The sequence below is a fragment of the Phyllostomus discolor genome, chromosome 6 (assembly GCF_004126475.2).
Source record: "Phyllostomus discolor isolate MPI-MPIP mPhyDis1 chromosome 6, mPhyDis1.pri.v3, whole genome shotgun sequence".
NCBI lineage: Eukaryota > Metazoa > Chordata > Mammalia > Chiroptera > Phyllostomidae > Phyllostomus > Phyllostomus discolor.
In genome coordinates this window covers 113,770,043-113,842,131 of record NC_040908.2, presented here as the reverse complement: position 1 = coordinate 113,842,131, position 72,089 = coordinate 113,770,043, and the positions used below count along the sequence as shown (strand labels likewise).

Below are 72,089 nucleotides of genomic sequence, written 5' to 3'. Positions count from 1 at the left end.
TTTCTTAGGTCTGATTGCCCCCAGGGAACCACCCTTTCCAGCACAGGCCTGCACCCCCCTTTGGCATTGTTTCAGGCTTGAATCAGGCAGGGGAAGTAAGGCAGCTGAGAGATTAGGAGACTTTTCACAGATAGAAAGAGGACTCAGACTATGATAAAGCCAAAGAGTGAGGGTCTTTTGTCCCTCCTCCACAATCCCCTAAATCCTTCCCTGATGGCCTCTTTAAGACTGTGCCTGTCCCACATTGTTCTTTCCTTGAGGAATCTTACCCATCAGTGACTATCCAGCCATCCTCCATGGGCCAGGCAGGGTGAAGTAAAGGGGCCAGAGCCCATGCCCTGCCAGTAGGATAAGTTTTGTCTCTTTAGTAGCTTATGGATCCAGGGTCCCCTAGCTGTGGGGCCTTTTCACCTGTTGGCAAGGTTACAGCTTCTGAAACCAGTCAGGACGATTCCCAACAACCATCAATATCTAGCATAGATGTACTTTATCCAAGATGTTTCCTAGATTCTATCAAATGGAAGTAAATAACCTTTTGTAGAATTTTCTCTTTTATTCTCGCTTTGGAGATTAAACATAGTTCAAATAACACATAGGTTAAAGAAGAAATATCAACAGGAAATTTTAATAAATTGAACCAAATAAAAATTAAAAATACAACTTCTCAATATGTGTGGGATTTAGCTAAAGCAGTACTAAGAAGGGAATGTATGGTGTTAAATGCTATGTATTAAAAAAATGGTGAAAAGTTTTCAGGAACAACTATAAAGGACACAGGGACAAAACTAAGGCGGGGTGGGATCAGGGGAGTGAGGTAAGAGGGGAAGATGTTGGGAGAAAAGGCAGACAACTGTACTTGAACAACAATATAATAAAAAATTAAAAAATAATAAAAGTAAAAAATGAAGAACTATCTAAAATTAGTAACCTAAAATTCCAGTTAAATAAACTAGAAAAAGGAGAGTAAATGAAATCCAAAGGAAACAGAAGAAGGGGAATAGTAAAAATTAGAGTAGAAATTGATGAAGTTAAAATAGGAAATTTATAGAGAAAATTAATAGAACCAAAAGCTAATTTTTTTAAAACGTTTTTAAAGATCAATAAAATTGATAAGGCTCTAACTGGGTAATAAGAAAAACAGAGAGAGAACACAATTAGGAATAAAAGGAATATCACAATAAATCCCCTGGACATTGAAAGAACAGTAAAAATACTATGCCTATAAATTTAATAACCTAGATGAAATGGACCAATTTCTTGAAAGACATAAGCTGCCAAAACTAATACAAGAAAAAATACTCTAACTAGGCCTATACCTATTAAATAAATTGTATCAATAATCAATAATCTCCCAAAACAGTAAGCACCAGGTTCAGATTGAATTACTGATGAATTAGACCAATCATTTCAGGAATAAATTGTATTGATTTTCTACAGTCTCTTTCAGAATATAGAAACAGAGGAAATACTGTTTAACCCATTCTATGAGGTCAATATTACCCTAATACAAAAAGCACACAAAGAAAATTACAAACAATATCTCTCATGGTCATCACTGTCAAAATTCTCAACAAAATAGTAGTAAATCAAATCCTACATTACATAAATTTAATTATATATCATAAGCAAGTGAGATTTATTATGGATATGCAAGACTGGTTCAACATGCAAAAACCAGTAAATGTAATCCATTGCATCAACAGGCTAAAAAAGAAAATCACATGATCATATACATAGATGCAGAAAGAAACATTTAACAAAATCTTACACCATTAATAATAAAATCTCTCAGTAAACTATGAATAGAGGGGGACTTTCTCAACTTGACAAAGAATATCTACAAGAAACCTATAGCTAAGGCATTCTTAATGGTGAGAAACTAAAAGCGTTTGAACTAAAATGAGGAACAATTCAAGATTGTCCCATGTTATTATTTTTTAAACATCACACTGGAAGTCCTAGCTAAGGCAATAATACCAAAAATGGGGCAAGGGGAATATAAAGTATATAGATTAAGAAGGAAGAAACAAAAATGTTTTTCTTCATAGATGACAAATCTCTTCTCTGTAATATATTTCAAATGATTGACAAAAAAAACAATTCTGGAACAAATAAGCAATAGATAGCAAGATGGCAAGATACAAGGTTAATATATGAAATACTAAATAGATAATTTTTTCTATAGAACCCAGGCTAACATAAGGTGAGGTATACCTACCAGCTTATACATGAGTTGGAAGAGAACGGGCTGATACTGAAACAATTTTTTTCATTCGCATGTACCACAGTTGGCTGGGTGGCTGTTGGAGCAAAGTGGTGATTAGACCAAGAGTCTCATCATCTAACAGAAGCCTTAAGCTGTTTCTAAAGTAGTAAATTTTTAAGACCAGGAAATGCAGAAGTTACAAAATGCTTTGAGGCTCAGGCTCAGAAAGCCACTTCCACTGAACAAAGCGGAAAGTAGGAAAACCCCTTTCCTACTTTGTTTGAACTCTTTTTTCTTCCTGCTGTTTTGAATGAATGTTTTTTTTGATTGATTGAATGTGTTCCAAATCATTGATTTCATTCTCAGCTTCATCCCTCCTCCACTACTGGTTCCCTGTAGACTTTTTTTTTATTTACATGAATTAAGGGGAGATTGCTGGAGGGAATGGGGTTTCCGGGTAGAAGGAGACAAAAGGGGTAAATTGGAACAACTGTAACAGCATAATCAATAAAATATATTAAAAATAAAAATAGCCTGGCTGGCATAGCTCAGTGGATTGAGCGTGGGCTGCAAACCAAAGTGTCGCAGGTTCGATTCCCAGTCAGGGTACATGCCTGGGTTGCAGGCCATGACCCCCAGCAACTGCACATTAATGTGTGTGTCTCTCTCTCTTTCTCCCTCCTTTCCCTCTCTAAAAATAAATAATAAAAATTAAAAATCTTAAAAAAAAACAAAATAAAAATAAACAAAGACATGGTTTGATCTAAAATTCAAAAAAATTAAATAAATAAAATAAAAGGAAGGTAATGTAACACTGTATTTTTTTATTCTCACCTGAGGACATTTTTTTCATTGTTTTTTAAAGAGAGAAAGAGGGAGAGAGACTGAGAGAAAGAGAGAGAGAGAGAGAGAGAGAGAGACATTGATGTGAGAAAGAAACACCTATTGGTTGCCTTCTTGTATGCATTCTGACCAGGGATCAAACCTGCAACCTGAGTATGTGGCCCAACCAGGAATGGAACCCACAACCTTCCTAGAAGTCTAAGACACAGATGATGCTCTAAACAACCGAGCCACACTGGCCAGGGCTATAACATGGTTTTAAAGTGAATTATCTGATATATCCTTACCAAAACAAAATATTCCCTTTAGCCATCTTAAGAGTATCTTTACTTTCTAAAAACAAACAAATAAAAGTCCTACACTAAGATGGATACTTTAGTATAGTTTAAAAAAGTTGAAAGACTCAAAACCACCCATTGTCATGAAGGTTAATAAGGTAATTAGAATAGTACATGGCATTGCTAAGATTTAATGGACCAGAAAGGAATTTAAAATCTTTAGACATGATCAAATCTAATGTCACAAAATAATGGATTCATTAGAGTGAGAATGTTTTAGACCCTTTATGGCTATAATCAAAGGATTAGCTGAAATTTACTTAAAAACAAACAAAAAGATATAAAGATTTCTAGCTTTTTTTCTAAAATTGTCTGTAATAGAAACGTAGTCATGTACTCCATACTTTAAAATGACATCCAAGTTGTGGTCATGCATAATACATTATTAGAATCTCTAACCTAATTCAATCTTTCACAGAAGAAACTATTTTAAAAATGCCTGTTAAGAACTTAACTCTGTAGAGGGAAAAAAATCCTTCAAACATATTTAATCATTAACTCACAATGAGACAAATTTTGGGGTAAAATCTACACTACATGTATAGACTGAAGAAAACAATAAAAAGTTTAATTTAAAGAGATTCCAGAATGGCAATGTCCTCATATACCTGAAAAGAGAAAATGCAAATTCCCTGACCATATATTAAACTTCAAACTCAAGTTACTCCCAAACACAAATTCCATGGATATTAGCTTATAATATTTGTTTAAAAAGTCATAAAACACAGTAGTCACCATTAGCAAAAAGAATAGAAAAAATCACTACTGCTTCCATTAATTAATATATATTGAGTTTGAAATCAATGTACTTAAGACACCAAATAAAAGGGAGATATTATAATTAGAAAGTAATAACATGTTTTCAAAAATGACTGGGCATATTAAAATCTTTAATAGGACTCAGAAGATATGAACAACAGAGTAAGATAATTTAATGTATAACTCATTGAAGTTTTAGAAAGAATGAATAGTGATAATGTGTTCCAAAAAATATCCAGAAATTATTCATTGAATATATTCCATATTCAACAATACATTATTATTGAATCCAGTGATAAAATTTCAAGAAGAGTAAATTTAAAAACATCCACCTGGTAACATATATTAGAAAATCTTCAGAATACCAAAGACAAAAAGAAGATTAGAAGTACCCAAGGTGTTGAGATACACTATATGCACAGGAATGTCCAAATAATCTGACAATTAAAAATGCAACAGCAATACTGCAACTTGGAAGTTTAATCAACAAAATCATCACTGTGCTGAATGAAAATAATTGCAACTTAGAAATTCACATCCAGCAAGACTACCAAAAAAATACTAGCAACAATAAAATAAAACAAAGAATTTACTACTAACATATTTCACTATTTTCACTAAAGATATTTCTAATAATATTCCATGGTAGCAAGAAAAATGGTTCCAGAGAAATGTAAAGAAGAGAGAAGAAGAGAAATTGAGAACATGTAACTAAAAAATGTGCAGGTAAATAAACATGTAAGTAAAAAATAACCAATGAGGGTTTGAAATAATGAGAATAACATCTGATTTGGCAAATAACCATCACAGAACTAAAACACTGCTCATATAAGTTAGTAGAGATGGCAAACTGTCATGAAAAGGCTAAGAGTGTTGATTGAAGGTAACTATTGATTTCTTTTAAATACATCATATTATTTCTAAATTGGTAGAAAGAAAATACCCAATAACAACAATAACAATGATAATAATAAACTGAACCAAATGAGAACAAAGGGAAAAAAGCGGAGAGGAAACAAACAAAATAGGTCGAACAAGTGACATAAATTAAATTAATCACAATAAATGTAAATATAGCTAATTCATCAGTGAAGAGGCAAATACATTCTAATATACTGTTTTTAATTACAAGTCTGGTATTTAAAAGGAACATACCTCAAAAATGAAGACACAAAAATTTGAATAAAAAGGACTGAAAATATAATAAAAATAAACTTGAAGTTACTATGTTAATATCAGACAAAATGAAGTTCAATACAGGCAGAAATATTATATATGTATTAATGAGAATTTACCTAACATATAACAATGTGAACTTGAATGAATAATACAATTTTAAAATATATAGTTAATAAATAAAAAATGAAAAAAAAAACTAGGTAAAATGAGTACATTGACCATCCTAGTGGAACAATAAAACATACCTCAGAACCATAAAGATTAATCACTTAAAAAAAGATTTGTTTTTAAATACATAATTAGTAAGTTTGATCTACTAGAATTATAAAGAAAGCTCCAAGCAAAACAGAGCTCATGTAGTATTTTCAAATACACATAGAATATTTATATAAAATATTTTTTGTTGCACATTTCTCTATCAAACCACACAGAGTTTTGTTCCCAGTGACTTTGTGTGGTGTTGCTGATGGCTTTTCACTTTACTTACCAGCCCTGTTTCCTTCCTTCACAAAAACTTCACAGAAATGTCATCAATTACATAATGCTCTTTTCTCCTTAGAGACTCTTCCCAGACACTTTTTCGAACAGCTTCTAGATTTGCCTTCATATAAATGGTGATGACCTCAGTGATGATGATAACTACTACTACCAAAATCACTATCATTTTAATTTAAAATTAACCACATTAAAACAATAAAAGTATGTCAAACATTATATTGTGCTTAACCTTGGAGGCATCATATGAATAAATCTAACATTTGTCACCCAAGAACTCAGAGTAAAGTGGTGCCTCTGTGACATTTACTGGGCTCATTGTACCATCACGAATGATTTCTTAAGGTTGGCATTATTCCTATATCTCATTAAAGAATAGAAAAACAAGGCACAGGAAATAAGTCGCTTACTCAGGTTCACACAAGGAGAAAGGGCAATAGTAATAATTCAGATTTCCTTCTCTCATATTATATAAATAAAAAAAAGAAAGAAGCAAGTTTGCATTTTACCACTTTATTACACTTTTCCTCCTACATGTCAGACATTATTCTAGGATGTTTAATGGACCTACAGCTTGAAGTAAAATAACACAGCTGGGAAATAAAGAGGAAAAAGGACATTCCAAACAGTAGCAGAAAATCTTACAGAAAGATATTAAGTTGTGATATGGCCAGATATATAGCCCCAGAAAAACATTAAGTGTTCACAGTGATTGAAATAAAGGGTCCCATTGCACTTGTGACAGAGGAGGCAAGTAAGGAACACATTACAGGTGTGATTTTTAATGCTAAGCTGGAAAATGTATTGGATGTTTTCAAGTAGGAGAGAAGAATGTTCTAATTTGTATTTAGGAAAAATGTTCTATCCTGCCTACCAACAATAATACTGGAAAGAAAATTTAGTAGTTTTGTCTCTGAATCTGAAGCTAAACAAAATTTTATGTCCTTATCAATTTGTACAGTACTGTCAGCATCAGTAAATTTCCCAGTGGAAAAATAAATGTTAAGAAATCTTGAGTCCTGACTTTCAGCAAAACCTAGTTTGATATTTAAGAATCCCATCATGTTCTAAAACTGAAATTATTTTTATCAATATATGTTTGCTTTAGGCATTTCATCATTGGTTGGCATTCTTGACTTTGAGCAGACATGTCTTATTAGTATGGCCCATAGCACTATTTTATGGTTCCTTCTAGTGCCACTATAAATTAATGGAGTATTGGTGCCTGCAGCATGGATTCCATGTTCAGAAGATCAAATCAAAGACAATGGATGGCTTCTCTAAGGACAAGGTTTCCCAAAGTTTATTCTGTGTTATAAGGGATATTAATAAGTTTTAAGTAATTTTACCAGAGAATATCTCAATGCCTTTAATATGTTTATATTCCTCATATATCAAGGAGAGGCTGCCAAAACACATTTGCCAAGGGACACTTTCATCCTAAGCAACTTGAGACTATACATGAAGAAAATTCTATTGTAACAATGATCAAGTCACAACATATCAGACATTTACTCTGTTACTAACATTCTGGTAGCAAATTTACTTACATAGTTTCATTGAATGTAACACGTAAAATAACTCTATACAGCAGGCATGTACTGATTTAACAGTGAGAAACTGAAGTTCAAAGAAGTTAAATGCATACATGTATTGGCATAACTGGTATTTGGAATTTAAGATGTATAACTATAAAATTTCTTGTCACTATGCTTCAAATAAAAGTTTACTGAAACCTGTAAATATACTGACAATTGAAGGAGGTGGCAACACCAAGGGTACAGGCCTGGAGAAAAATGGATCTGCCTTTTGGCCCAGTGATCCCACTTCTGGGAATATGAACAAAGGAAGCCAAAACACTAATTTGAAAGAACATAAGCACCCATCTGTTCATTGCAGAATTATTTACAATCACCAAGATATAGAAGCAGCACCACCAGTGTCCATTAGTAGATGAGTAGATAAAACAATTGTGGGACATTTACACAATGGAATACTACTGGGCTGTAAAAAAGAAAATTTTACCCTTTGCAACAGTATAGATGGACCTGGAGAACATTATGCTAAATGAAATAAGTCAGAGAAACACAAATACAATATGATTTCACTCATTCATGGAATCTAATGAACAAGTTGAGCTAACAAGGAAAATAGGAAGAGACTCATAGACAGAGAGCAGGAGGACAGCTAGTTGGGAATAGGTTAGGGGGTACAGGGATTGAGCACAAAGGAAAAAGGACTCATGGACATGGACAACAGTGTGGTGATTGCTGGGGAGATAGGAGTATAGGGGAATAAATGGTAGTGGAAAAAATACAATAAGTAATAAATTTTAAAAATCAATCCAATAAAAACAATCTTCAGTTATTGCTGTAATATAGTTGGGCTACCTGAACAGTCAGAATTCTTTGGTTCGAAGCTGGTAAAAAATCTGGTTTGAATGTTTTGTTATCAACTTGTATATATGTGACACATTAAATTACCTTAGAATATAAATGCAAAGTAAAAAAAGTTAAACTGAAAAAAATTCAATAAGAACAAAATGTCTACCTGTGAGAGTCTAATGCAACAGTGAAGTCTTACAAGGCAGGATGTTTGAAATATACTTGGGGCTCTGTTTAAAGACCAAAGGCCCATCTCTAAGAGGAAAAGAGAGAAGGAAGTGGAACAAGAAACTTCAGGGTCTGGGAAGTTACCATATTTTGCCATGCATAATACACACCCAAGTTTTTGTGTGCATTATACATGGGATTATTAAAGCAACTATTATACCACAGCATGTAATCATTTACCCATGCATAATGCCCATCCTTATTTTCCCCTCAAATATTTGGGCAAAAAGTGTACATTATACACAGGAAAATACGGTAAGTGAAGAGAGCTGGAGCCTAGGAAGAAATTGGATTGTAGCCACAACAAAAGAAATAAAACCTGGTGAGCATTACTACCTGGAACCACACCTGGAAGAAGGTGTGGAAGAAGAATTGTAAAGAGGGTAGAGTTCTCACTTTGAAGACCTGAATTCAAACCTGGATTTGTCATTTACCAGCTTTAGTTAACCATCTGGAAACTCAGTTTATGAATCACAATAATAATATATTTCTCCTGTGGTGGTTGTTAAAAATGGAGACAACTGTATAAATGTGTTGACTATAGGACCTGGCAATTAAAAATGTAAGGAAATTATGGAGCATTACATTAAAGAATTATGTACATTCATTTGACCAAAATTGTTACACAGAGCAAGATCTACTCAGTAACAACACATTAATATTTGTTAGAATTGATCATTTTTTCTTTATACAAAGTGTTAGAAATGTATTTTACATCAATATAGACTATATTGAGATGTCATTTAATTTTCTCTATAACATATCTGATTTACTATACTTGAACAGTAGAATTTTTGTATATTCCTGTATCATATTTTTAATCTGTATACTTCTGCCTGAACTTTTGTGCAGAGTTTTGAAATACTGGGGAGGGAACAGGTTCTATATGTGTTGGTGGATACATAGCCCCATGTTGCATATGTTATTATTGTTCAGTTTTTTATTAAAACTTCTGTATATAAAAATCCATAGATTTTTAAGCATACAGTTTGATTAGATCCAACAAATGTATATGCCTTTATTAACATGTTGAACACTTCTATAACCCTAAGAAGTTTCCTTGTACCTATTTCCAGGCAGTTTCCCTCACATACAATAACCAAATTGCACTTGTCTCATGATAGATTAGTTTTGCCTATTCTAGGACAATATGTAAATGATTGATACATGATATACTTTTCCCTGTAAGATTTCTTTCACTCAGCACAGTGAATTGGTTGCAACCATTTTTCTCTTCCTCCAGCAATGTGTGGGAATTCTCATTCTTCTATATCCTAATAAATATTTAATATTTTTAGTCTTTTTTATGTAAATATGTTTGCATGGTATCTCATTGTGGTTTTAATTTTCATCTTTCTAATAATTAATGAGGTTAAATATTTTTTGTGCTTAATGGTTATTCATAAATCTTCCTTTGTGAGTTGTCATGTTTAAGTATTTTATTTATTTTTTAATATCAGGATGTTTTGCTTTGTAATATTGAGTTGTAGTTTTTTAAATATTTATAATAGAATTTTTGTCAGATATATGATTTCTGATTATTCTTGATTATACTGTATATTTGGATCATGCTGTTTTATATGATTTCTAAATCTCTGTTTTTTAAATCTGGGATGTTAGATCACTTGCATTTGATGTGATATTTTTACATGGTTCAATTTAAACCCACTATTTTATTTGTTTTCCATTTTTTCCATTCATCTTCTATTTCTTTGTATGAATCTTCTGTATTGCCTTCCCCTCCTCCCTTCTGCTTTATTTTGGACTAATTAAATTTGTTTTATGATCATTTTTATCTCCTTTGTTAGCTTACTAGCCATACTGTTTAATTATTTTAGTAATTGCTTTGGGTTTATTTTATACATATACAACTTAACCACAGTCAACTTTCAACTAATATTATAACACTTTGCATATAAAACAGGAATCATGAAACAGTATGCTTCTTTTTTTTATTTTGCCTTGAGACTTTTCACTTTTGTTGTAATACATTTTACTTCTATTTTTGTTTTTAATTTTGTTTTTAAGAAGTTCATCAAAGTGCATTAAGATGTCCACAATAAATATTGCATAATGATCATTTGGACAGTCCCTGGCCTCCTGAAAGCAAGATATCCTTTATATCCAAGATGAGGCACCTAACGTTTCAGTGACCTACTAAAGACTTTAATTTCAGGTGAGTATGTAGTTCACAACTAACACTGGTGGATAATTTCAAATATACTACCTTGTTTCCTCTAGTGCCACTTGGAGCTTAGCAAAAAGAAGCAGAGGAACCAGAATCCGGATTTCTTGCCTCCTCCTTCTGTGTTCTTCCATATTGCTGGAGGCACTGGCTTTAGCCCTCTACATTTTAGTCATAATTTCAGTATCTGTCTATCAAATGTGATACCTTATTTTGCCATATTAGCTCCCAAATACAAATATTTTCCAAACATCAGCTTATCATCACCCTAGAAATCAAATCTATAGCCAATGTGTATAATTGGTGTTATTTTATATTACCTTTTAAAAATGTATATGAGCAAGCAGGTGATTTTCTAAAAACTGAGGCTGTCTTCACTAGATGAAGATAAGTGTTTGTTTATCATAATGACAGGACATAAGATATGTTAAGGAAAAGAAACAATAGATTGAAGAAAAGCTGCAAACCATAACTTTCACAGCAATATATTAGGAAACCCTAACTGCTGAGCTATGAAAGAAAACCAACTGATGGTGGGATCTCTGAAACAAAAAAATCACAACAAATCTTAGAAACAATTAAAACTGATGTGATAATAAATCTGTTCCATAAAATTCAGGAAAGCCAACTTTGTGGAAGTGACTGATAACGATATTCAGAATAAACACTGGGAGAAAAAGTAATGTATTTCCCTATTATGCCACAGAGAATAGGCAAACTGAGTTAGCCTTTATATAACAAGTTGAATGAATAGGGATTATTTTTCTATATAACCTAAAACTGCATTAGGCTCTACCTGAAGAGCTATGTCTCTATAGAAATTAAAAAGGCAGAATCTCAGTTGCAATGGGAATGAGCCCAAATACTTCTCTTTCTGCTTTTGAGGGGTGGGGTATTTGGTAGGATGATAGAAGAGGGGAGGAAAATATCTCTCTCTGGACTAGAATGTCAGATTGTCCTTCTTCAGAGGTCAGAGTAGCTCAATTAGATCAAATACAAAAATTTATTTTATATGTTTGTACATACTTTATAATGAATAAAAAGCAAATATCGTAGGTGCTAATTTCCATGAGTTTTGGCTACCACCCACAGAACATTTATATCACTACAATAATTACTTATGTCTTTTCAGTCAATTCTCACTCATAAGCAGACTTGTCCAAATTTATATCAGATTGATTAGTTTGGTCATCCATAAGTTTCATGAAAATGGAATCATCTAGACTTCTACTTCTGGTCAAGACAAAGTAGCTGGGTTAGATCTAACCTCCCACTTAAAATAAAAAGAGAAAATATATGAATTAAAAAGGGGTTTTATGACAGTAGACATAAAGCAACAAAAATCAGTGATCCCTCAGACATAGGAAACAAATGAGTTGGCCCTTTCAGGTGATCCAGTTTGCTGCCTTAAGAAAAAATTCAGGTGGCTGCTTAAAGCTAAGGAACCAGGGCAGAGCTGGAAAAACTCCCTGAGTAAAGAACATAGTGCTGAATTCAGGGACATCAGAGTGCCTAGAGTCTGCAGGACATAGTACCAGGGACAGGATTTAGGAGATACACGTAGGCCTTCCTGCTTTTATGCAGCAAAGTACTAATCAGATTATGTGCATGAGTGAAAAATGTCAAAGTAAAGAGCCACTATAAGTAATTAAAAGGAAGAGTACTTAGCACTGATACAGATCAGAAGTAGCCAGGTAGGAACAACACATAGCTTATAGGGTACTGGGTAGAGTACTCAGAAAGGTCTTGCTGCAGTAGAAAGGGACAATTATTCCTAGCCTGTGACTGCTCTGTCCCACCTAACAGTCATCAAGAGCAAGACCTGAAAGGATCAAACTGTTTCCAAGTAACATAACTGCATTCCAGGGACAGAAATATATATTTTAGGAATATAAAAATATCAGTCAATGAATAATGTAAAATCCACAAAGTCCAGCATTCAATAAAAAATATTAGGCATGCAAAGAAAAAAAGAAATGTAATGGAAAATCAAGAATAGATCAATCAATAAAAATCCACTAAGAACTAGTACAGCTGTTAGAAGATTTACATAAGGACAGATATTAAAACACTAACTTATTACTGTATTAGACATGCCTTAAAAGATTGATAAATATTTAATGTATAAAAACATGACATAAATAAAAAGTAGAACCCTGGGTGGTGTGGCTCAGTGGATTGTGTGCCTCAGTGGATTGCAGTGGACTGCAAACCAAAGGGTTACCAGTTTGATTCCCAGTCAGGGCACATGCCTGGGTTGTGGGCCAGGTCCCCAGTAAGGGGCACATGAGAGGCAACCACACATTGATGTTTCTCTCCCTCTCTTTCTTCCTCCCTTCCCCCCTCTCTAAAAATAAATAAATAAATAAAATATTTACAAAAATAAATCTGTCTAAAAATAAATTAATAAAAAATTTTAAAGTACAGATGAAAATGATAATACATCAGGAGAAATTACCCACATCTGTGCCAAAATTTTCAAAAATTTTATAGGTGTTATCTACCTTCTTTTCCACTAAATTCCTTAAGATTTTGCAATAGTATATTTTGTTTGTTGGTTGGTTGAGTTGTTGGTTGGTTGGCTGGTTTTATCCTCTACTCATTGCAACATCTGGGTCATCTTTTTGTCCATTACTGTTGACTTTCCTTTCATGAGTGTGGGTCATCATTTATTATTTTTATAATTTTTAATTGAGTGCTGGATGTTTATCTCAACTCAGTGGAATTAAAGTAAATTATATCTATCTTCAGAAAGTTCTGTCTCTCTTCTGACAGTGTGCTAGAGAAGGGGATGGGTTGATGTGTGGCAAGGTCCTATTGCTTTGGGCTTTTGCATATTTAGTTTGATTCAGTTTCAAAAGTAGGGTCAAAATTTTATTATGACTGTTAGCCAAAGTGGGAGAAATGTTTTTAACTTTCTGACAGGCAATTAAGATGTAATGTATGTTCTGGCAGAACAAACCCTATACCCAAATTTTAAAGCATGCTTTTTATAAGCAATGAAACCTTAACCTCCTAAGTTTCAGCTGTCTAATCCACAAACTGGATGTATCAATATCTCCATAGTAGGATGGGTACAAGGAATCAAGAAGGTAAGAGTTTTAAAGTGCTTAAGCAAGTATGTGGCTCCTAAAATTTGGCAAATGAGTAAACAGAATTCTGAACTTAGGCTGCCAGACACCAGTGCTGTATTCTTAGAGTCTTGGAGAATTGTGGAGACAGGCCATGGACATAGCCCCAGATGCTAAGGTATATGGTGGATGCCAAATTATACCAACCTCTTGGGGAGAATTCAATCCTACAAAGCTAGTAAGTTTTATATTCAAGTATTTAAATACAGAACTTCTTGAAAATGATCAATTTGAATATATTGGTGGTGGGAAAGAGCTGATGGAAGCCATACTATTGTGATGACCATGAGAAACCCATTCCATCTGGCATAACTTTCCCCATGAACAAAATGTGGAAAATGGATCAGATGGGCAGAACTTTAGAACCTGCTGAAAGGCACTTAAAAAGAGAAAATAATTGGCTAATTTTTTCAACTTTGTGAGACCTTGACTTTTGATAAATTATTTAATAACTACAGGGATTATACACTTGAATCCCACTCAAACAATTAACCAGCTGTAAATCCAGTTTGAAAAAGTTGTTATGGATGTGTGTGTGTGTGTATAAAAAACAGTGTGAGTGAAAATTAAACTTTTGAAGTCAAACTTTCCTAGATCTCAATCTCCAGCTCTAAAGCACACTATCTACATAACATTAGACACATGAGTTCACATCTCAGTCTCAATTTCTTTATGTGTAGAGTGAGGATAATGGCAATAATAATACCCAGGTAAGTCTGATAGTGCCATGGCAAATAACATAAACCACATAAAATGTGATATATAAAAATATGCAGTGTAAATGCTTAATAAATGTTAGATTTTAGTATGGAAGTAAGGAGTGCCATCTATAATTTGGGATGAGGTACATATCTGGAAAGTGTATATGTATCTAATCCATATAGAATTTTATTTAAAGGCCAGGTTTTAAATATTAAATATACAGTATAAAATATTTATATTTTTGTGTAAATGGGCCAACTTAATATTAAAGGATGCAATGATTTAATTTACATAGTAGTTTTCAAAGGAATTAGCTATTCACTGCAATTTAGTACTGACCTCCCTCTATGGATATAAACACAGCCATAGCCTAAATCTACATTTTTGCCAATGGTTACTTATCAATTATTATTAACATTCATTCTTTTCACATAATTTACCTAACCTTATTTTTATATTCTTGTCTGACTAAGTTTTCCAGGTTCAAAAGTATGTAATGATTGTGTAAGAATAGTGTCCAGTCATCATGAATTCTAACTTCAGGATGACTGGGGGCTACAGAGAAATCAAATTCTGAAAAAGACAAACATTTGATGTTTTTATATTTCCATGGACTTAAAGACTTGCCTCCCAGAAATCATACTTAAACTGTAAGTTAACTAAAAAGAAATGGAAACTATCAGAAGATAATTATATAAAGAGGTCAGCAGAGTATGACCATTGGTAAATTTATATTTACTATTAGCTTTCATTTTTAAGTTAATTTAAACTTTCATTTTTATGGTGCAAATTTTAAATAGTTTTATTTAAGACATCCACTTTATAATACAGTGCTTATAAAGTGCATCTTTTTTTCCCTGTGCACACAGTCCATGTACAAGTATCAAGAATGCTCAGTTTTATTATACAACAGTTCAACTTTTAAAGCTGCCATGGAATTTGCTTCAAATCTGAGTCTTTCAATGTTTGGTGTGGAACAATGTTAAATCCATGCAAGAGGTTGGCTTTATCAACCCCTTCATTGATGGGCCCAGAGGAGGCACCCCCAGATTGGAGGGGCTCTACCTCCAGGGAAGCCCCCAGGCATTGCTCTTAGCATGCCTCCTACACTCTGATACACCTTAGTGATGACTGGGTTGCAAACTTTTTTCCAGCTCTTTCTGCTGATGTTTAAATTCTTCCTTTTCTGCAGTCTGATTCTTATCAAGCTAATTGATGATTTCATTGCACTTGACAAGAATCTTCTGTCCCCATCACTGATATTGCTTTGAAGTTTTTTTATCTTCAACAGTTGCTTTCATAGTGAATGCATATGAGTCAAGTGAGTTTTTGGAAGACACCTTGTCTCACTGTTTCTCATCTTCAGCTTTGTACTTCTCAGCTTCCTGGACTACGCACTCAACGTCTTCCTTGCTCAGGTGACCCTCGTCATTAGTGATGGTCATCTTGCTCTCTTTTCCTGTACTCTTATCCACAGCAGAGACATTAAGGATGCCATTGGAATCTATATCAAAAGTGACTTCACTATGAGGAATGCCATGAGGTGCAGGAGGTGTGTCTGTGAGTTCAAACTCACCAAGCAGGTTGTCATCCTTGGTCATGGCACGCTCACTGTCATAAACCTGAATGAGCACACCAGGCTGGTTCTCAGGGTAGGCAGGGTGAAAGTCTGTTGCTGGTTGGTAGGAGTGGAAGTATTACACCTAATGAGGACAGTCATGACTCCACCAGCAGTGTCAATGCTGAGGGAAAGAGGAATGACATCCAACAGCAGAAAATCTTGAACATTTTCAGATTTGTCTCCAGATAGGATGGTTGCCTGGATAGCTACACCATAAGCATCAGCCTCATCAGAGCTGATGCTTTATTCAGCCCTTTTCCATTGAAGAAGTCCTGTGGGACTTTCCGAATCTTGGGGATATGAGCCCCCCACCAGGACAGTATCATAAATCTGGGACTTGTCAAGCCTGGCATCCCAAAGGGCTTTCTTTACAGTGTCCAGAGTGCCATGAAAGAGGTCAGTGTTCAATTCTTGAAATCAGAGATGGTCAAAGGAGGTATAGGAGTCAATTCCTTCATAGGGTGAATCAATCTCAATACTGGCCTGGGTCTTGGAAGAGAGAGTACACTTAGCATATTCACAAGCAGTATGAAAGTGATGAATAGCCCACTTATTCTCACTGAGATCCTCATTGTCCTTGCACTTGAACTCTGCAATGAAATGGTTGCCCATTTGGTTGTCAGTCTTCCACACCTAAGTAGATGTCACCAACTCTAGATTTGACCTCAAAGTTTCTATCTTCAGTTGTGAGCACTGACACATCAAAAATGCTACCTCCCAAGTCAAAGATAAGCACATTTGTTTCAGCTCCAACCTTTTGTTTAAGCCATAAACAATAGCAACAACAGTTGGCTCATTGATGATTCTAAGTACATTGAGACCAGCAATAGTTCCAGCATCTTTGGTAGCCTGACACTAAGAATCACTGAAGTAGGCAGGTACTGTGAAGACAGCATTGGTTAACAGTCTTTCCAAGGCTTCTGTGATTTCCTTCATCTTTGTCAAAACCACAGATGACAGTTTTTCTGGATAGAAACTTTTGTCTCTCCCTTGTATTCTACTTGGACCTTGGGCTGGACAGTATCATTCACCACCACAAAAAGCCAATGCTTCATACTAGATTGGACAAGAGCATCATCGGATCTATGTCCAATTAAGCATTTGGCATAAAAAAAAACATGTTGGTAGGATTCATTACAACCTGATTCTTTGCAGCATCACTGATTAATCATTTGGTATCAGTAAAGGTAACATAACTTGGGGTGGTTTGTATTTCCTAATTGTTGGAAATTATTTCTATGTTTCCATGCTGGAAGACACCCACACAGAAGTAGGCAGTGCCAAGATCAAAGCCAAGTGTAGTTTCCCTAGACATGGTTACTTAAGTGTGCACACAGCTCCCAAAGACCTGGATCAGAATGGCTGTCCTGTGCTCAATCTAAACTTTCATTTTTAAATGCATTTTGGACTTATTGCAATTAACAGAAAGGAAAAAAATATAGTAATATAGAAAGTATAGACTTGAGAAAGTTATCTAATGACATAGGTTGAATGTGTTTCCCATTCTATCCAGTATGCTTGCAGACTGACTTTTATCTTTGGTTTTCCAGAAAGAGTAACTTAGACAGAAAATGTTGTTATCAACAATTTTCTTGCTAGGACAGAAGGTTTGGAAGTCAAAGAAAATGAATTCACACAAATATGTGATGTGGACCCCAGCTCATGGGGCCCACAGCATTGTGGCTGAGACAAGACAAATTCACATGGACTACTGGAGGTAGTGGAGGAAAAGGGATGGCATGGCCACTCTCGCAAGAGGAGAACATCTTGACCCTTGCCTTGACAAGCTTTTATTGCTTTTCTGGGCACATTACATTGAGGATGGTCCTCATTTACCGTATTTTTTGGACCATAAGATGCACCTAGGTTTTAGAGGAGGAAAATAGGAAAAATAATTTTGAAGCAAAAAATGTGGTGAAATAGTCAATAACATAAATAACATAATATTTCACCAATGTAAATGTAAACAGAATTTAACAGCAGCATTAACAACCATTATTCCTCCCAGATTGGGGGAGGTTGCATTTTATAGTCCAAAAAATACGGTACTATGCACAGCTTCACTTTAGGTGGTTACCTCTTACAGAAAACAAAGGAGAGGATGCTGCTAATTACATCAAAAAAGAAGGATATTTGCAAATGCAAAGGGAAAAGTTGAACTGGTTACACTGGTCCTTGGAAGGTTTAGCATAGATTTTAGGAAGTTACTTCAAAGATATGCAGTAAACATTTGCTGCCTCAATTCAGGGTGAGAGAGTTTTAGCAAAAAGCAAGTCTCAAAATGGCCTAGGTACGATACAGGCCTGATTCCCCATGGGAGAACCTATTTGTTGGTGTGGGTCCTGTGTGCCAGACATCACTTTCCACTGGCCTTTTGGAGTGGGAGCTGGGCCCACGCCACACAGAACAGTCTCCTATAAATATGTATGCATGTGTACTTCACATAATCACATAATGAAAAATTTACGTATACCATTACAGCACTTGATAGGAAGAATTTTTAAAACTCAGTAATTATATTAACAATTTTCATCTAATCTTATCAGATTTCAGCTTTTAAAACAGTTTTCTCTATCTTAAAGTTTCTCCTTTGGCTGCTTGATTGCAAGAACCTCAAGCAGACTTTTACTAAGAAGAATAACTTGAGAACTACAAGCTGATTTTACATGATTATATATAGGATCTGAATACCAGAGTCTCTTATTTATTACTTTTGGTATTACCCAATAGCAAAGACATATTAGCTACCTAATTTATGTCTCACATGAAGGATTATAAAATGCTAATTTTTTGGAAAGCTTACCTAGGATGGAAGGATCTTTGTATAGTATTTTCACTCTGAAATAATTCACTGGTCATAATATTGTACTAAGTGTTAAGAAAGAAATATGTTTTAGATATGGGAAGCACCATAGTAAGTGGATGTCTCTTATAAATGGAAATCCTGAAGCCTAGATGATTTGCATAACTCGTCTCAGGTCATACAATAACTTAATGACAGGCCCACATCTAAAAACAGAACCAACTCATTTTCTTCTGTATTTTTAGAGCATACTGAGAGATAACTCAGAAAAGAGAAAAGAAGTTTAAGGAGTTTCAACTTGTCTTGCACTGACTGAAAACTTAACCCACAACATTTCGCTTCAGAAAAGGGTGCATTCTCAAGTTATCATGGTTTTCATTACTCTCCTATTGACCTGTATATGAACCACTTTACCCAACTATAAGGTTATTGGAAATATTTAAATTAAAAATTAAAAGTTTCTTTTTCTAAGAAATAAAATAAACCCATCAAGGGTATTTGGGGAACTAATTTGCAAGGACACATTTTTAGCTTTCAAAATATTATCCACTTGTGGAGACACATCCAAGTTTATCTGAGTGTCCTAGTTGGATGGCATCATTTCATCCACCAAATGCTTGTAAATTTGTTTTTAATCTAAAGATGAAATGACAATGTAACACATGTCAACATATTTTATTTTATTTTATTTTATTTTATTATTTTTCTCTTTTTCCTTTTCATTGAATTTATTGAGGTAACACTGGTTAACAAAATTATACAGATTTCAGGTACACAATTCTACAACACCTGTATGCTGTATTGTGTGTTCACCACCTTAAGAAAAGTCTCCTTCTATCACCATTTCTCCCTCTACACCATCCTTAACCTCTCTCCACTCCACTCCCTGCAGCAATCACCACACTGTTGTCCAAGCTGCTTTTTTTAAAACAATAAAATGCTATGTTATTAGGTAATGTCTTATGTTCATCCTTTGCTATAGATACCAATTCTAATTTTCCTAGTAGCAGTGTTCCTTTATTACTGTTTTTCTCTTATTTCTTTCCTGCTCACCACATAATATGGTGAAATTCATGAGGAGAAAATTATGCATTATCTATTTCTATATTTATATTATTGAATTTTTTCTCAATATAATAAGGAATCAAATGAATATGCTTTTGTTGAGTGTTCAATACATTTTCAAATGCAAAATATCAAAAGAAAGAAGATGAAGAAAAAGGAGAAGCTGCTATAATATGTTAAATATATGTAAATAATCATATCTTATACTTTTCAAATAAAGCATCTCTCAATAAGGTCCTTACTATAGTGAAAGTAACAAAAATTCAGGATATTTTTGGAGGTAGTTATGGCACAGTGCAAAGTGGGCTCACTAGATCTGTAGTTAGAAAACTGGTTTCACCTGGCTGGCGTAGCTCAGTGGATTGAGTGTAGGCTGCAAACCAAAGTGTCGCAGGTTTGATTCCCAGTCAGGCCACATACCTGGGTTGCAGGCCATGGCCCCCAGCAACCGCACATTGATGTTTCTCTCTCTCTCTCTCTCCCTCCCTCCCTCCTTTCCCTCCCTAAAACTAAGTAAATAAAATCTTTTAAAAAATGGTTTCTAGTCCTTTCTTACCTATATTTAGTTCATTTCATACAATATTGTTCTTAATTTTGTTATCAGTGATATATCCTCACTGAACCACTTATTATACTCAATCTCTGGACCTTAGCTGTTATGTTTTGTTTGTTTAATATTTGTTGAATAGTGTCTACCTAATACAACTTTTCTATTGTTGCTCATAAAAGTCATTTGTTAGCAAAACCAGTGTTTTATTGTAAATAACCTGACTTTAGTATTCTGCAGCTTCACTTTAATCATGTAGTTGTCAGTTCTTTTTGTTTATCCTGCTTGAGATTTATTGACATTTCTAAATTCCTGACTTAGTGTCTTACAAAGTTTCTGGAAAACTCTTGACTGTTTCCTCCTCAAACACTGCCTCAGCTCCATGTAGTTCACGTTCCCATTGCAATCTGAATCAAATATATTTTAGCTTTCTTATTCTCTCCTGTTTTTCCTAACATTCATTCATTTCTTAGCAACTTATATAACATATTTATTCTCTGTTTAGTTTAGTCTACACTTTAGCTCATCCACTCTGTTATTACAATCATATATATGTGTTTATCTGTATATGCATATGTGTGTTTTGTGTGCATAAGCCATGTCTTTAAAAATATCTATTTTGCTTTTATTAATCTGCTAGTTCCTTATTATTTTTAGACATTTATTTTATTAAACATGTTAAATATAATTATTTTATGTTTTGTAACTTGCGAAGCCTTTGAAGTTCAGATTCTATTTTATTGTTGCCCCACATTTCACACTTCACTCCCACTCAGTGGCCTGGTTCCCTCCTTTGTTTTGTGGTTTCGGGTACCTTGGAAATTTATCTAGGAGAAGTTTTTAAGGTCCGAATTGAAAATACATTATCCAGGGAAAATTTGTGTTTGTTTCTACAATTTAAAGCCACCTTAAATCAACTCTTTCCCAAGAGTTTTTTGTACTATACAGGATGATCTTAAATTTATCTGTAAAGATTTGTGAAGACTGGCTGGGATTAGAAAATCTCAGGAGAAACTTCACTTATTTCTTTTATCAAGTATTTCAAATAACATATGGACATTTCCTTGATTTGTTTTTCTGTATAATGTGACTACTTCCTGTTTGCCATTATTCTGATGGTAGAATCCCATAATGATGGGTGCGGTTTTACAGAGGTCTTTATATAAGATAATCTTGGTTAGGTACTTCATAAAAAACTGTATTTATGATGAATGAAAAATAGTAGTAAACTAAAAACAATTCTTTTAAATTATATTGGAGGTAGAGATTACTGCCCCTGTAGCAACATGTATCAAATGTATTCTTTGACCCTGAATTCCTAATTTGTTGAGAATATATTATGTAGATATAATTTCACACACACAAAATAACAAATGTACACTTCTAGTCCTTGTAAAACTCTGTTAAAATAGTAAATAATAAAAGATTATGGGCATATTTAATAATCTATGAAATGTGATAAAAATATGTTGCTGGAGAAAAAAATGCAGATTTTATATAGTAACATGGAAAGGCTCCAGAATTTATTAGGGAGAAAAATAAAGTTCAGAACAATGTATATAGGATGATATGTTTTGTGTAAAATAAATGGAAAAACAAAAATGTAAATTTCAATTTGTTCATGTTTACATAAAGAAATAACTAGAAGGATACATAAGAAAATAATCTTAGTTATTTGTGGAAATGAAGGTGAAAATTATGTCAATGCAGTCAAAGGTGGAAGTGAATGTTTTTAAGATACACTTTCATAAAATGTAGAGATTTTCAAACATGTTAATATATAAATAAATAACTGAAAATAGATATATTTAAATATCAAATATTTTTATTTATTTTATAAGAGCAGCTAATGTATTAGACTTCTAGAAATAGAAATAACCTTGTAAAAGGTTTAAAGCAATGTATATACCTTACAAAACTAGAAACGAAAAATCACCCATCTGTGAAAAAATATAGATTTAAATTTGTTTATATTTACATATAGAAATAACTAGTAGGATAGCAAAAATATAACAAAGTAACTAAGTATAAGGATGACAATTATATCAATTGCCCCTCCCTGAATCATGGATGTTAACCAAGGAAATGACATCACTACTTCTATCATATACAGATATGTACACACATGTGTGCATGTGTGTATATGCACACATTTAGATATAGAGAATCATTATATACACACAATTTAATAATTATATATAATATTTTTCTAAAATAGATTTGTGTTAGTTATACTGTTTTTTTCTTAATTACACTATGGGAATATTTCCATGGCAGTTCAGAGTATTTTAATATCTAGATGTATTTTTTTCTCATTTGTTCAAAGTGATTTTTTTTGCTAGACATTTAAATTGCTAGCCTTTTTAATTTACTGAAAAATTGTAATAAAATTTCATTTTTGTTCCATTTTCAAATAATATCTTTTTTTTTGCTTTCTTTAAATTCCTTCTAGAACAATGTAAAATATAAATAAAATATTTGAAAATATAGCCTTCCTTATATAAAAATATTAAAACTGATTATTTGTTTCTCTATATTTTTATTAGTCCATAAGCTCATTGACAAAAGCTTTTGTGAAATAACTTCATTTTTGTATTTTTTATTTCTACAGTAGAGTCTTCTGTATAAAGTGTTTAATAAAGGTTTAATGAATACATGGCCATATTCTAACTTCCCTAAGTAAAATGAACATCCACTTGTGTTCTCTGCCCTAGTAACACACACACATGCATGTTTGCACATATAAGTAAATATATATGTTACTGTTACTTTGGTATAAAAAAGGTATAATGTTATTTACTGTTTCATTGTATTTTGTTGAGATCTGATTCATTAAACTAAAATACTTTGGGTATAAAGTAAAACTCTAATGCATCACAATTAGTCAGATGTAAACAAAGCTTGTCATGTTTCACTTTAGCTTTCTGTTTGAAAAGAAGTTATTTCATTCAAATATTTTTAAAAGATTTTATTTATTTATTTATTTATTTATTTATTTATTTTAGAGAGGGAAAGGAGGGAGAAAGAAAGAGAGAAACATCAATGTGCGGTTGCTGGGGGCCGTGGCCTGCAACCCAGGCATGTGCCCTGACTGAGAATCGAACCTGTGACACTTTGGTTCGCAGCCCGCGCTCAATTCACTGAGCTATGCCAGCCAGTGCTTAAAATATTTTTACTTATAAAAAATTTCATTATCTTTCCACTTATAAATTTTAATACCTCTTTTTCTTCAGGTATCTTCACTTAACTTTCAAAGAATTGTATTCATGAAATTTCAGTACAATTAGAGTCTAAATAGCCCACTCCAGCCATGGCTAATGATCAATATCTGAGCAAAAAAAATAGCCATTCATCTTTAAAAGTCTGAAATTAGAGCTTTTTAGGACAAAATGAGAATTTGTTTTGATTTCAAACCAAATTGTTGTTTGTCAAGAAAAAAATTAATGCATTTTGAAGAACCACAAGATGAAAATAATTCTGATATAGGCTGCATTTTCTTTTTTGCAAGCTGGTATTTGTTTAAGACTATTTTGTTTTCACTGCGCATATTTCTGGCTTTTCCCTCCCAAGCCATTTGCTGTTTTATAGCAAATGAAAATATGTTTGCGGAAATTGCATATAAAACTGTTTATTGAGACTTAAATCTTCTGTGGCTGTTTTTTTTTTTAACTTCACGGTTGTAGTTTCTCTCTCTCTCGCTTACTCTTTCTCTCTCCCTGCTTCTCTCTCCTCCCCACCCATAAACCTCTTACTCTCTCTCCAAACAGCTTTAGTATCATTAAAATCTCATATCATATATATCCTTGGTCTGTCCTTCATTCCAATACTTTGACTAGGACACACTGAGGTAAAGTTCAACTATTTAATGCTGCTGAGTAGATGAGTAAAGAAACAATAGCTGCATGCCCAGGATCCAAGAACATTCATATTTTGCATATAACATAAGAAAGTCAATTTTGCATATTATATTGGTTAGAATTTAGGTATGGCTACATACAAAGATATGATAGTGGCTTAACCAAAACAGAAGTGTTATTTTTTTCTGTAGGTAAATCCAAGTGTAAGCGGTTAGCACTAGTACCGCAGTGCCATAGTGGTTCAAAGTGGGTGGCTTCCACTTGACTGCTACGCCATTCCTGAAAGGCAGTCAAAGGATCTGGATAGAGAAAAATGGAGGAAGAACCTTGACCCCACCGAAAACAATTGCTCCAAAAGATGCACTGACCTCTCTTTTCTCTGATATTACCTTGACTGGAATTAAAATGGCTTACCTGGCTCCCAGGGAGTTATGAAAAAGTGGCAGATGATTACAAGCCCACCTAAAATTTAGAGATTTCATTACTGGAGAGGCCATAAATTAGCAGTTTCAGGAGACTCATTTGATTATTTTTAGTAGGGAATAGAAAGACAGTGTCTATAAAAAGAAGAGAAATGGTAGGGTGACAAAATAAAAGATGTGGAATGAAAAGTGTTTCTTAATTGGGACTATTATTCAATATTTTCATGCTGATGGGACTGATGTTTTAGAATGGGAAACTCTGTTGATATAAGATAGGAAGAGCACAATCACAGTAGAGTTCTTGAACATGCCATGTGAAGTGGAGTAAAATAAGTAAAAGAAAGAAAGACAAACCTGTATAGTCTCACTTACATGTGAAATCCACAAAAATTGAACTCATAGAAATAGAGAATAGATTAGTGGTGCCAGTGGGCAGGGTGGGGGAGGTGGGAGAAATGCATGAAAGTTGTGAAAGAGTACAAACTTCCAATTGTAAGATGGTAAGATCTGGGATATAACATAAGGCATGGTGACTATGGTTAAAATATGGTAGTGTATATTTGAAAGTTGCTAAAAGAGAAGGTCTTAAAAGCTCTTAACATACAAAAAAATGCATGAAATGTGAGATAACAGATGTGTTAACTAACTAACTATTATGGCATTTTGCAACATATACATATATCAACTTATGACATTGTACACAGTATTAAGTGTCAATTATATATCAAAAACCTGGAAAATAGTGTGACCCTTAAATAAGAACAGAGGTATTTCAGTGTTTCAGTGGAAGGGAAGGAAGCTAAAAAAATTTAGCCCTTATAGTTGCTGAGAGACATGTCAGTTCCCTTAATATGGCTTCTATTTTCTTTGTCAAAATAAAAGGTAGAACATTAGATAAAATGGAAACCTGGAGAGAATTTTTGGTGTTGGAAGTTTAACTGGGAGGAGAAGATGTCATTGCAGTTTGTTAGTCAATTGGAGGACCAACCTATTTAGGAACTGCAATATAACTATTAAAATACCCTAGCAATACAAGATCGTGAGTTTCAAGTACATTGTTAGTACATTTTAATGAAACATTTAGCTGCTCAATGGAAGAGATGGATAGCCACAGACTTGCAAATTATGATGGTTGGAGTTTTACCACACACATTCTCCAAAGAGGAAGAAAGAAATAGTAACAGGGTAGTAATGTTTTTATCAAAACCAGCTGATATTTGTTGGGTATGAAAGAAAGTAAAAATGTGAGGGGACTGATAGGAAAACTGGTCAAGTCAATTCACCGGAGCCAAGGACAGGGTTGAAAAATCTTTGGAATGAGGGGAATAGCTGGTGTGAGATGGAAAGTTAGAAGATAATGATAGAAATGAGATGTGAACCATGAGGAGAGATATGGAAATGCATTGCTGAGGTGGGTCAAGTAATTAAAAACAAAGAGGCCAAGGTTATTACATGTCAGATGTTCTTGAATAATCTACTTAGTAGTTTACCATGAAGGATGACAGAAGAAAAAGCAGAGCAAGAAAGACTATGTCTTTGCACTAAAGTCTTTGATAACCTTGAGGTGACCAAGATGGCAAAAGATGACTGCAGCAAGGGAGAGAAGTTGGTATAGTTTGATGCCATTTGCTTCACAGGATCTGTGGAGTTTTGTGGAGAAGGAAGAAAAACCATCAGGAAGCAGAAGTGAGAATCAAGGAAAGCACTTACTCAACCTCCAGGGGCCATAACATTAGAAACGGCTCTATGGGAAACCATCTCCTCAGAGAACAATTGGCTTTCCATGAGAGCAATATGTGGAACAGATATTCAGGACAAGAGAGTGGGGTCCTAGAAAATGTTGCTGATGACAGACAATGAGCTACAGAGAGCAGAGTGGAATGAGTTGACACCTAGGACATTTGAGTTAAATCAAGAGACATATAAAGCCCTGAAAGGCTTAGACTCCTTGTTTTGACAGAATTAACAGGATTGTAGGGTGTTAGGAAACAGCCACTCAAGGGAGGATAGTAATAAATTCTGATTATAACCATTGGAGGTAGGAGGTTGAACTCCTACACAGCTTGCTGTGATGCAACAGGGATCCTCTATATCATATATACAGGAGGTGTGGCCATGCAATCTCAACAGAAGCACTTATAATTTTGTAGACCACCTTTGAAATTTCTTGATGCAAAGCAAAGACCAGGCGAGTGGTGGGCTTATCAGGAGAAAGTAGATGGCCTGGCACTTTTTAAGATGTGAAAATATTTCCTACATATTAAGACCTTGGCTAAGTGGTCCTGGAGACACAGAAGAATTTAAAGATTCTCACAAGATGTACATTTTTAGAACTTTGTGTCAGTTTGCTCACTGTATACTTACTACCTGGTGCAGGGTTTCTCATTTAATAGGTACTGGCTATATACATAGCTGAAAGCCACCACTAATGCTTCATTAGGCTACACCTCATTTAATTCTCACAATAAATTAATGAGGGAGTAATGTGATTAGCTTTATTCATATTTTATAGATGAAGGGACTTCATTTAAAAAGTAGAAAGAAACCCTTCTCAGGTCATATAGCTGGTAAATGGCAAACCTTACGTAAGCCTGCATTATTATAATGAAAAGAAGAAAATGATACAGCACACAGCATTATAGAGAACCTCATATTCTGTCTGGAAGCAAAGAAAAGAAACTGCCAAATATAGCACAGTGTGACACAAATGGGCAAGTAAATAATCACAGAAGAGATATCCTTTGAAATGAATCTTGAAGGACCAGTAGTTTTTTTTTTCTTTCTGGTGAGAGGAAGGAGAGGAAGTAATCATTCCAAGCAAAGATATTAACATAGGAAAAGTTCCAAGGTATGAATAAACACAGTGACGTTTTCAGACAGTAAGCAGGTTTTAGAACAGTGATTAAAACGTAAGTGTGTGTAAAAAAAAATGTGTAAGTGTGTGTGTGTTTCAGGGAGATTAGAGGCACCAAGTGTAAATAACAATGAGTCTTATATCTAATTCTAAGTAATTTGGACATTAACCTGAATGCTTTAAGGAAGTATTAAATACTTTTTTAAAGGTAAGGGATGTGTCTAAGTTTTTGTTTTAGAATTACCTCTTTGAAGGAATGCGTGAATGATAGAATGACAAGGATTGGGGTTAAAGGTTGGGGACTATTACAAGATGTAAAATTGCCTATTTTGTGTTTATTGCTCACTAAATATTAATTAAGTCTGGAACCAATAGAATTATTATCTGTTATTTCCTGTACAAGTGATTTGATTAACACTTTTCCCATCTCAACCTATCAACTAAAATTTACTGGTTGCAGGCTATCATAGTAACATGACTGCATATAGATAAGGTAATCCTGAAATAAGATTCAATAGGACACAAATGGCTCCTTAACAATATTTATAAATGCTGCATAATGAAACTAGCATTTAACTTGTGTGTGTGCATGTGCATACACACATGTGTGAGTATGCTAACTGGTGTGAAAGAGAAAGAGGTGTCAATGGACTCAGCAGAATGACAGGAGCATGTGCCAGTCTGAGAAAAGGCAGATTTATGCCACACTGCAGATTTGCATCTAGTCTGTGGGGCTGCTAGGAAGCCAGCCTTTGATTTTCTTGTCACTTCGGTGGGAGACATATGCTGTATATCACCAAATATTATAGCCCAAATAGCAAAACACCTGAAACAATGGCTCTCACTTTTTTCCCTTATCTCACATAGCAGTTCATGTGAAAGAGCAATAGTGACTTGAAATGAAAAGGGGTCCAATGTTGCATGACAAGGGATATGAAATCTTGAGGAGTAGAGAACATCTCCTACGCTGTTCTGGGGTGACTATATAATATCTAGTGCCAGAAGTGACATTTTAATCACATTCTTGTATTTGTATTCAACAAATATTAAAAGCTTTCCATGTATCAGGTACTGTGGATAGAAAGATAAATATTGTAGAGCTCTGCACTCAAAATTCTTCAGTAAAATATACCAAGTATAAAGATTCACGTAAAAGAATATAATTATTGCAATATTGTATGATTGTGTCTCTAACAACAATAAGAACAGAAAACCAAAATGTAGAAGCCAAAGAACTTATATGTACAACCCATGGACATGAACTAAGGTGGGGAATGTGGGTGGGGGGTGCTGGTGGAGGGGAATAAAGGGGTGAAAGTGAGACAACTACAATTGCACAATCAATAAAATATATTTTTTAAAAAGGACATAAAACCATGAGAACTTGGTAAAGAAAGTGATTATTTGTGCTTTGGGACAAAAAGAAATATTACAGTGATTATGTTCTAGACACAGAGGTTGATAATTTGCATATACTAAATATCAAGCTTGAGGTCAAACAGGTATTATTTAGATCTGGATTTCACATACAGCCTCTAAACCTGTTGCTACTTCAGTATATCACGCTGCTTCCAATATATATGTTGTGTTGATTTATAGGATTCCACATGAGAAGATATTAGACCTAGATAAACAAAACACCAGGAGTACATGACTTCCAAGTTCTCTTAGTCTGTGAAGAGCCTTCATGTATGTAGAGTAGATGTAGAACAATGGGCATTATACTTGGCTCCATGTGAAATAATATTTCTAATAGAAGTGTCAGCAAATTGAAACATGCTTTTCATATGAGAATAAGCATTCTGCTATTGAAAATATTTGAAGATATCATTACTAGTGAGTCAAAGGTACAATAATTTCTAAATACCCTTCAAAGTCTACTCTTTTTAATTATATGGTTAGCCAATAAAAAATGAAAATTTGTATGCAAGAAACATTAAAGCAAGCTCCAGAGTAGAAACACAGTAATATCAAAATGTAATAAACCTTAGAAATTGCTAAATTCAACTCCATTTTTTATTGTGCAGATAAAAGAGTAAGAAGTAAATAGGCTAAAAGATGTGCCAGTGGGCAAGTGTACTCTGTTAGCACTATCACAAGCAAGGTCTGGATATATGGGACATAACCTGCCAAGAATTAAAAAAAAAAAAGAAAAGAAAAAACATGGCAAAGCATCTGCTGTGGGAAGGCCAATGGTGTTATGCAGGTGTCACAGTAACAGTGGGGAATTCTGGACAGAAAAGTTCAATGATGAGGCACTGGTACTTGAGAATTAATTAAATAAAAGAAGGAAAGGCCTATCAAAGGGATATCATATTCTAACCTCAACATCTTTAAAATTATCTAATCCTCAGCAAGTCATCCCGATCAAGGAGTATTTGTATGTAGAATTCAGTGTACCAGTGTGAAGGCAGGCTAAAGTGGTACCTCAATTTACACACCGTGTGATATTCTCTATTAAAGTAGCTATGGATTATTCATATTTTAAACAAATGCATGAGCAACTCTGTCATACACTAATGAATTCCATGGATTTTCTCTAATGTGAAAATTTTCCTGGTCCAAAGCCAAAGATATCCATAGACATAACCGATCACATCTAGCATTTTATGTAAACTCAAGACATGCATTTGGGTGCACAATTAAGGACTAGAATGTTTCCATAGGTTTTCATTTCATTCACTAACTGGATTATGCAATGATTAGAAGAATCTTACTATAAGTGAAAAAACATGCCAAATCAAAATAATTTCAATAATATCTTAGCACACAATTTATTAGATTGTTATATATTTAACTTTGACAATATTGTTTAACCTCTCAGAGTTGTGGTTTTCTTCTCAGTACCACAGATATTCTACTTGCCTTAACAGTTGCTGAAATCAATCAATAAGACATATTTTTATTATTCTTTAATATATTTGTTTACAGGTTACAGAGCAGCTGAATAAGTACCATATTCTGGAACAGACATTTGGTACATAAAAATGAGTAATACACATAGCACCTGAATAAATGGCCCCAGCACAGGGCCAAGGAGCTATTTTCAATCCTCAAAGGAATTTTGCTATATGATTCATATAATAGTTCTTGAGTAAATATTTGCTAGTTGAATTTTAAACTTATAATGAAAATTATAGAATGACCATACAATTATTATAAAATATAGAGATCATAGAAGTGAGAAGTCAATAACTGATGATTAAAATTTATATACTGTTTTACCATTCATTGTCTACTGTCACATGATTCCATTTGTTACTCATCTTGTGGGGTCAGTGACTGAGTTTTATAATATATCCTATTGTTTAGACAAAGAAGCTTAAGCTCAGAGAAGTTAAGTGGGTGTTTCAATACCACTTAGCTAATAAGATAGGGATTTGAGGTTATCTGAATTCAAATTCCAGTTGCCAGGATGTCTCCATGCAAGCTACTCTCTAATCAGAGATGGCTTCATACAGGAAGGGGAACACAAGTGTTGTCTGTGACTTGGCAAGGGATAACCTCATAAAAGAGATTATTCCAGTTTTGATAATAACTAGAAATAACTAAACTGCAACTACTCCTGATCTGATGTTATTTTGCTTGTGAGGTGTCCATTTGCCTTGGGAACTAAGTAAAATTCTCCATTAGCCTTTTTACCCATTTGTCTTAACTGTCCTCAAGGGAGTAATTGGAGATGATAAAATGTTTGCTTTAATTTTACTTATTTGAGGTAATCAAATCTGGCACCAAATGCATTTCCCCCCTTTGTCTTTAATTATTCCCACTACAGAAGATCTCCATTTCACACCATCTCTTTTTGTGAAGACCATTAAGGTGTTAAGTGCAAAGTTACTGTTGATGGAGCAAGGCTCCAGACAGTCTGAGTTGAGAAAAACCAGCCCTGTGATTTAGTTGTCACAGGATACTGTTGATCAAACATTAGGTAACTTGGGAGTCAATAAAGGAAAAGTACAGAGTAATTTAAAAAGGATATTTCAGTACAAAGTTTCAAAGTTATTGATAATTTCTTCAAAATCATAGAATACCATAATTTTGAAAAAGATTATAGTTTATAGGGAAATAAAGGGCAAATTTTTTTCTTAGGTGATATCATTGAAACAGTTTAAGTTATTTGTGGGGTTTTTTTCAGAAGGTGTTTCACCTGAATGTGCTCATTTTAAAAGGAAAGCTAGTACATTTCAACACATTTAAATGTATTAAAATTTTAATCTACAACTAAAATCAGTCAAAATATCAATGACAAAATATGTTATAAAAAGTATTTAACATTAATTGTAAATTTATATGTTTTTAAAGTCCTTATTTGATAAATTTTTCTGTAGTTCTCCTTTTGAAATTCAGAAGTCTTCGTGCTTACTGTATAAACACTCTTTTACTTAATTTGTAACTTTTTAGAAAACAACTTAGATTTAGCGGTTACCCTGTTGTCTGCAATTCAGAGGAAACACTTTCATTCTACCTCAAAAGTTCTCCGGGGACTACTTTGGGGCTCTTCTCTTTGTGGCCAGATAAAAAGGTTCAGTTTTTTTTCTCACATTTACACTTTCCACCCAAGTGAAAAGTCATCCCAAGAGCTCTGAAGGGAATTTTGAGATGAACTAGACAGAGAAACTTTCGTATTCCTCCCAAAGGCTTTGCTTTCATAACAAAATCCTATAATTTGAAAATACAAGCCTTTTACTCTTAGATTCTCATGGCTAGAAACACTATTGGTATCAAAAACTTACTACAAAAAGGCTACATATACCATTTGGGGATAAATCAACTGTTGCAATGAAGTTCAGCCATGGGGGAAGAGGGAGGCTTAGTTGAATTTAAAAAACTTGAATGTGAGTACAGCCTATGTCTAGGTTTACTGAGTTAACCTTCCAGTTACACAATCTGTAAAGCTCCAAAATTCTGTAAATTCTTAAATTTCCCAGATTTAGTTTCTCATGGCTCTTTTTCAGAATTTTGTGTTTTCAAGTATTAATCATGTTCCTCCACAACAACCCTGGAGCAGAATTAAGCCTGTTACCCAATTTATACCAAAAACTCTTTCAGACCATGCTCATCATGAGAATTACACTTCCCCTCTCTCATCAGTTTTCCATCTCTTTGTTTTCTCCCCAAATAAACAGAAAAAAACCCTTCCATTTCTATTTAGTCAAGGAATTCAGGTCCTTTCCAATTTAAGACTCTAACTAGCAATGCACAGTGGAGAACAAAAGACTTTCAATTAAATAGTATTTACCAGTACTTCCCAAATGTCTTCTCATTTTGGACCACACAGAAAATCATATTTTTTTCAGTATTAGGAGATCAACCAAGAAGGAACTAGGAGCCTAATTTAAGTGAAGTGAAGCTACCCAAGCTCTGAGAAGATCAGCATTAGAGCATGACTGTAAGTCTTTGAGGTTCAGCAGTGAGCTCAGGCATGCGGACTATTCAGATCCAGACTACAGCCACCACAGTACACTGGTTAGATTATAGAGAAGAAAGAGAAAGACAGTAGCCTTTTCTGCATGTTTGAAGAACATGTTAGGGATTATTGGGGCTAATAACTAGATTTAACTAGATTTAAAAAATCAATTATCACAAAATTTTAGAGATGAAATAAGGACATATTACAAGTATTCTAATTAAGTCCAAATTCAATCTCCAATTGAGCCTCCTCTCTTAGCCATTTATACTAAATGGCTCTACTTGGGTTTTCCTCATATGTTTCAAACTAAACCTATACTAAAATGATACCATTGTCTTTCTCACAGAAGTACTTTTCCTATGGTGTTTCCTGACCTCAGAGAATAGTGACATCGATGATCCAGATACTCAGGCCAGGAATTAGGGCTGCTCCTTCTGCCTCACCACCTAAAACATCCAGTGAGTACTAACCTTGCTTTACTCTTTTATAAATTTCTTTCATTCCTCCATTTGTATTCATCCCTTTCCCAGAAACCAGTTTAAGCTGTAATCGGCTCCCATCCCAACTACTACCATAGGCCTTATTTGTCTCTCTCTATCTACTCTCTTTATACCATCTTCCGTAAAACAGCCAGAGTCGTCATTATAAAGGAGAAATGTGATATTGCCATCCATAGACTGAATATTTTCAATGACTTTCCATTGATCTAGAATAAAGTTCAAAACCATTTTCATAGCTTCAAAGCTCTCCACAATCTTGTTGCTGAATAACCCCTCAGCCAACTTTCTCTACATTTACTGCCATTAAGATCCTCAAAGATACCACATTTTTTCACTTCTGACAAAGGTTGGTGGGCCAATATTCAACATTTAGCAGAATAAAAAATACCTGTATGTTTTGATTTCTCTGGTAAGAGAGAGCTATGCTGCTTATGCATAGTTTCTCTGAGCTGAGCAGATCGCTACTATTACATAGGGTAATGGGACTGTGTAGTGTTCAGGGACTGGTGGATTTTCAGGGACTCATATTAGACCTAATTGGTTGCTTGCATTTTTAGGGACCTATTTGTGAATATTTAAATACTTCAGTGGAAATATTTTTTAATTGGTTGGCACTTTGAAATGTTTTTATTGGAGTATTTTTTTTCCTGACTGGCTGACTATTAAATGTGAGGAACTATCCCTGATTCATCAGCTTCTAAGAACTTGTTCACTGAGGTAAGTTGTTACCATTGACTGAAAGAGTTTGAAACAAGTTTCTGGTGGCTACTTGTTAGCATGGCTATAAAAAATTAGATTTTTTCCCAGGAGTGTGGGGACTTGTTTTATTCTTATCTGGTCATTACTTACCCTTATTTGGCTAGCTTCTGTTCATGGTTAGGATTCAGCTTACTAGTCATTTCCTCAGGGACAATTTTCCTGACATACTGATTAAGTTTCCCTGCTCAGCATCACCATTTCATTCTGTCCTTCTTGTTCCTAACACACATCATATTGGTAATTATTCATTCTCTTTCTTTCTTGCCTGTAGGACTATAATCTCCATAATGAGAGGACCCATATCTTTCCTTCTTACCAATACATATTTTTTCTTACCATAGGAAATTGAGGTTGGAAAAAGACAGCCTGCAATTATACACCAGGTCACACAGACTCTGAGAGACAGAGCCCTGTTTTAGGTCAATCCCACATTACCTGACCTAAAACCAGTGCTCCTTCCACCAATACTCTGGGTGCTTCCTATAAACAATATTAAGAAGGAAATGACAGGAGTCTCTGAAAACTAATTTAAAAGTCATCCTCATTCTTCTATTGAACGTGGGTAGTTTTTCTTAATACCATAACAAACCTCCTTTACAGCAGAAGACAAGCACCCTTTGTAAAACTTTCAGCAGGGAGTAGACACTATCTCTCTCTAACACACTGTGCTGTTAAATTATTATCACATTATTATAGCAACAATGAGATATGCCAGGAAGTGATGGAATGCCAACCAGCTTCTACAAATAAGAAATATATACTTATATTCTGTGAAAGAAGGCAGTCAAGCAGAGACTTTCTCAAATAACTGGCATTGTACCAACCCTTACTGAAAGCTGACTGATAGCCTTGTGATATAATTTATAGGTTACTGTATATATTTTCACCTTGATTATGTTTATTCTTGCGAAGGAAAATTAAATTAAATCTAAAAGATGTAAATCCATTGTATGTCATTTGAACAACTACTAAGCATCTTCACCTACTGTTATTAATACTAAGTCAAGGCTCTGTCCAAGGTAACCTTCTTCTTTATCAAAGATAACTTTATCCTTTTTAAAATATAGATTCCCATTTTGTTTCATGTACTAGGAATAGCAGTGATTAAATACTTTATCCAGTGTGGCCCCAAAACACCTTATCTGCATATTTCTGGTTTCAGTATACGACTTTTAGCTTCTACAATATAATAAAGGTTTTGATATATTAAGGCTCAATTTGAAGTATATATAAACAAGCTTGCAAAATATCCCAAGAAGTTTCATAAACATAAATCAATCCTTGACGAATAGAAAGCCATGAAGATAGGCTTAAAATAAAAGTAAGTTTTGCTATTGAGGGGGGAACATATTTTTTAGGTGATTTCTTGGTGACAGTGTGCAAAAACTGTAAAATTATATGATAAAAATCATTTGTGTTCCTGATTCCCCAATCTCATCCAATGGTAGAAAATTTTGAGAAAATTGTTTTCATATTAAAACAACACAGATTGTTGAAGAACATGAATATAGTAAATATTTGCTTAAAGATGTGCTTTCACATTTCTCTGCTATACTACCTGGCAAGGGCCTTTTAAGGAGCAAAGGAGTATGGCTTGGTGTTTACTATATTTTTTTCTCCAGCCCATCTTCTCTGTGATTTTGAGTAGTAAGTGGAAATACTATAATCCTGAAGTCTTGAAGACCCAACTGACACATGAAAATATTTTTTTAGAATAGGAATGGAAATAGACAGAATTTTTGCTGTCAAAGACTGTTAGAATCTGTTGAAACATATTTTTTAAATATTTGGTACTGATCAATAAAAGGACACTACCACCAATATTGGAAATAAAGTAGTTCGCCAATGGTCCCTAAAGGAATAACAGATGTCAATAATAACCAGATACCATTTTCTTCACAGTAAGTTAGACACTCCATAAAGATTTTGGAACTGACTGTGGAAAGAGGTTGAGTTCCCCAAATCTGTAGTTGAGAGTAAAGTGAGAGAAAAACTTTTTTTTCAGTTTTATTTAAGCATAATTGACATATAAAATTGTAAGATATGTAACCTGTACATTGTGGCAATATGATATACACATTCAAACACACTATACACACACAGGACTGGGCAAAAATACATTTATAGCTGTGAGTAATACAAAATACAGCGTTTACTCTTTTATTACTTAACTATCATATTATAAATTTGTATTATTTGTATTGTTATTATCTCATATCTTATTTGTGATTTATCTTTTAAGTAATTATGGCTGTTAATTTAACCTACTTTTGCCCACCCTGTATATAAATAAGGTCCAGCAGAAATAAGGCTTGCTCGAGTGTGATTGGTAAGGTACATGGATGTCTCACACAAATGGACAGCAACTTGAACATTGTACCTAAGATCACATGGTGTTCTTGAGTATGATATTGTTATGTTACAGAATTATATGCTTATTATTTTGTAATAAAAGATTTTGTAATAAAAATGGGCATTATTTGTGCTAGACCCTGTATTTTTGAAGGGATTCTTCCTTTTTGTTAATTAACACATCTAATACCTCATTTATTTCAATTTTGGGGGGCTGGAGAACACTTAAGTTTTGCTCTCTTAGTAAATTTCTATTATGCAATACAGTCTTAGCAACTACAGTCACCATGATTCACATTAGATCCCTGGAATGCATTCATCACATAACTGAATGTGTGTACCCTTGAACCAAGGTCCCCTGTTCACCATACCCTCTAGCCCTTGACAACCACTTTCTACTCTTTTTTTTTCTGAGTTTGACTTTTTTTCTCTAGAGAAAAACTTCATTGTCAAAGTTTTCTTGGGAAGGATGACTTGTCTGGATGTGTGAAGGGAGTGTTACCCATACAGATTGAAGAATATGAAATTTCCTTTTTTATAGGAAACTATAAACCCAACTGTGTAATTAATGCTGTTACATATAGGCAAGTGCTTCTGTGGAAACATGACTAATGATGGGTGTCTTAGTCAGACTGTGAGATCATAGAATTCTCAAAAAGGACACCAGTTGACTTTGAAAGAGAAAATGAGTCAGAACTTTGAAAGAGGAAGTTTGATTCATGCTAAATAATAATATTTGATAAATTATGGAAGCTTAAAAGATGGAAAGTGATTTGGGGGATTATACATAATTTACTTTATGACCAGTGCTTATGAAAGATAGGAGTAAAAATAGTAAGGAAGTTATATTAGCTATTTTTGACTGCAAAACAAATTACCCCAAACTTTGGAATTCAAAACAACAGACACATTTCATCTCCTGGTTTCTGAGGATCAGGGATTTGGGAGCAGCTTATGTGACTGATTCTGGCTCAGGGTCTCACATAAGGTTGCTATAAAGCTGCATCACTTACAGCTGGTACTGAGGTTGGACAAGTCACTTCCAAGAAGACACACAGCTGTTATCTGGAGTCTGTCTCCTTACTAGCTCTAGGCTAGATGTCTACATGTCATGATATAGTCTTTTCCAAAGGACTAAGAATAGAGAGAAAGAGCCCAAATGGAGGAATAAAAGCCTCAGTGTTTCACACTCTGATCTCAGAACTGATTTTTCATCACTTCCTGCATGTATATACAGACCAATCCTGCTCCTATGTGGAAGAAGACAAAATAGGGGTATGAACTGCAGAGCTGGGGATCAATGGAAGTCATCTCAGAGACTGCCAAAAACAGAAGGGTACAGACAATACAAGGAAGACAATAAAAGACCATTTCAAATTAAGGTATATATAAATTACTAGTTTGAAAATAAATAGCTTTCACCAAATGTATACATGCTCAGCCTACCCTAAAATATACATCCTTGAAATTCGTATCTCAAATTCATATCTAGCACACTTTTATAGTAAAAATGGAAAAATTTCATAATATGAATTAATTAAACAATAAGGAAATAAGCTATTTTTTCAATGCTATCTTATTTAGTTAAACTGTGTCAAATCACTTTTATTTCTATAGAAACAAAGCTTAAATGGCCAATCAGTTCATAGCTGCTATAAGGACACCAAAGTCCATGTGTGAACTGGAGTCTCCAAGGTTTCACAACTTATTAACCAGCTCTGGTGAGAATAAAATTCCATCCTATTTTTCCTCTGCTGCCTCTTACTGCTTTCTTCATTGATATAATTGAAGGGTTATCTACTTGAATCTGCATACTTCTCATGATCGATTGTTGTACTCTCCAATATAGTAGCCACTAGCTACATGTAATTATTTCAATTGGTATTTAAATTAATTACTATCAAACAACATTTTAAATATTAAAAAGTCAGTTCCTTCATTGTATCATGTGTACTTTAAGTATTCGATAACTTCATATGGTTAGATGTGACCATATTAGAAAGCAATTAAGTAGAACATTTTAATCACCACCAACAGGTGTTATTGAGCAGCACTGGTCTACAGTATAGCTCCTATGACCCTTTGTTGTCCTTGTGAGATATTAACATAGGCTACATACTATGATTTGCCCAAATTCAAATATTATTTTTCCCTCTTACACCTAAATATCTGTGATATAGGTTAGTCTGTGGCATTTAATGGTTAATTAATTTTGAAAGGCCACAATGAAAATTTTAATTGGTTGTTCCACATCCTTTACAAAGATACTTATAACTATTTAATTAAATATCTTTCAGAGAACAATTAATTAATTAGGCCACTATGTAGGAAAACATCTCATCAGTCACAGAGCTCTATTCCTTTCCTTGTTTTTTTTTTAGGTAAAAAACCTAATTACTAGGATAAATTAATTACTACATTTTCATTAGTTCAGACTCATATTTGTTACCTCAGCTTTTATAAAAGCCACCTATTTGGTTTCCCTGCTTTCATTCCATCTCACTACCATTTGCCCTCACCACTATCAGATTCTTCTTTCTAAACACTAATCTAATCAAGTTCTTCCTCATCTTAAAGACTTTTTTAATCTTGATAAATTCCAACTCCTTAACATGCCATGCTAAGGCCTGCATAATCTGAAACCAACCTGTCTCTCCTTGTCCACCACCACAGATTCAAACTCATCATCTTTAGTCATTCTTTATTTCCTACAATAATGCAGCAATTTCTTTATAGTCTTTGCATATGTTCTTTCTCCCTTCTTTTCTTTGAAATTCGTATATATTTATAAGACTTAGTTAAATTATTACCCCTATACAAACTTCACTGGTAAAAAAGTTAATAAGCTCTCCTTTGCATTCCCATGGCTATCAGTGACACACCAAGAATTCATTATAGCACTTTCTATACTTGTACCAAAATGTTTCTACTCCTTCCAGCCTGTAAGATTCTAAATTACTGAGCTATGTCTTAATAACTATAGATAACATTACTGATAGCATCAGCTATCAAACACAGTTTGAAAGTAAATAATGAATGGATGGATGGATGAATGGATGGATGGATGGATGGATGGATGGATGGATGGGTAGAAACATTAATGTTTACAAAACAGCAACCCAAGAGAAATTATCTGGGGTTTTTCATGCCTCTTTTGGGGTTTAGCAGTGAATATCAATGGGAATTTTCTTCCTTCCATATGTTTCTGAGAATAGCACCTACCTCAAACTTCATGTTTACAGCCAAGAGTTCTTGAAAGAAATATTCTAAAAATAATTGATTAAACCTCAATGGTCCAGCTAAAGGAATGCAACTGGACATCTAGTTAATGTTGGCCAAATTGTGACTTAATGGTAAATTTGTATGTGAAATTAAGAGATTCTATCCTTGGTCTGGCTGGGTTTTTTTTTTTTTTAACAAGAGAATAGATACATTATCAAATAAATCTAAAACTGTATTTTATTACTTTATAAAAATGGTCCCAAATAATATGTCATCCATCGAAATAGATACATTTTAAGAAATAAAGCACTGCAATAAAAAAGCTTCTGCTGGTATTTTAATTAAAAGATACCCAAGAACAGTCTATAATACATTCTCTGTATTTTACACCAGCAATCTAAAATTCAATCTCCTATCTAAATTTTTTCCCTTTAAAGCTATATTATTTTTGTCTAATTATTTTCCTACATTATTTCTGTCAAATCTTCCATCTCTTAGTGTATTCCTTATCCTCAGCCTTCTCTATAAGAGGTCTATAGCTCTGTTAAAAAATTTATCTACTCATTTCCACATTACTGTGACAATTCAAGCTCTTTATTTGTATCTCTGCATGTATCTGGCATATCATTATAATATCAACCACCCAAAAGTGATGAGTTATTATAATATCATGTATTTAACAATAATCATAGGTTATATGCATGAACGTGCTTTGCAGCTAATGTTCTTTCAACCTGGTAATACACTGGTCAAGACTCAGTTTATAAAATATTACTGATTAGATTTTTGTGAGCTTCTATTGGCTCCCAAATATCATTATAGCTCATTTTAGTTTAATGTGCATTTACCAAGGTGTTGTTATTTGCTTGCTCCTCTGATAGGTGTTTTATTCCTCAAGTAGGTCAAAATTTAGATAGGAAGATGTATACATGAATCGGCATTTGCAATAAACTCTGCTGCAGAGGTATGCATTACAGGTAGCCTTGTAAGCATGAACAAAAACATCAAGTTGTCCAATGGCATGACTAATGAGAACTATAAGCATTCTCTATAACTTGGGAATAGGCTTAAAAATGAATAATGGCAGAAAATGCTGGACAGATAGGCAAGTATACAATTGATGAAGGTCCTGGGCTTTATCCTTAGGTAATAAATATTAATTGAAGGGCTGTCAGTAATACTACAGGCTAAATATTGTGTTTCCCTGAAATTCGTATGTTAAAATATAACATTCAGTGTGTTGGTATTTGGATGTGGGAAATTTTGGAGATGATTAGTTCAGGAAGGTGGGGCCTTCATGAATGGGATTATTGCCCCTGTAAAAGATATTCCAGAGATCCTTTACTCCCTCCACCACATAAGGAAACAGCCTCAATGGACACTAAATCTGCCAATACCTTGATCTTGAATTTCTCAGCCTCTAGAACCATGAGTAATAAATTTCTGTTGTTGAGAAGACACCCAGTCTATGGTATTTTGTTACAGCAGCCCAAAGAGACTAAGACAAGTAAATATTCTATGTAGTTATGTAGTTATTGACATCTTTGCTATGTAATATTTTATGTTTACAAAATTACAGAAAAGTGATACATACTTAGAAAGTAAAATGTTCTGTATTCCCACTCTTTAGACATAACCACTGGTTAATACTTTAATATTAGGATTCAACATTTCCCTATATACTTCATATACCAGGTCAGGCAGAAGTAATGCCTACTTGTGTGTGGTTGGTAGGGTAATAATATGGGTATAATAACTTATAGTGTTAATTTGAACATTTCATCTAAAATGTCATATGGTGTGCTAGAGTGTGATATTATTATGTTACAGAATTGCATGCTTATATTTTGTAATAACAGATTTTGTAATTAAAAATGGGCATTATTTGTGCCGGACCACTGTATAATAAAAACATTGAATCTTGGTGCATATACACTTTTGGGATTTGTTTTTGTCAATCAACATATAATAGAATATTATTGTAGGTTATTCTGCACTCCTTTGTAATAGCTGCAGAGTAAATATTTCATTGTTTAAGCAGTTCTCTTTCAGTAAACATTTAAGTTGTTCCTGTTTATTTATTCAAATGAAACAGAGGCACAAAATTCTCCCCATATTCCTATTCTGTTGCACTTTTCTTCTTCAGGATGAATTCTTGAAATTCTGAGTCAAAGGCAGTGCCACCACACTGAATGATTCCAGAAGACACTATTCTTATCATGATGTATTAGAAGGGTATCCCTGAAGCTGTGTAGTACACAGCCTCCAACTTCACAAACCATGCTCTTAAAAGCTATACTATACTGCCCATGGGTATGTGCCAAACATTATCCTAAATACTTCAGATACAAAAACTCATTTAATCCTAACAACCCCATAGACTAGATATTTTACACCCATTTTACAGAGGTAAAAATATGCACATGGTCATATAAACCCTCAGTGAACTTGGGTAGATAAATGCAGTGGAATGTCAATTTTGGAAAATCAGGGACTACCAAATGGCCCTCAAAACCTAGCATTAGAGCACTTTTATAAAGGCAAAGAAGTTAACACTGAGCCTGCAAAATTTATAGTAAAGAAAAAAAAAAGCCTTCTGATGAAATTCCCTCCTGTAACTCCCCTGACTTCGCCGTATCAGAGAAGTGGAATGGAACTCTCAGGCAGACAGTGGAAACTGTAAATCTGGGGCTTGTGTCATGGCATTAAATTATAGTGTCAAAAATAAAGATCTAAAGCCCATCAGTGGTATAAATAACTAAAAAGAGATTACAGTCTAAAACAGGCTGCATACATATTTAAAAAGTGCTGTGTATACCGCTTGGAAAAATATCTGATGCTAAATCTAATAGCCCCATCTTGCTTCCTAACCCTTGAGCAGTAATTTAAAGCCCCAGGATTTTGAAAGTGGATGAAAAGGACTATGAGTATCATGAACACCTGTAAGGTTAAAATGCACTAATGACTTCTATGGTATAAATGAAAGTCCATCTCTTAGAGCCGTGATATTCTTTACTCTGCAATTAAATTATTAAATAAACAAGATGGTCCTGTAGTCCTTAAGTTTTAAGAATGATGTTCTTGTGGGTGTTTCTACCCCCTTCCTCTGTTTTATTGGGGAGGTAGGAGGTAGGATAGAGGAAATCCTTAAAGTTTATTTCAGCTTAAATGGATTATATAAATATATATCCCCAGATAAAATTTTTAAAAAGTTTAATAGTACACAACAGTAAATTAATCTTACTGATAGAATACTTGCCCACAATATCACCATATTTTATTATGAAGAAAAAAATACAAGTTTAATTACTTGTTTTGACATAAAAATGATAAAATTGCCCTTTTCAATATTTAAAAAAATTAAAGTCATGAAGTATTAATTACATCTTGATGATTGGTATTAACTAAAGATCTCTGAAAACATGTTTTTTAAAAAAATTGAGAGAAACCTGATCAGTAAAGAATATTCATTTTAAAGTTTCCATAATCCTCATGTGAAAGATGCTGTTTATCAGCAGTTGAATTGCAAATACTTTTAGTTGATAAGTTACAAGCTTTAAATGTCACCTCTAAACAGCCAAAAATTATTTCATCATTTTATCATAAGCAGATTTATTGCTGAGTACTTTGGGGAGACTTATGTTAGGTGGGGGAGCTCTGAATCTTCCTAAAACATCACTTCCCTTTGTTAAGAATTTGAAATAGTTCCCTTGTTTTTATCAGACTATGCTGAGGATCCCCACTGCATCATTGGAAGACTCTCACACAAATATGTAAACCTTATCAATAAGCTAGAAAAAATTTAAATGTGGACCTGTATTGGATTTTACAAGTAGAGGGAGGTAGATAATTTATGACAATTGGGCCAGAGGATAGGAATACATGTAGAGTCCTTTTCACTGGAAATGCAATTTAAATGGTTAAGAGGTTAACACATTGAGAACCAAAATTTTAACACAGGTATTTTTGTCCACTGTACCACACTTGCCTTCTCTATTACTGGTTCTGCTTATATTAATGCAATGGGCCATTTCTCAGTTTTTCTCTGAAAATAGACCTCTTTTCAGTTAGCTAGGATCCTGGAAAGAAACAGATGGCACATTCAAAAAAATAATTGAAAAGGGTTTAAGGGTCAAACACAAAGATGTGGAGAGAAATAAGGAAATACACTGAAGGTAATTAAGCATCCAGACACTACTTATAGTAGGGAGCAACTGCCACCTGATTGGATGACCAAAAGGACAGTGAAAAGGAAGAGAGTTTATGCAGTCTTATAGCTGTGGCCATGGCCGTGTAAGCATGTGATAGGAACTGTGGTCATGGATAGAAGAAACCAGCCAGTCTCCTTGTAAAGCCATTGCTTTCTTACAGACAAGCAGGAAGGGAGTAGAGGATATAGATATCTTAATCTCTCTTTCCTTCCAACCTCTGACTTTCTGCTCTTGCCTCCCCTGAGCCAAATCAAAGTAAGAGCAGTCTTTAGTCAGTGAAGAATGCAAAATGAGCTATCACCTCAAGCCTGTTAGAATGGCTATCCTCAAAAAGGCAAGAGATAAGTGCTGGTGAGGATGTGGACCCAAGGGAAAACTTGAGTTCTGTTTGTGAGAATGTAAACTGATTCAGCCACTAAGAAAAATAGCAGAGAGGTTCCCCAAAATATTAAAAACAAAACTGCCATATGGCCCAGCAATTCCACTTCCTGATATGTAGCTGAAGAATATATCACTATGGCAAAGAGGTATCTGTATCTCTATGTTCATTGCAGCATTATTTACAACTGCTAAGACATCTAAACACCTAAATGATCTGTGCTCCTCAGGTGGTGGATATATATACAATGTAGCCACGCAAGAGAAAGGCATTCTGCCATTTGTAGACAACACTGACAGACCTTGAGGGCCCTTTGTTTAGTGAAATAATTCAGGCAGATAAAGACAAATACTGTCTGATTTTACTTATATGTAGAACCTAAAATGAAACAAACAAATAAACAAAAAAATCCCAAGACAAAAAAAATCACAGAAAAACAATTAGACTGTCAGTTGCCAGAAGCAAAATGTGGGAGGTGGGGGAATTGGAAAACAGCAGTCAAAATGTACCAGCTTGCATTGTTCTAGGTATTTAATATATAGTGTGGTAACTATAGTTAACAATACTATATGGTATATTGGAAGTTGCTAAGAGATTAAATCTTAAAAAGTTCTCATCACAATAAAATAATAATTTGTAACTATGAGGCGATCGATGTTAACTAAATTCATTAATCATTTTACAATAATATAGTCATTCCCCCATTATCTGCAGTTTCACTTTTTGCAGTTCCAGGTGTTCACAGTCAATCATGATAATGAAAATATTAAACAGAAAATTCCAGAAATAATTCATACATTTTAAATTATGGGCTATATTCAGTATGATGAAATTTTGCACTGTCCAGCTCTACCCTGCCCAGGACATGAATTAGCCCTTTGTTCAGCTATAGCCATCTATATATATATAGATAGCCAGCTATCTATATATATCAAATCATTAGGTTGTGGGACTTTAACTTATGCAGTATTTTAGTTCAATTATATCTCAGTTAAATTGGGGGAAAAGAATGATGAAGAATGATGAAGAATGATCTAGAGTGGCAGGCCCATTTTGTCACCCATCCACACTTTTTGTTCTTTTAGATAGGAAAAATCAAACAAATAAACCTGCACCCCCACCAAGTGGAAACAGGGAGTCCTATCAGCCAATTATACTATTATTATAATTTCCATTTGCAAAACTAACCACCTCCTTATGCTCTACAAAGGAACTAGGAGAGAAGATTGTGTGTGGAGATAGCATGGGAGTGGGGACTATAACCTGACTAGGGCTCTGCTTTTGTAGCTAGTTACAAAAATTAGACTGGTAATCATAGATCCTTATTCCATTTATTTTTTTCTGTTCCTCCTTTTGCTGGAACTTAGCGAAGAGAGATATTTAACCTTATGGGATAATCATTATTTTCTCCAGCTCTAAGTTCTTTGTGGTATTCTTTTTATTGAATTATACTTTTTCATGTACTATTATTTTTGAATCTGGGAGTACTGAAATGTGTACTAATGAGCCTATGGATCCCTGGCATAATCTCATTCCTCCATTGTGGAACAGCCATAAACTTTTCCTCAGGCAACAGGATTCATTCCTCTTTTGGGCACTAGAACCTACAGAGTCACCAGTCTAAGATTTTAAGTATTGGAAGCAAAACTTCCTTAAGTGAGTGTTTAAAAAAATACTACTAGATGTGTTGTCGAAATGTCTCTGGGTCTCAGTGGTTCTGGGTAATATGCCAGTGCTGCCCCTGACTATGTGGACGGCACTGGCCAGTTGCCCTGCATCTCTGGATCTCCACTTTTCCATCCATAAATCAGAATAGGATTTTGAAGATTCTTTCTATCTCTGACATTCTTTCATTCTATGATTACAATACTAATTAATTTTAATCAAATACATCTAAATGTATTAGATAGGCTTTTTAAGAGGAAAAGTAAGAGAGCATGAAGTAGTAAAAATAATATCAGCTAATAGTCATAGAGCATTTATTTTGTGCATATAACACCTTGCTAAATCTTTGCATGTTATCCTAATTGCTCAACAACCCTTTTGAATAAGTATTATTTTATCATATGTCATTCATGAAGCCAGCCTAAGGTACTGAGTTAATAATTTAAGTTTAGGCAATGGAATCTAGCAATCAGCCACAAAATGCTTTGGAACTAAAATGAATTGCCTGCTCTAGACCAGATACAATTGATAGCTCAGCAGTCTTTGTGTCCATGGAGACACACAAAATGTTCATACAAATAGTAGACTGTTCAACCATATTAAAAGAATCAAATGAGAAATGTATCTGGTGCTTTAAAAAAAAACCGATCAGGGCTCCTACTTTCTATCTATTATAAAGCATGCAACATAGACTAGGAAATTTCACAGTAATGTATTTATTCATATTATATACAGCAATTTTATAGAATAATAACCATTACTAACTCCACTTTATAAATAAACAACTGAGACTCATAGAAGGGTAGTAACTTGCCCTAGTTCCTGCAGTTGGTAAATGCTGAATTCAGAGCTCTCCCTGAAATCTGATCTAACCTCAAAGCCTATTTTTAGCAGTGCTGGACTTCCCTTCATTGTGAGACAATATCTGCAATTGATCTGTCATTGGAGAAAGATAAGCTATGCCTCTGTAAATTCAGGGCTCACCTTCAAGCAGGGTTCAAATGACTTCTCCAAACAACTCCATGCTGGATTTGTAATATCAGACCCCTTCCTTACCCACATCTATGTTTAAGTATTCCACACAGTCATAGTGGTCATTGGACCACTCTCTCTAAAATATCCCCAAATGCCTTTATTCTCAAGTTATCTAAAAATATGACAATCCAAATTGGAAATTTAATAAATGTTCATTAAATGTCCTTGCCCATAGGCATTCCCCACTGCCTTTTCAGTGGAATGCCATTTACAAGTTTTACAAATTTTAGCATAATAGCTTATTAGCTATGTGCAAGGTCTGGGGCTATAGGATTGGCCATTCACTGATTACATGATTAGTTAAGGTATTTAAGTTCTCTAAACCACATATTCTTCTCTTCATCTGTAAGATGTGGGTAATGTCTGTACCTGTCTGACAAGATATTTTAATATGAAATATATCCACTTATGTAATTTTCTTAGCAGAGTTCCTAACATGTAGTAGGTGCTATACAAGTGACTACTCTCCCTAAAGGTGAGTGTCTTGTCCTGCCTTTGGAAAACAATTTGTCCTTTTATGGGCAAGGTTAACATGTATGACCTCATTTAATCAAAAAGCCCTATGTATTATCTCATTTTTCATATGTGGAAACTGAGGCAGAGACTAAATCAAGTCATAACTCTAAATATTAATGTTTCAAAAGACACCAGGTCTTCTGACTATTGGTTGAGTGAGATACCATGCTCCCAATTTATAAAGTCATCAGAAGTTCTATGCAGAGAAGACTTCAGAGTGCAGACATGGTTAATATTTTACTCAGCAAACAACATCTTGTAGGTTGAACAAATCACCAGACTCACAGTTCACAAAAACTTCTCAGCCTTTAGCATGTAAGGGGAAGTTCAAATAATGAGCAATCCATATATCTTTGTTTCCTAGTTAAAAGATGTAACCAATTTCCTATCCCCAAACTTTTTGATATGGTAATACCATGGCCTAGACTTCAAAGTGAATTTTCAGATATAATTACCTACATAAAGCAGGTATCACACTTTTCTCTTTCCTACCTGACTTATAAATCAAAGTTTCAGCTCAACTTGGACATCAAAGATGTAATTTAACCTTTCAAATATTATCTTTTATTGCTAAAGGAAACAGAAAACCTCATCACATCAGTTTTCAAATTACCTCATTATTACATTTCATTAAGTTTTTGCAACACAATTTTTTAATGTAGTTTCTCCACTGAGCAGTTTAGTGGGCATGCCTATATGTGTTTGGGAAATGAGTGAGAATACAATATTATGCAAGTTAGCTGAAAAATGTAGCAAGATCTTTTGAGAGACACATTGACCCACTCCTCTAACTAACCCATCTCTTCCCTGATTCCCATGGAAAAGACCAAAGGATTCCAAGAACCAAGGACAATCTGAATTCACTTGAGAAATGTAGCTTGTTCAATAAATGATGCTATGATAGTTAGTTAACCATTATTCAAGTAAAAAATATTTGATCCCTACGTCATACAATAAAATGATACATTCCAAATGAACTTAAGAATTAAATTATTTAACAAAACAATAGAGAATAAAATAAAAGTAAATATGTATCAATATGGCCATTATTAAGCTCTAAAAGAAACTAATATATCATGAAGAAAAATTAAAAAATAAACTACCAAAGTATGTCCTTTGTGATCCAACAAAATACTATAAATAAAATTTAAAGATAAAGAACAATCTTAACACACACATACACACACAAATATTTCTAAACACATGATAATAGTCAATATCAGTTAAAAAAGTATGTGCCCTACAAAAACATAAAGAAAGCAATAAAAACGTGGGCAAAGGAAGAAAATAAATACAAATCATCAATACACATATGGAAAAAGTTAATTTTCATTAGTACCAAAGGAATACAATATAAAGCAATATTGGGAAATATTTTCACTTATGATTTTAAGTGAAATAAAGGTAGCAAAAAAATGGAACTGTACTTTGTTATTATATTTGGAATATAGTAAGGATGTAATCTCAAGGTATTGATAGTATCAGTAATTTTAATTTTTAATATAAGTTCACATTCTAAAGTAATTTTAATAATTATAAAAAATGAATGTATTATTATAAAGTTTCATACAGACAACACTAGGTGTTTTCACTAAGGCCAAACACATTTCTGTTGGTAATCTAGGTGATCACCAAGATTCGTATCCACCACAAAATGACAGTTTGATGAGCCTTTGGTAATCACATACTCTGTGTTGAGTACCCAAGTGGGAAAATTCTTAGCCCATATATATGCAGAGCTGACATTTTCGGTCACAGATCTTTGATTTTACTGACCATGGACAATTGCAGTTATTACCTAATTTAATACTTTCAACATTCGGGTAGCAAGTTCATGTCCACAGCATCACACAGAAGAGAGCAATAAAGGGCAAGTGCTTTGCCTAAAGCAACCTAAGGAAAAATAGTGGAGCCCAGCTTCAGGGTTATCTCTACCTAACTCCAGAGGAAATGCTTTTAATTTTACTCCTGAGCTTCTCTGGGGGCATTAATCTCTAGAATTTATATTTGACCACATTGTTTTCTATAAGACATGTTAGCATTGGTTATACAAGTTCAGAACTAACTCAAGCCATACCTCCTCTTTCATGAAACTTTCCTGGCCACCTATCTCTCTGTCGACTTAGGTGATCCTCCTCTGGGTTCGAAGGGTATGTTGTTTCTCCCACTACTCTAGCACATGACATTATCTTGTTAATCACGTATCTTCTTTCTTAGGAAATTCTTATCACTTTGAGTATAAAGTTATACATCATTTTTATTTATCTTTATATACTTAGTATATATATTCATATATATATTTCAAAGTATGAGGTTTGTAGTAACTCAATTTTTTTTATTTTTTTCAAGAATCAGTCTATAACATTAAAACAAGTTCAAAAAGCTTTTGTCTAGAAACCAGAGATGCTTTAAAAGGACATAATATGCATTTGGGTAAATATTCAGCCAGACCCTCTTCTGAAAGCTTTGTATTATTTATTTGTTCTAACCTATATTCTTGAATGAAGTTTAAAGTCTCAAAAACTTTACTTCAAATTTACTGGTTATGACTAGTAGGTTGTAAATTATGAGATAGTCTAATCAAAAGCCTCATATACAGAGGGAAATCATAATTGTGTGTAAGGGGTTTGGAACGACTGAGTGATAAAAATGCTACAAGATGAAAACATTAACAAATTAAGAAGTAAATATCTGCTATATTAAGTGGGAATATATACTGGGAGAAAAATAGGACAGAAAAGGAGGATATCAATATAAAAAGTAGAAAGTGGCTTGTTTATTTAGATTTATTAGGCTTTTATTAGATTTATTATTATGAGGTATATCTGGGAAGGCCCCATTAATACACTGCATTTGAACAGAGGACTGAGGGTGTAAAAAGCAGTCACAGAGAATTAGGTAGATGATACAGAATGATGGTTCTTGTATCCAATGAACTTGAAAAGTCTTCTGTCTTTTTAAGAACAGTGACATTTCAGTATTTCAGAATGGCTTCTTGGAGTGAAAGGCTATTTTTATTCATTTCATCAAGCCTAGATCCATCATAGGCCCTGTGTCAGTAATGAGTCTGAAGCCTTAGCACATTCAAGGGCTTAGTCATTTATTTTGGTTCTGACCACGCGTACCATCTTCCTAGTGTGCTAGTCATTCCTAAGCATCATCTCTGGGAGGCCTTGCAGGGCAAAAGCTAGAGTACCTTTCCCTTAGGACCACCTGACAGTCATCTGTTAGGGAATAGCACTTCAAATTCTCATTTGTACTGCAACTCCTGGCCTGAACTTGACCTAAACTCAGCGACCTATTTCTGGACTTTGCCTCTGGAGACAGTTTGTCAGAGTGGAAAAAAAAAATGTGAATTGTGGAATCAGGCAGACCTGAAGCTGGATCGTATTTTCAACATTGGTTGTGTATGATTTCAGGCAGTGACTAAACTTCTCTCTCTGGGCCCTGACTCTCTTCAGATGATAATAATGATTACAATATTTACTTTTAGAGTTTCAAAATCATCTGGAAGACTGCTTAAAATGCAGATTTGCTTGGCCCATTTCTCAGGGTTTCTGATTCAGTAGGTCAGGGGAGTGGAATGCAATAATTTGAATTTATCTACTAGATTATGCTCCTGCTGCTATGGGGGATCATACTTTGAAAACCACTAATAAAAGACTGTGTATGTTAAATTGGTAATATATTTATTTTTACTATGTACCATTCACATTTCTAAAGACTTTATTCAAGTAAAGAGCCTATTAATTGGCTTTCTACTACCAGAGGTAGGCTGTGATGACTCAGCATTCAAGCCTTTTACCTGAGCTTGAGCCCTGTGCCTCGCTTTCTTCTACCTTGGTTAATGCTCACAGAGCAAACGGGCCATCAAACACTAAATTGTGAGTGGATTGGTTATGCAAGCCTCTGGGCCATAATAGGCTGGCTCCTAGGGTTCTTGTTAATGCTTTTGTATTCTTCGGCCTTTAGTTGTCATGTTTTTTCTTACAATATAGATATATTTTATGAACAGACTTGGCCCCTAATTAATTATCTTTTCTAAATGACAGCAAGCACATACCTATGCACACTTATCTGTTGTACTCAAGCAGTTGGCATCATTTTATATTAAATTGCTAATTGTTATTAATTACTTTGGCATTTCTGGGAATAGCATTAATCTTGGCAGAGTCATTTGGTATTTCAGTAGGAACATCATTTCCCTCCCATCAGAAGAAATTTCTTTCTTGAGGGATATTCACAAATGTGTCATTTATTGTAAATCACCACTTACAGGAATGAAATCCAACATCTGGAGGAACATTGGTAAGGTCAAAAATGTCAGAGCTAATTTCAGCCCCCTTACATTTAGATCAATCATTCTGTTCCCCTGCAGCACCACTATATGAAAGAAAGTTGTTAGAAGGGAGTAAGTATTCCAAGACTAGAAAAATAGTCATCAAAGCTATCAATAATAGTAACAACCATTAAAGAAATGTCTTGATTCACAATATAATTAGTGCTTTATATGTCCAATCATTTTTAATATTTATAATACCTTAATAAATTGGGTATTATTATTAATACATTTTTACAGATAAGAAAATTAAGATTTAAATAAATTGTTCTAGATACAACGTCTGCTAAATAGAAAAAAAAAAACTGGGACTTGAATCCAGATCCATTTTGATGACAAAATCTTAGTAACCACAAATAATACATGGTCACTTGTCCTTGAAAAACTTACAGTTTCAATAAAGGAGGTGATGGATACATATGGTAAAGTGCAAGGCTGATCATGAAATTAATATAGTATTCAAAGATAGGAACAACTGAAACCAAGAGAGAGAGAAGAATTGATTACATGGGGAAATGTTGGGAAAACTAAGATTTGAGCAGAGGTAGTTGGGTGTCTTTACAGTACATACTTTGCACAACACCATTTAACCCTCACTTGCTAATTGCTTTAAAAGTGGTACTTAATCTTACTTTGCTTCCTTTTCCTAAAAATAAGCATGGTGACATTATATATCATACACTGTATGGTGAAGATTAGAATACATCAATATAAAATAATGATTTTAGAACAATGGCTAATGTTCTAAATGGTAGCTAGTATTTGAACAGTATTACAAGTAATGGAAGAATGCATTCAGTAGGTAGATGGCAGTGAGAAAAATTCCAGGAGGTGATAGTTATAACAGCATGATCAAGGTAAAAACCACCACACATGTTTGAGGAGGATTGTTCAGAGTGAATGCAGCCTAGAAGGAATTGGGGTATGTGGGAGGAAGCATGTTGAAAGAAAAAGTGGCTCATGTGGAAGATACCTGTATGGCATGTAAAACAACTTGTGTTTTATTCTACACTTAAAAGTGAACTATTAAATATTTTTTAGGAATAAGGTGTCATGATTAGAGCTATACTATTACAATATAGAGGCAAATGTAATGCAAAGACTGGTGCAGAGAAAATTAAGAGAGAGACATTACACAGGCTACTTCTCCAGTAACATACCAGAGAGAGGAAACTGTGTAATCGGAGCAATGGAAAGAAGGCAATGGGAGCAAAAACCCTGAAAGATGTGTTGTAGTATTTGGTGAACTGACTAAATGTGAAATGCTGGGAACAGGAAAGAGTGAAAGATGACTGAGATTTGGTATCTGAGTTTTGATTAAAGAGGAACACACTCCTTTAGAATAAAATTTTTGCCCATATGGCTTCTCTAATGGAATAGTAATAACATTTTAGAAAATAAAGAAACTTCTACTGAATGCTTATAATAGACTGGTTCTTCATCATTTTATTGTATCTTTTCCTTATGAAAACCTAACAAGGTGATACTACTCATCTCTTTGTTAGATATTAGGAAACTGAGCAGTATAATAATTTCCTCAGGAAGACACAATACCAAAGTCTGAGAATAGTCTAGAATTACTTGGTTTTAGAGCCCAATACTCTATTGCTCCATTGCACACTTCAAAGAATAAGTACAGCATATCACACACAAGTAACTCTATAAAGGTCTGAGTGAATATCTCAAGGAGATAGTCCTGAGGACAAAAAATAGAGCTATACCTTTTAATAGTCTTTCAAATTTAAGTTCTCCAAAAGCATAGTTGTAATTGTAGTAACTCCTATATTGTTATAATGTTTATAATTAAAAATTTTTGCTTATAGTTATAATTTCAATGCATTCTTATACTACCCTTGTAAGGTGAACAAGGCAGGCACTGTTATCAATATCAATTATTTACAGGTAAGAACAGTGGAGCTCATAGACAGATGACAAATGTTATCCAAAGTCATGCATTTAGAAAGCGGTAATGTTGGATCCTGACACCAGTTTACAAACCACTCACAGTGCTGTTTCCTGAAAGACAGTAACTCCTTCTGCCATAAAAAAAAAATGGGGCTATAAAGGTAGAATTCATGTCAGCAACCATAGATACTTTCATAAATAACATTTTAACAGTAGGTTGAAGGAGGGGTTATGTTTTGAGACATTTTTTCCTTTCTGCATCACAGTAGTCAGACTCACACAAATGTTCTTTGTATCACTGGTCATTTCCCTTATAAATACTACCTGGGGGAGATTTTTGCTTCCCATCAAAATAGAGTAATATGATTAAATTTATACTACTGGAGACAACCAAAATATTTTCAAAACATTGGACCCGAGACAGAGAAGAATAGTGATATCTGAAAAACAAAATCAAATAATATGAGCCCTGTCATTGACCCAGCTTAATGGCTTCAGATAATTTTTAGGCTACAGAGAAGAGAAACAGGACCTTAGGTAGAGCCCAGAAGACTCCCCTAGTCAAGGTTACAACCCTATGGGAGTAGGATTATAACAAGGTAGAGTATGAAAGAAGAGAAAGCTGCACACAGAGAGAAATCTAGATATAGGTTCATTGTCAAGCATTTAGTTGAGTACTAGTGAGTGCATAAGCTGTGAGGAAAACATAAAAAGGTAGGAAAAAACATTCAAAGTATTAACAAGAGCAGTACCTGGCACTGACAGAGGACCAGGAATAGAGCCAGTTCCCACAAGATTTACTGGGTATTGGGTAGAGCCCACAAAAGTGACTTGGCTCAGGAGTAGGAAATAATTAAACATAGGATTAGCACTGTTTTAGTCCTACCTAATAAATTAAAGCCAGGTGTAAAAGGGCAGATGTTGCCTCGACTTAACTATGCAACTACATCTCAATAAACACAATGTAAGTTGAAAATATTATAGATGTAAACTGTAATTGAAAAAATAAAATGAATTTAGTACTACCACACCATAGCAGAGGTGTCCAGCCACAGCCCATGCAGCCCAGGACAGCTATGAATGTGGCCTAACACAAAATTGTAAATTTACTTAAAACATTATGAGACATTTTTTTGTGATTACATGTCACAATGTATTTAATGTGTGAACCAAGACAACTCTTTTGCTTCCAGTGTGGCCCAGAAATGCCAAAAGGGTGGACACCGCTGCCACTGAGTATCAGTTGTTTACCTTAGTGAGTGCTTGGTCACCTGGGAGCTGCAGCTCTCTGATGCTGTCCAGCATCATGAGAGAGTATGGTGCTGAATATCGATCGCTACTCCAGGAAAATATCAAGACACAAATTTCGAAGTGTGATTTCTGTTGAATGTGTATCACTTTCACACATAGTAAAGTGAAAAAAATGGAAAGCCCAAATATTGTATGTCAGGGACCATCTATACTTAAAAAAACAACTGTGTTCCAGAACAAAGCTCAAGACTATTTATGTGTATATACAAGATATCCAGCACTAAAAGGTAAAATATTTAGCATTCAATTAATAATTAGTAGTCACACAATATAGCAGGAAAAAACAATGTTTTATGAATAACTATATCAATCAGTAATGAGTGACACAGGTTTAGATTGAAGAGACAAGGGCATTCAAAGTGATTTAAAATTATGTTCCCTGTGTTCAAAGAGTTAGAAGGTAAAAAAGTTAAAATAATCAAAACTGAATTCCTGGTGATGAAAATACTTCTGAGATTTAAAATTCTATCTACAGAATTAATACCAGATTAAATATTTCATAATAAAAGATAGTGAAATTGAAGACATAGCAATAAAACTATCTTAAATAAAGCACAGAGAAAAGTAAAGCAAATAAACATAGTATAATTTAGCTGTTGGACAACATCAAGTAGCCCAATATATGTGCAATTAGAGTAATAGCAGGGATTATAGAGAGATATACGAAGATACTACGGTCAAAAATTATAAACCCATAAATGCAAAAATGCAATGAACATCAAGGGCAAAACTATTGAGAAAAATGACACCAATCTACATTATAATCAAGTTGATTAAAACCAGCATATAAAGAAAAATCTTAAAAAAGACCTAGGAAAAGAAAAAATACACACACACACACGATCACATAAAGATGAAGATGACAACATATTTGTCAGAAACAATGTCAGAGATAGTGGAACAACATCTTTATAAAGTACTGAAAAGAAAACACAAAGAAACAGTAAACCTAGAATTATATCCTTAGCAAAGTGAAAGTGAAATAAAATCTCCTTTATACACACAAAAACTTAAATAATTCATCACCAGGAGACCATTATTATAAGAAATATTGAAGCAGGTATTCTACACTAAAAAATTATGCCAGATGGAAATATGAAACGACACAGAGGAAAAAAGTGTGCTGTTGCTGGTAACTACATGGATAAAGTGATAAGATTTATTTCATACTTAAATTTTTAAATGACAAATATCTGCTTACAATAATGGGGCAATATGAGATTTGTAAAACATGTAAAAGTAAAATGTATGACTATAATAAAACAAGGGTAAGAAAATTAGAAGTCTAATTACTATTTTAAGGTTTTTACAGTGTATGTGAAGTGGTATAATCTCACTTAAAGGTAGACTGATATGTTAAATGTATATACTATAACCCTAAAGCAACCATTAAAACAATAAATAATTTCAGCTAATAAGCCAAGATCCTAAAAATTAATTAAATTAATAACAGAACTTCAAAACATATGAATCAATAACTGATGGAATTGCAAAGCAATACAGAAAATCCACAATTTTAGACAGAGATTTAAATAACTCTCTCAAAAGCACAAATAGAAAATCAGTAAAAATAATCAAGATTAAAACACTATCGACCAATTTACTAATTGACATTCAGTAAACATAATATTCAAAAACAACAGAAAACACATTCTATTGGTACATGGATGAAAGTAGAACATTTATGAAGACAGACCATATTCCAGGCTATAAAATACTTTCAGTAAAATTAAAATAATTCATGTCAGAGTAAATCATGTTTCCTGGCCAAGATGGAATTAAATTAGTACTAAATAATGTACATATCTTTGAAAAATATTTTAGTTCTTAGAAATTAAATAACATTTGTTTATGTCGACCATGGATTAATGAAGAAATAAGAAGGGAAACAGAAAATTGCCTTAAACTGAAAACTACAACATTCATAACACAATACCACTAAAACAGTTTTGAGAGTACAAAAATAGATCAGGAAAGAAGAAAAAACATCTCAAAGAAACAACCTCAGACTCAAGAAACTAGAAAAGAATACTAACTAAACCTAAAGTAATTTAAAAATAAATAAATAAAAAGCAGAACAGAAATTAATGAAATAGAAAACAGAAATAGTTAATTAAATTCAAAGATGATTATTGAAGGAGATCTATAAAAATGTTAAACTCTACTCAAACTAATAAAAAGAGAGAGATGGAACAGATTATTTAAATCAAGAAAGAAAGAAAAGATATCACTAAATATATATATAAATACATTTACAAGTAGTAATGGAAATTATATAAAACTTTATGTCAAGTTCCTTAAAAAATACAACCTATTAGAGCTTACTAAAAAAAAGTCAAACATCCATTAAGGAAATTGACTTTATAGTTAAAATCCTTCCTACAAAGAAAACTCCAGACCCGGATAGTTTTACTTGTGAATTTTACTGAAGATTTTTAAAAGATATTATACCAACTCTACACAAACTCTTACAGATAAATTGAAAGAAGTAAAATCTCAAAGCATTCTGTGACACCTGCATTACTCCATTATCAAAAGGGACACAAAAATTTATAAGAAAGGAGAACTACAGATTCCAAACAAAATCTTAGAAAATTGATTCTAACAATTTATCAAAATTACACCTAACAAAGTGATTCTATTCCTGGATATTGGGGTCAGTTTAGTATTTGAAAATCAAATAATATAATTCATTATATTAATAATATAAAAGGAAAGTTGTATGTTCAACACAATAGGTGCAGAAAATCATTTGACAGGATCTGACATGCATTCCCATTAAAATTCTTACCTAATTAGGAATTGAAGGGCAATACCTCAACCTGATCAAAGATCAGTGTGAAAAACCTATAACTGACAACATACTTAATGAAGGAAAACTGAATGATTTTTCCCTGTGATCTGGTACAAGACAAAGATATCTACTTTCACCACTACTAGTCAACATTCTACTTGAAGTTATAGCCATTATAAAAAGGATATTTTTCATATTAAAATGAAACAGTAAAAATTGTGTTAAATCACATCAATGACATGATTGACTATGTAGAAAATCTAATATAATCTACAAAAATTAACTAAGCTTAATAGTAAGTTTAGCAAGGTTTCAGGACACCAAATGAATATGAAAACTTTGGGTGTATTTCTATATAGTAGCAAATAAATGATCAGAAACTGAAAAATTTTAAAATGCCATTTGTAATAGAACTGAAAATAGGAAACAGTTATAGACAAATGTGACTAAAGATATGGCAGACCTCTTCGTTGAACTTGATAAAGATTTGCTAGCAGAAGTTGGGTAAGATATAAGTTAAAGGAGAACTATATCGTTTACATGGGTTTAAAGACTCACTATCATTAAAATGTTGATTTTCCCAAAATATGTAAAGAGTCTATCTCAATCAAAATTCTAATATATTTTAGAAATTTGTAACTAGTTATAAAATTTACATGGAAATGCAGAGAACCTAAAATAACTCAAAACAACATTTTTTAAAGAACTAAAACTACCCAAATTCAACATTTATTATTAAGCTACAATATTCAAGACATTTTATTATTGGTCTACATGAAGAGACACAGAACAAAACAAAGTCCAGAAACAGACCCCCACCTATAAAGACAACTTACTTTTATTCATTTACTTTTAATTTTTTAATTATAGTTGATGTGCAATATTATATTAGTTTCAGGTGTATAATACAGTGATTAGACATTTATATAACTTACAAAGTGTTCACCCCCATAAAAATAGCACCCATCTTAATTACTTCACATTTTGTACCCATTCCCCCAGTTATCCTCCTGACAACCATCAGAATGTTCTCTGTATATATAAGTTCATTTCTGTTCTGTTTATTCAATTTTTTTTAATTCCACGTATAAGTGAAATCAACTGGCATCTGTCTTTCTCTGTATGACTTATTTCACTCAGCACAATACCCTCTAGGTCCATCCATGTTATTGTAGATGGCAAAATTTATTTCATTTTTATGGCTAATAGTCCATTGCATATATGCAATACTTTATCCATTCATCTGTTCATGGACATTTAGGTTGTTTCCATATCTTGGTCATTGTAAATGTTCTGCAATGAATACATGGTGAATATGCCTTTTTGATGTAGTGTTTTGGGTTTCTTTGCATAAATATTCAGAAGTGGAATTATTGAGGTCTCTTTGCTTCTTGTTACAGCCTTTGTTTTAAAGTCTATTTTGTCTGGTATAGGTATTGCCACTCCAGTTTTTCTTTGGTTCCATCCTCATGAAATATCTTTTTCCATCCTTTTACTTTCAGTCTGTGTGTGTGTCTTTTGATCTAAGTCTCTTGTAGACAGAATATGTAAGTGTCTTGTTTTGACAGACGATTTATTTTTTTTAAAGATTTTATTTATTTATTTTTAGAGAGGGAATGGAGGGAGAGAGAGAGAGAGAGAGAGAGAGAGAGAGAGAGAGAAACATCAATGTGCAGTTGCTGGGGGTTATGGCCTGCAACCCAGGCATGTACCCTGGCTGGGAATAGAACCTGGGACACTTTGGTTTGCAGCCCTCGCTCAATCCACTGAGCTACGCCAGCCAGAGCTAGACGATTTATTTTTGAGCAAATTTTTGGTGGTGGTGATATATTCATCATAGTAATTGTGATGAGAATTTTTTAGTGTCAAATTTATCAAATTATATACATTAATTATGCACAACCTGCTTTATGGTAATTATACCTCAATAAAACTGTTAAAAGTATATCTCTCTTTGTGCATAAGGAAGCTGACATATATGTTAGCTGGCATTTCTGCACCTTTGTTGTTGTTGCATGCCTCCTCCATTCCTCTGTTCTCTTCAAGCCTTCACTCTCCATATATTTTTTACATCCTACCTTAACCTCCTTAATTTTGTAAAATGGCTTCTGAAAAGTTGAAGAAAAGTTACATATTTATTTAATTCTTGTCAGTTTTCAATGCAGGTATTTGTACCTGGAGCCAACATGGCTAAATGTAATGAGGACAGCCTTTGGGTTAGATAGCAATAAGTTTATGTTCCTACTTCATATCTTTCAACCTATGTGATATGAAGTCACTTACCTTCAATTAGTCTCAATTCTTTATCTGTCAAATAAGAGTAATTATAGCTATTAAATAAGTATAACATATGGATTAAATTTGATAATGTGATTTAAGCAAGACACTTCATCTCCTTGAGTCTCAGTTTTCTAATAAAAAATAGAAAAAAAAATAGCTATTCTTTTAGTAATAATATAGGGATTAAGTTTAGGTAATGCACTCCAATATTTCTGGCCCTTACTTTAAACACAATAAGTTATCTTCCTCTTTTTAAGAAAGAATTGCCCCATTGCCTCCCTCCAAAAAGATAAGAACCCTAGAGCTCTTCCTCATGCAAAAGAAAAATTATACTTCTAATGTTAGAGTTGCAAGACACCTTAGAGATAATTTGGTTTCAAAGTGCTTGTTTCCATGATGGTAAAATGCTGAGGTTCAAAAACCCAAAAAGAAAATGAGTTAATTGAAGCCTGCCTAGAAACTTGTGAGGCTCACACACATTGTTCTTTCTGCCATAAATCCTATAAGATTGAGTAGAAACCTTCTTAGGTCTCCAATAGTTCAGCTGCTCTGATTCTTTAGGAAAGCTGGTCAGTCACTAGTTCTAGGCTCACTTCATTAGTGTTGCTTGCTTTGAGAAGACATTTCTGTCTCCCCTGCTGTTCTTTTCCAGTCCTACTGCTCCAAGTAATGAGCCCTAACTGGAAGCCCCAATTTTTTCCTTGTTCATTGTAACTTTTTTTTGTCTTTGCCTGCCTGAGCTGCCTCTGTCAGTAGAAATCAAGGTGAGAGCCAGTGTTTCCAAGCAGCCCCACCAAGCTCTGCATTTTTCACATCATATCACCAGACATTGAACAGATCTATGGTTGGGCTGAATAAATTGTCAGAATAGAGTTGAAATATGTCACAATTTCACAGCTGGGACATTCACAGGGGAAGAATAGTGAATCTGCATCCTACAAAGATCCAGGTGGGTCTATTGATGGACAGACATTAGTCTCCTTTCTCCCTGACATGGGATCTGTACCACCCACTGGAACCTCTAACCAATTACAGTCACCCAGGTATCTTCAGCTCCGCATAGTTTAAAAAACGCATACTATCTACCTCCTCCTTAAACATGTTCTTCTAGGACATCTCATCACTGCCATCTCAAGTCCTATAAAAGGGGAGGTGTCGAAGTCTGACCAGGTGAATGTAAAGGTAAGAAACTATAAAAGGAAAAGTGAAAGTGTCTTCTTGGAAGTAAAGCTCACCTAAGTACTTGACTATTATAATCTCTTACCATCAAACAGTCCTAGAGATATCATCACCCCTATTCCACACATAAGGAAGCTGAGCCTTAGACAGCTGTGGTGACTTGCTGAAAATACTGACCAGGCAAAAATGTAACTGTTCATCTCATGAATGGCAATATAAATATATGCATTGTGAAAAAGTATTAAATTTTGTGATTAAAACATTTAGATAAAGTCATTTTATATTTAAATTGTGTCTTTCAATATATAATCACTGTAATATACTTAGTACATTACCAATTTGGCTACTGATTTTAATCAACTTAATATTCTACCAATTCTGTTTAAGAGTTATCATGTCCTTTCATTGTTCAATCTTTAAATTTCTGGTTGCTCAAAAAGATCAAAATAACATCAAATAAATTCCTGTTAAATGATGTTGATTCCAACGTCATTTAAATTCCTTGGTAGTCCCAAAGAGTTTACCCAAGGAGGACTGTACCACAGTAGGGTAAAAGTAAGTTTACAGTTGTGAATAAACAAAACAGAGTTTATTTTTGTATTATCATTCTTTAATTATTGTATTATTTTCCATATGAACAACTGTAAACCTACTTCGGCCTCACCCTATAAAGTGTGACTCAGAATGAAAATTTCTATTAATTGAAATAATTAACATTTATGCACTATTTTGCAGATTATCAAGCCAGTTCTTCTAGATCACTTCAGCCATCCTTACAAAAAAATATCATAAAAGAACATATTTAGTCTTTTTACAGCTGAAACTGAAGCATAATAAAGGAAAAGTGCTTTGTAATGCAGATATTCCCCTTACTTTTTACATTTTCTCTTCTTAAATTCTTTATATTTATTTGTCTCACAATTTTAAGAAACACTTATGCTTCAATTACAGTTGACATACAATATTATATCAGGTGTACAAACATAGTGATTAGACATTTAAATAACTTACAAAGTGATCACCCCAATAAGTCTAGTATCCATCTAACATGATACATAGTTATTACAATATTATTGACTATATTCCCTGTGCTGTAGTTTTTTACTTCCCCGTGACTGTTTTTATAAGTGTCAATTTGTACTTTTTATTTCCTTCATCTTTTTCACCCATGTTCCCATGTCTCCCCCAACTGACAACCATGAATTTGTTCTCTGCATTTATGTATTTGTTTGTTGTGTGCATTCATTCCTCAAAATGTCCATTGATAGACAAATGAATAAAGAAAATGTGGTACATATATACAGTGGAATACTACTCAGTCATATTAAAAAATAATGAAATCTTGCCTCTTGCAACAACATGGATAGACCTAGAGGGTGCCATACTAAATGATAATACATGAAAAATGCAAAATTAAATAAGCCAGACAGAAAAGACAAATACCATGTAATTTCATACCTATGTGGAATCCAAAGACACAATAAATGAGTGTCTCACTGTTTGATGTCTATTGTGCAGAGTCTTAATACTTCCACACAGCTACTGTCCTGACAGATTACTAAAAGGATTCCAGATAAACACTGAAGAATGTCATACCAATTAATGCTCAATCTAAAAATTAGATCCCTACAAACCACATCATAAGGGAGACCCAACAACTGTAGCATGTTCTGGATTATCTCTTCTAAAGCTTTGGACAAGTAAGAAACAAAAGGGAGAATTGAGAATTTACGTTTCCACAAGCCTTTTCTTTTTTTATTTTATTTTAATTGTTGTTCAAGTACAATTTTCTGTCTTTTACTTCCATCCCAGCCCACCCACCCAGCCCTCCCCACCTCCCTCCCATTTCCACCCACCCCTAGTTTTTGTCCATGTGTCCTTTATACTTGTTCCTGTAAACCCTTCCCCTTTTCCCCTGAAATTCCCCTGAAATTGCCTCCCCTCTCCCCTCTGGACACTGTCAGCCTGTTCTCCATTCCGGTGTCTTTGGTTATATTTTGCTCCCACAAGCCTGTTCTAAAAGTGATTGTCCTTTAACCATGGTAACAAGTAGTCACCTGAATCAGTTTTGAACCTGTTCAACAGATGAACAATAACTGCCCTCAGTGAAGACACCTTTGCAAATCAACCAAATATCAGCAACCCAATTTTAAAAGTAAGTAAGGGGCAGGTTTACACCAAAAATGTAATATGTCTGAAGTGCCAACAAACTGTTATACCTGAGAAATCACGCCACCACAACTACAAATGATATGAACCCACTTACACATTGAAAGTTCACCCATCCATGATTCTGTAATGCCAAAAACCTTATATAATATTAACAACCTACTCTCCTCTGAGAGACTGTGTCTCACCAGAAATGCATTCAACTTTGTCTTTTTATACCTGATGTTGAGCAGTGGTTTTATCATGCTTTGACAAAGTAAGATCCTCATCTCACACCATACACAAAAAGTACTCACTTAACATCATGGTTGGGTAGTTTCTGCGACTTTGAGTAAAATAACATACAATGAAACCACTTTTACCATACACTAATTAATATAAACAAGAATTAAGTTCCTACTGCATCTCATCAATGTTATAATGAAATGATGTTAAGCAAAATGACACTACTTGAGAACCTCCTGTAATTGCAGATTAATTAAATATTTATGTGTGAAAAGCAAAATTTTTGAACTTTTGGGAGAAAATATGAGACAATATTTATAACCTTAGGCTAATTAAATACTTCATAAAACAGATTTCAATCATAAAACATATAGGAAAATAAGAATATTTTGGTTACATAAAAACTTAAAGCTTGTAAATTAAAATTTAAAGCTTCTACACTTAAAAAAGTTTTATTTTAACAAATTGAAAATGGAGGTTTATAGAGTTTAAGCAATCTTTGTCACTCAGGTAGTAGGGCACCAACCTGACTTTGTCTGTTTATCCATGTCCTTTCCACTTACACAGTTTGCCTGCCTCAAAGCAATAAATTAACTTATCTACCACTATACCACTATTACTCTTAAAGCCTTTGACTTCAAGGTAGGGCATAAATAATGTGCATTCATTCATATAGCTATATGAATAAATTATTTTGTCTATGTATCACATGAAAGTATGTGAAGATGTTTTGTGAGTTTTGTTTGAAATGTCCCACACATTGTTTTTGGTCTGTCATTTGCATGGTTCTTGTCATTTGCATGGGCATTGAGGGGGTACCTCAAACAAACAAGAAGTCAAGAGATCAGATCTTGGAAAATTTGTTATTAAGCTACTTCTGATTTAGGCAACTCTGTATAGCCTGCTCTCAGATGAGTTTCAGCAGTTTCTTACATTTTCCTTACCCATGTAGGACAGTTTAGCTAATACGTTCTGCATCCACCTTCAACTCCAGACTAAAGTCTTCAGACTCAAGACTCCAATAGCTTAGCATGAAACATGCCATTGGCAGCACAGCACTGTGGTGTGTGAAGGTGTGAGGTTTTTCAATTGGCCCAGAATCAAGCTGGTACCACCAGCTCTCTATAGATTTACCTTATGTCTATGAATACCTCACAGGTTGTCATGAATGTTATATGAGGTAATAAGGTACTTAGCATGCACCTAGAATAGGGTAAACTCTCAGTGATGGATAAATTGAATTCCATTTACTCTTATTTACTCTAGTCTAGTTGAAGATGGTAGATAGTGGAAATGATGATCCAAAGCCCTTATTCATCAACAATCTCATGGAATCTCAATTCCCTTCCATCTTACCTATCAGACAAAACTCCAGTTTGGACTTGTTGGTGGTCTGTACTCTTTGCCCAGTATCCAGCCTTTGATGTTCATCAGGACTGAACTTTATAGTGTAATACCATTGATTCTGAAGTCAGACAGCTTGGATTTGATACTGACCTAAGCACTCATTAATTATAGAACTCTCCATTAATTGGGAGAACTAAATAAAACATCTGAGACACAAATTTTTATCCATAAAATGGAGGTGATAATAATGTGTTCCTCACATCATTATGAATGTTAAGTGCTGAAATTGTGCTTGACACATTGTAAGCACTGATAATTTGCCATGAATGTGATTATACCCAGGTAACAGAATGCTGTTGATAAAGTCACTTCATATATGTATTGAAACTACTGCAAAGCCATGGCTTCCAAATTCAGCTGGATTGTATGATTTTCTAATTTTTCTTAACTTTAATTTTCCAAATATTAATCCAAACAGCATTGTGGAAAGATATAGAATTAGTCATATATATGCAGGTTCACATCTAAGCTCTCTCATTTACTACATGCATAAATTTGAACAAATATAAGATCCTTGTGTTTTAGTTTATTTGTCTGTAAAGCTGTAAGGTAAAATATGACTCCTATATTGTAATTGAGGATTAAAGGAACAAGCATACATAAAATGTGTAGCAGAGATACTCTCGACAAATACGATGTGTTCAATATTAACTATATCTTTCCTGATACTCAATAATTTAAAAATTAAGTGGTAGAAAATTGATAAAGACTCATTTTAATAATGAGATTTTTTAGAACTTTGTGGAGAATGGCTTCCTATTAGTAGCAATCAAATTGGTAGCATTAGTGACTATTGTCATAGTAACCATAACTTAGCAACAAGAAAAAAAATGAAAATAAATACCTGTTGTGCCATCATCATACTGCTACATTTACATTTGCACCCAGTAATATTTCAAGATGTCTACTTACTGACCAGATCCAAGAGATTTCTGGAATTAAAACAGTATTGCTTATTGGTCATAATGAATTGCCCATTGATTTTAACCCTTTCGCCTTGCCCTGACTTTATCTTAACAACATCTGTGCTGTAGCACTTCATTAGCACAACTGCTTAACATCCCCTTTCAGAAACATGAATATTCTATATTATATGAAAATTGATGACCTCTGGGGACAAATAGAAATTTCTGTAAATATAAATATTAGAGCAGCGAGCACCAAATGTAACAAAAATCTTGAGGTCTTTTGATCAGCAAGGGAAGAAGAGGATGTTACTATCTAAAGAGGATGTTATTATAAAAAGATATAAAAGGCATACTCTTTCTGCCTGGAATATACCCATTTTCATTCTTGTCACCCTTAATTACATGAGCTCTAGTATCACACAGTCTTTCATCTTAGGTAGGCATTCATTATTTTTCATTCTACCCATAATCAGTTGTTTTGCTGGCACTTAGCTAGACTTTTCTCAAATGATGATTGACAAAAATATTCAAGTTTTAATTCTGTCCTTAAAAAATCAATAATCAAAAAACATTGAAAATACTGTTTCACTTATAAAAATAGCACATATTGCTATGAAGATTGCACATGTACACACATGTACAATAGCTAATATGCATTGATTGTGCATGTACGGAAAGTGCTCTTCAAAGTATCTCACAAATTAACTGCTTAATCTTCCTAAACACAGTATTAAATGGATACTAATTACTCCACTTTATGGAATAATTAGTATTACAACTATCATCATTTTATAAGTGAGAAAACCGAAAATAAAGAGATCATATAACTTGCTTAGAGTCACATACCTAATAGAGTAGTGAGAATGGAGAAGGTTGTCTGACCACAGGGCTCATATTCTTTTTGAGGCTCAATGAGGTGTATAACATCGAGCCCATAACATAGGTGGCATTTAATAAGTACACCACTTTCCACTGCTTTGTGCCCAATATGTTGTTGATTACATGTAATCACACATAACACAGGAACATTTGATATTCAAACTGGAAAAAGCCCAAAGAACACCTAGTCTGACCTTTTTATTTTACAAATAACACAATCGAGACACTAATAAACGTGGCTTGTCCGAAGTCACAACATGGTGGCAAAGACATAACTCAAATTCTGATTTCCAGACCTGTTTCTATTGTTTGATGCCCCACTGGTCCTCTCAATCATAAAAGTTGATTTCTTATGTAAAATTCAGCAGAGGCCATGAGCCTTGAAGAGGGGATAAAATCAATTTTCTTATTTTCAACATATTTTATTTTCACAAATGTATCAAATAGCAAATCTCACTGCCAAGTACATTGATTTTGAGTGGTGTCAATTACAATCTGAATCAAATTTTAATGATATTATTTTCAATCCAAGAAAATAAATTTTATAGAAAGGAATGACCACTACATCCTTAACTACCACAGAATCTCCAAGCACTCCCGCATGGCAGTCTCCTGAGCATACCTTGAAGTTAATTTCTCCATCAGTGAAGAGCAAATTGGTCACAAGTGCCATCATATGGCTATTTGCTACAGTGTTGTTTATTCATTTTTGCCTTTTGTTTTTATTTAAATCTGACAGAGTGCTTTACTCCTTCTTTCACTCTGCCTTTACAAGACCTTCACCTTCTCTGGACACAGCTCACAACTGGAAATCACTATAGTCTTTATGTGCCCTTCCTCCACAATAACAATAAAATCTCCATCTGTGTTTAAAAAATAATATTGGTGTCTAGATTGAGTATAAAATGTTCTAAGGCAGCTCTCAAATAAGTCTTGGTAATTCCATTAAATCTTTTTAATAGCCCCTGTCAAGCCAAATGCCATGTTCTCCAAGAAAACGACTTGCAGTATTTTTCCCAAATGTAAGTATTTGCTTTCTTTTATTTCAGGAAAAGCCTAAAGCTAAAACAATAAACAATTACTTCGCTTAAAATTAAATTAATTAAAACTCACTAGCTAAGCTTCTTTCTATAGCATTTAATAGGTGTGACTGTTTTAACACAGAACAAGAAATCCGATTTTAAAGACTTGTTCTGCAAATTATTGGACCACAAGAGAATTCTGTCTCCTGGCTCAAGAGGACTTTTAGAAGTTGCAAATCTGGAAAGAAGTGACTGTCTGGAGTAGGAGCTCTGCTGTCGTACAGTTGTAATCAGAATCCTCTAGCAAAACTGTCAACAGTCTGGATATATCTGGATTACTACGAACGTTCAGGATTATTTACAGTTTTCCACAATGTATCTACCTAATCAACAGATGAAGTCAGCTTTTTTAAATTGAATTTATTAGACATTGGTTGATAAAGTTATGTAGGTTTCAAGTATACAATTCTATAATACATCAACTGTATATTGTATTGTGTCTTCACCAACCAAAGTCTTATCTAAGTTTTACTGTGTAAAATATTTTCAGTATATGCATGTAGAAAGATTACCAATACTAATTGACTCCAGTGAGGTTAGGTAGTAAGTGCTATGAAGCTGGTTTTGCCCAATGGACATTTTAAACTAATATGTGAAGGTGGACCCAAAGAGTAGATATGATCACTGGAAATAATTTAAAATTCACTTTAAGAGTTTCTTGCTCTCCTTCCAGGAGAATACAAAAGATTTTTTTAAATATAGGTAAATCATTCAAATTACTCATGTGAAAGATGGAGAAAAAATAAGGAAATAAAAAATAGAGCTACAGTAGAGAAAGTTGAATGTAGATTAATTTTAAAAATTTACGTAGCATTTATTTTTCATCAGACACAATACTCTGCTAGACATCAAGAGTGTACAGGTCGTGAGGGCAACAGATACGTGAATAATTACTTAAAATTCAGTGTGCTAAACAGTACAATAAAGATGTACAGAAAGTGCAGAGGAAACACAGAGAAAGGAACTCACTCTGCCAGGATAGGGCTCATGAGAGGAGGTGCTATTTTAGCTCCTCTTTAAAAATGTATTTTTACTTTTAGCAAAGTCCCTCAGTTATCATCCTTTCTTGAAGTCCTATTTCAAATCTTTCAAGTGTTCTTCTGTAGCTGACTTTTTCATTCCAAATTCTGTTAATAGAGTTTTTGTGTATTTTTGTCTTTGACATTGTTAATTGAAAGCTTCCTGTTAATATCTCTTTATTATTTTTCCCAATATAGTTAAATCACATTTTTATGACTCTGTAAATGTCTGAATGATACTGATGAACCAAATTGAAAACTGATTATGTTTATTTTGTTCCTTTTTGGAGCTATTTTTCATCAACAAATATTATTCTAGATTTTGTATTTCTTTTGTTTTGTCAACCTCTTGTTAAATTTTTTTGAAATGCCCCATAAGAATTATAAAACATCTGTTAATATTATTTTCTAAATGTTCAAATTCTTCAGATATACTCTCATTTATTTTTTGCTTGTTGTTTTGTTGAGTTGCGTTTTTCTGTTTATTTGTTGCCTGGAAACACTTCTAGTGAATTCTCCGTCCTCCTGCTTAGGTGGAGACTTCCTGCCCTGTAGGGCAGCCTTCTGATAGTTTCCTTGCCTATACCCCAGGACTTCCCTAGTTTGTTTTCTAATATTAGTTCCATGTGTAGTAGACATTTGTGATTGTATTTGGTGCCTTTGCACAGTGGCTGCACCAGTCTGCATTCCCACCAACAGTTCTCCACATCCTCTCCAACACTTCTTGTATGTTGATTTGTTTATGATGGCCATTCTCACCTATGTGAACTGGTATCTCACTGTGGGTTTTTTTAAAATTTTATTTTAATTGTTGTTGCAGTACAATTTTCTATCAATTTGTATCTCTCTGATGGCTAGTGATACTGAGCATCTTTTCATATGTCTCTGGGCCCTTTGCATGTCTCCTTGAAGAAGTGTCTGTTCAAGTCCTTTGCCCATTTTTTTAATTGAGTTGTTTGTTTTCCTAGAATCCTGCTGGGATTATACCCTAAGAACCCTGGAACACTAATTCAAAAGAACCTATGCACCCCAATGTTCATAGCAGCACAAATTACAATAGCCAAGTGGTGGAAGCAACCTAAGTGCCCTTCAGTAAGTGAATGAATCAAAAAACTATGGTACATTCACATGATGGAATACTATGCAGCAGAAAGAAAGAAGGAGCTCCTACTCTTTGTGACATTATGGATGGAGCTGGAGAGCATTATGCTAAGTGAAATAAGTGTAGACTAATCAATAAATCAAACAAGCAAGCAAAATATAACCAGAGACAGTGAAATTAAGAACAAACTGACAGTAACCAGATGGAAGGTAGGAGAAGATCAAAGAGGGAGAAAAGGGGAGGGCTTTTCAGGAACATATATAAAGGACACAAGGACAACACCAACGGGGGTAGGATCGAGGGTGGGGGGTTGGGATGGCTGGTGCAGGAGGGAAGGGCAACTGGGATGGGAGAATGGAGACAACTGTACTTGAAGAACAATAAAAATAATTAATTAAAAAAAAGATTTCAGTAAGTGGACATGAATGATAGGACAAAGGGAAGGACATTCCATATTGTTAAAAGAATAGACAGTGAACAGCCTAGTCAGAAAAACACAAGTAGCTGAATACAGTCAGAATGGAATAAATCTAAGTGTAAGACTGAAGAAGGTAGACAAAGCAGAGTTATAAATATATGTAGACATAAAAATAATAGAGCCAGACAGTGAAGGATCTTGCTTTTTATACTAACTTCTTTGAACTTTAGGCTATTAACAATCAGAAGAGAAATTCACAGAATCTGATTAGAGTTTATCTAGGTAATATAATGCACTGACCTAGAATACAGGCTTTGTAACCTCATAGGTGAGAGTATGAACCTTACTACCAGTAAAACATGTGAATCAAGGGTCATCCTAAGGTAAGTTAGTATCTCTGTATGTGTGTCTTCATCTATAAGGTGAGGATTAGAATAAAAATCAAATATTTTTATGAAAAATAGGTGAAATTTTACATGGATAATACTTTCAGTAGAGTGGGCAAAAGTAGATGCATAGCTAATAATAAGCAGTACTTGATCATCTGGGTGAAATGTGGAAGGGAGTGGAGCAGTATGAGGCTGAGATAAAACAGAGCTGCTATAATTATTTCAAGAGTCTGAGAAAAAGAAAGATATTTTAGAATGTATGAAGGAAGAAAAGAAGTCTAGAATGATCTTCAGATTTGTAGCTTAATGCTATTACTGCATGATTATCACACATTTATAAATAAGTGAAGCACAGAGGTTTGAGAAGTATCAATCTATGAGTATTAATTGAATCTCTGGAGAAGTTAAAAATAATAGAGGTAAATACTTCAGTGTAGGAGAAATTTTCAGTGTAACAACCTATCCATGACTCCTTGAAATCATTTAATATATTCAGAATGAGAAGTTATAATCTATGGCCTATGAAATAATTATTTACTCTCACTAAGAATGTTCATTAATCTCCTTTTCCAGTCTATCAGTCAGTTCCTATTTTCACTTTCTTTAAATAATCATCAACACTTTCCTTACCTCCTGTGTAATTCTACAATACTGACTGATGAATCTTATTCTTGAGTCCAGTAATGGAACCTTTATGGGTTTTCACCAGACTGAAGTTTGGAGAAAAACAATATAAATCAGGAAAGTAGACTTTATTACAATCATGATTAGAAACCAGAGTCCTTCAGTATTCTCTGGAAGTTCCTTTTCTTTTCCTTCCCTTTCCTTTCCTTCCCTTCCCTTTCCTTTCCTTTCCTTTTTTCACTTTTATTCTTTCTTTCTTTCTTTTCATGCAAAAAGCTGTACAGATCATACACCATAATCAAGTAGGATTTATTCCAGGGTTGTGAGGATGGTTCAACATCCAGAAATCAATTAATGTGATACATCACATTAACAAAATGGAGGATTAAGG

At 33.9% G+C, this 72,089-nt stretch overlaps 1 long non-coding RNA gene and 1 pseudogene across 1 annotated transcript; one reads left to right on the top strand and one right to left on the bottom strand.

Annotated features, from left to right (window-relative positions):
• The first annotated feature begins 15,426 nt into the window (after positions 1 to 15,426).
• Positions 15,427 to 34,488, top strand: LOC118501248. The gene is made up of 3 exons (XR_004903870.1): positions 15,427 to 15,696; positions 22,705 to 22,710; positions 34,478 to 34,488. It is a non-coding gene; the product is annotated as an uncharacterized LOC118501248 (long non-coding RNA).
• On the bottom strand, positions 15,788 to 17,141 carry LOC114498850 (annotated as a pseudogene).
• Positions 34,489 to 72,089: the final 37,601 nt, after the last annotated feature.